Source organism: Poecilia mexicana, unplaced genomic scaffold, assembly GCF_051168715.1.
Source record: "Poecilia mexicana isolate PSO_F unplaced genomic scaffold, ASM5116871v1 scaffold_14, whole genome shotgun sequence".
NCBI lineage: Eukaryota > Metazoa > Chordata > Actinopteri > Cyprinodontiformes > Poeciliidae > Poecilia > Poecilia mexicana.
Window position 1 is genome coordinate 27,728,025 of NW_028263383.1, and position 66,238 is coordinate 27,794,262.

Sequence of the window (66,238 nt, forward strand, 5' to 3'; positions counted from 1 at the left end):
TTCTTATGAAGAGCTCAGATAAGACGGTGTTTACAGCAGTATGTACAGGTGGATTAGTTGCCCTTTCCCTCCTCTCACCTTAGGGCCTCGGCCCCGGCCTCAGCCCCTTTTGGGGGGGAGAGCATCCCTAATCAGAGTCGGGGGCGTTCACCCGAGATCACAGTTCAAATATTCCGCCGGGGCTCGAGTGCCAAAGAACTGTCATTCATTTCCTAAGAACCGTTATTAATTTTGTCTTTAAATCTTCAATCATTCATTTCTACGTCCGAGTTTTTCGGCATGTCCCAGCATGGCCTGCCCTACGGCTGGCCCATGTCCTAGCCTTCCTCTCATTGTTGGCCCATGTCTCAGTTGTTCTTCGCTCATATTTTCAGCAGGGCTCCCATATAGCAGGCACCTATCCTCCAGCCTGTCTCCAGATGATCGTGTCCCCCGAAACTGATCCCATCTCCTGCCTGGCTCCGTGCCTTCAACTATCCTTCACTTTCTTGCCTGGTATTTTTCAGCCTTTCTCTTAGAATGCCTTCATTCTTTGAATGGGCTTCATGATATCATGAAAACCCCTCTAGCAATCAAATTTGATTCCTCCTACCAGCTTCTCACCTTTGTTAAGAAAATAAATTTAAAATAAGCTAATTTTAAAACTGAGCATGTCTTGACTCAAATGGCCTAAATTGTGGTTTTAAATCAGTGACTTATTCTGGCCTGTTGACCTTTGTTTTGCCTGTGGCTGCAGCGGATGGTTTGCTAGGATCGTTTGAACTGCCTTTTGTCTGTGTGGAGAGCAGTACAGGGGAGGTTCCGGCTTTTCGCGCCCATTTGTGAAAGGCCGTAAACTGCAGGGGTTTTAGGCTTCAGATAAGGGGCCAGAGATGGCTCCTGGATTGGATGAGCAAAGATACGCCTTATTTGAATAAATTAAAGGAGATAAAACTTTCTACACAGAAGTAACACATTAGATTTGCTCTGGCAACTCTCCAAAGATGTCTTTGCTTTTCTTCTTCTTTCCATTTATGTCAGGTAAATGAATGTATGTCTCCGTTGTTCGGTAGTTTCTGTGCATTGTCTTATATTGGATTAAACTCTGTAATTCTGTGACGTCAACACGCATTGTTTTCCTTGTGGCTACACATGGCCCGCCGAGAGGACCTGGGATCCAGAGGAAGAGGGAGCCAAACTTTTTCCAAAGTTATCCAATTTAGATATTTTCTTCCTTAACACCTTCTAGACTTCTGCACTCGTTTGGCGACTACCAGTACTGTGATGTTTCTCTCCGCACCCTCAAGGCAGCTCACAAGTTTTAGGTCCCCCTTTTCTTCGGGCCTCGGCCCCGGCCTCAGCCCCTTTTTGGGGGGAGAGCATCCCTAATCGGTTATCGGGATGTTCATCGAGTTCACATCAAATCTCGGCTCAGATCAGCTGCCGGGGCCCGAGCGCCAAAGAACTGTTATTCATTGCTGTCATTAAATCTTTTAATTGTTCCTTTTTCTTCGTCTGAGTCTTTCCAGATTGAAATGGAGCTAATAGCGAAAATTCAAACTGGAAGACTCCATCCCCTCCGTTCGTCCATCGGCGTCATGCTCATCTCCGACCTCAGCGCTGGACCTCACCTGACGTGTCCAATCATCAATCAAGTTCAGCATAAAAGGATCCACACCCAAGTCATCGGCCGCTTCCCAGCTGCGTTCAACCCACCACCTCCCCTTCTCCACCCTCATCCTTTGGCTCCAGGATGGCACTCTTTCCAGACCTCCACCACCAGTGTCGGGCCCCGGGGGAGAGCATCCCTAATCGGTTATCGGGATGTTAATCGAGTTCACATCAAATCTCGGCTCAGATCAGCTGCCGGGGCCCGAGCGCCAAAGAACTGTTATTCATTGCTGTCATTAAATCTTTTAATTGTTCCTTTTTCTTCGTCTGAGTCTTTCCAGATTGAAATATTAAACTCATGGCATCAGACTGTAGCTATCTGATGCTACAATCTGATGCATAGTTTGATTTTCATAGAATCAAACTATGAACTCTTTGCACTTTTACAAAGTAAACTTACTAATTATATAATACATTTAAATGTTAAACAGTTTAGGATATTCTCATCATCTCTGCTGAAAATGTTAAGTGAAATTTAAAAGGGTGATACAATGTGTTTGCAACGTCAGTTGTTATAACGTGCTGTATACATCAAACATAAATTAAGAAATTTTACTTTGCAAAGTGACACCTTGAAATTGTTGTCTGTCTCTTTAAGAAGCTCCTACTCTTTCTGACACGCCACCTTTAACACGTCATCACAATTCTCCTTCATGAAGCTGTTTACAACCATTCTTTAAAGCATTCTATTAGTAGTTCCTATAATGAGCTCAGCAGATGCTGAAGGAACTCAGACTAGCCAGGAGGAGCTGCGTCTCAAGGAGCGAGGTCCACCCAGGCATTTTCCACAGCCGAATGGTTGCCATGGAAATTAAAGGATTTTATTTTTTTTCAAACATGCATGAAAGAATCAAGGCAACATTCCAGGTTTGTTTTTGATGAGGGCATAACATTATATCATGATGTACTGTTCAAAAAAGTCAATTTTATTAATACAAAAAATGTAACATATTAATAATAATATGCATTTATTACACAGTGCTACACTTCCTTTGAAGATTGTGATTGTTTTTGCAAAAAAAAAAACTGGTGATAAAAAACAGTAATTTGATCTCCTGAAAAGAAGCAAAGTCTGAATATGACACAGCAGATGTAGCTGGACCGCAGTGGTTCTCCACAGTGGGAGCTTGTTGCTTTAACTGTTTTATTCTGGGTACAATGTGGCCATGTTGTTGCTAGTGACTTCAGGCAACTCTCTGAAGAGACAGCCTCGGCACTGATGTACAGCGAACATAAAGGACTGAACCCATAAGCCGTTTTTCATCTTTAGAGCCACGACAAATAATTCACACTGCTAAACACAAAGAGCAGACATAATTGGAATGATCTGTATGTTTTGTTGCTGAACTACAGGTGAGATGGCACAAAGAAAACTGAACTACAATGTAAAATAAGAGACCATCGGATGGCTCAATGATACTACACAGGATTCCTATGGATTAATGGATGTTTTGGACAATGGGGAAAGAAATTAAATCTGTAAATATATATATATATATATACTATAGTTAGCGATTAATCGATTACTAAATCAATTGACAGTTATTTCAATAATCAATTCACCACATTTAATTTGATTAATCGTTTCAGCCCTACTCAATTTTTTGTCCAAACTTTTCCATTAATCAAATTTCCATATGCCTCCTGACATTTCCTGACTCTGTAGGAACCCTGGATGAAGAAGGAAGGAAGGAAGGAAGGAAGGAAGGAAGGAAGGAAGGAAGGAAGGAAGGAAGGAAGGAAGGAAGGAAGGAAGGAAGGAAGGAAGGAAGGAAGGAAGGAAGGAAGGAAGGAAGGAAGGAAGGAAGGAAGGAAGGAAAAACATGTCTGCTACACTCTGTGTCACTTGTTGTCAAGACAAACATATTTTCCCTGTGAGAAACAATGATTACAACTGTTGACAGAACTGATGCACACAGCAGGAGGCAGCTGACTGTGGCAACATTCTGGTCAGAAATCAGAGAGGAGAGTGTGTGCTTGTGTTAGTGCTGGGGTGACTTATTGAGTCTGCTGCTGCTGACAGACTGATTACACTCAGAAGTGAACAGGGAGCAGTAATGCACCAGTATATACCACGGACAGGGAGGGAGGAAGGGATGGGTGCGCCACACCATCCCTGATCCAAACCAACGCAGCCACTGCCTCTACCACCACCAACCCACCCCACTCCCCTTCTGCATCAGAGAGGAGGGCTATCCCAGCTTCCCATCCTCCCAGCATCGTGATCTCCCCTCTGCAGTATCTCCTCATATCAGCTACCAGGGTTTGGCCCTGACAAGGTTCACTTTGGTAACTTATCTAACTTTAACTGCTATTATTCATAAATTTTTGGGGGCTCCAAAATACCACAAAACTATTTAACCATCATTTTTGTTTCCTAACCAATGATCTTTAGACATGTTATTTCTTAATATTTACATGGATCTAGTTTTATAGGCTTTCAGCAGACCATAAGGATATAACATCAATACATTCCTCTAAGACCTGAGGCATGAACATTACTTCTCAGTAGAATAATGAATCTAAGAAATATTAATCCATTACTCCTTTTTTCTGCAGGATACAAGCTCCTCAGCACCATATACAAAGTTCCACTTTGAAGGCAGAACTAACGAGGTGTTTTTGTTCTCTAAGAGAATTACCAGTATTATAAAATTGCTTCTGCAAGTAAATAACTATAGCAACGGTGGATTTGTTTTGGTAGAGAACTGTGCTTCTGAAATATTCAGAGCTGCAGTTAAACCATCATCACACGCCTGCGTATGACACAGAATACAAAAACAAGCAAAGCATCTCACAAGGAAAAGCAGAAGAGGAGGACTAGGGGGTTCTGATATCCAGGATGTATATGTGCCGCTATTTTTGCGCATCGAGGCGCACAGACCCTTTCACACCGGTGAAATGTGGTGCTAAAATAAAGCCGACCCCTAACCTGCCCCTTCAGTTTTGGCATAGCAACCCTTGTGCAGAGACTGTATAAATCAGACTGCTACAGGATGTCAGGTCTGCAGAGGTTCGTGCGGCTCACCGCCCGCCGCCTCTCCATCTCCAGCAACCCTCTGGAAAGCACCTGGCTGCCCGGGAAAAGCAGCACGAACCACACGCACTGAACGGTTACCTGAACCGAGGCCTCTCCCGTGGCAACGTGGGTCTCTCTCGGGTCCTCCTCCGGGGGCAGGGGGAGGGGGTCCAGCCGGTCCGGCTCGCACTCTCCGGGGGGGCTGCTGGGATTCCTCACCACGCTCTCCCTGGTCCTCTGACGGAGCTCTACTCCAGCGACAAGCAGCTGCGCCGCAACAGGAAATTCACCTACCCAGATTTCAAAATAAGACACACTTTGCTGCCTTTATCATAATTTTAGTCGTCAAAACCAGATTTAAATAGTAAATAATGTCGGTGACATCAACAAAAAATGTTAAAATAAAACAGCCACTAAAACTAGCTATCTTGCTAATGATAAAATGTATCTATTTTGATTTCCAAACGGCACTTTGAGACATAACTCTATTAAAAAAAAAGGTTTTTTCAACATTGTCGTTACCTTTACAGTCAATTATTTTAATTTCAAGAGTTTATTAATAGATAAAATGCAGCAAAAACAACAAATTTAACAAATATTTACCAAGCAGCAGCGGTTGGCAGCTAACCTAGCTTCAGAGCGACAACCTACAATTTAGCTGCTAATTGATTTTGGTGCGTCCAATTCCTACGCAGATTTTCCGAGTTCCATGTTATAAAAAGTATTAATTCCACTTTACTAAGGCCGACATTTTTTTAATCATTGCTTATCGTGTTTCAAAATTCAATAAAGGTTCCTCCCAATACATCAGAATTATTTCAGTAGTTTATTTCAAAAAGAGAAACTTACACATTGCCCAAATTGATTCAAACACACAGAGAGACATATTTCAAGGGTTTATTTGGATCATTATGGCTTATTGCCGATAAAAAGCCAAAATTGCGAAGGTTCACAAAGGAAGTCTTCTGTGTGATCTGCCTGAACTTGACGGAGGTCTTCATTTCAACCGGAGAGGATGTTGCGCTGGGGGGGTGTTTAAAGGATGGATGGTAGGATGCTTACAGCGCATGCGTAGATCTTACAGGCCTGCTGTAATCCCTTCTGTCACAAACGACCAGAGGATGCAATATGCTGTAATTAAAGAAATAAAGTATCCGACTAATTACAGTCTTCCACGTGGTTTACTTCCGTCTGTGTGTAACATCCGGGCGCAAATAAAAAATACAGATGGATGATAAATCACAGCATTTTTTTTATTTCTGTTAAAAAAAACAACAACAAAAAACAATTGCAGTAACTAAGACATAAAAGCCAAATATAGTGGTGGATCAACATAACCAGGTTACATAGAGTCCCAATTTGAATCTGAAAATATAAATGTTATGTTTCTTCTTTACATGAGTCCTTTGAATATTATTGATAAAAGTAAAATTTGAGGCTCAGAAATTATTGTAAAACATCTCACATTTGAATTGTTTATAAGGAGTAATCTTAAACCAACATACGAACCAATGCAAACATACATTTCTAGGTGTAGTATCACTACATAAGAAATTTATTTGGCATGTCATTTAACTGTTTTTAAAGACTTTTACTGTGACACATTTTCAGTTTGTAAGAATTTTCTTCATAGTGACTTCGGTTGCACCACAAAATTTCTGGTGGTCTTCAGCTATTTAAGTTATTCAGTAATTTTTTTTTTTTTTTACCAAGTCAAGTTAAGCTTCAGAAGCCCCTTAGATCAGTTCTGAATGTTATACTAATCATAATATGATTGGAAAGTTAATTTATTTATGTAAGTCCACCACCTAGTGAAACACATTATATAAATGAACAAGACAAAGACTGATGTTTTAGCACTTTTATTTCTCCTAATGAGGATGACTGTATGGTTAAATGTCATAAATTCATAAAATAAAAAGCATCTGTAAACATGTTATCACTTGGCTGTCATGGGCTGTTTTGTGTTGTTTCTTTTTTTTTTTTTTTTTAAGAAAACTCTACTAAGTGAAAGTATCTGGATGAGTTAAAGTGTGGTTCACATCTTGAAATGACTGGAGTGAAACCAATAACTGGATATTTTCTATCTTGAAATATTTGAGAGCTGAAACAAGCTGTGAAAATGGCTTCAGGTGCCACCATGTGGTACATCATGCAAGTCATTTCCAGAACTAAATCAGGAATGCTTGTATTATCATGTCATGCCTCTCAACTTAACTAATTGTGCATCTTCAGACTGAAAAAAATTACAGCATGTGAAAACAAAGCATGTGAAATCTATTCAGCCACTCATAACTCTGTTTGACCCTGAAAAGAAACGACTGATGCCTTATTTTGAATGCCAGTAAATATTTCTAGACCAATTCTGTAAAAAATTTTGTATATGGCTCCAAATCCTCAATTTTTTTTGTCAATTTCATTAATAATTGCAATTAGAAATTAAAATTCTTTCATAAACCCAAACAGGTTGTGTTATTTGAAAATAGAGAGGAGAGATTATTTTACTTCCACCTTCAGATCTTAAAGCTTTCTGCTTTTTTTCCCAGTCATATTTTATCCTCTTCATCTGTTGATGCTCATCATGAAAGGGTAATTGTGAGACTTCAGTGGGTTTTCTGTAAATCATAAAAATGTTGAGAAACATCAAGAATAAAAATATAGTGCAATAATTACTTTTTCAATTATCTATATTACAAGAAACATACCTAAGAAATGCCCCACTCTGTTTTCCAGTCTTATGACTTCCAACAGCTTGATGATTTGCTTCACTTTTTTATTATTTTTTTCAGTCAGCAATACAGAGTTATAACTTAAAAGGCAGAAATATCCTCTGATCATTTGCTGTTTTTTTCTGTTCTCATTTATATGAACAAGGGATATACCAATTTAGAACAGTGTGGGAGAGAAAGATAGAAAAAACCTTGTGCATAGCAGTATATACATGTGTATTGTTAAGGAATGTGGAGATAGAAAACAAAACAAAAGCACACAAAAAGGCTGATTAGTACATTTGATTCACTTTTAAAAAATAAATAAATAAAAGAAATCAGAAAAAAGCTGAAGTATATTTAAAAGAGATTCAGTTCATAAAAAGACAAATAATAATACATAATATAATGCAAAAATACAATTCTCTCTTAAATTCAGTTTAATTAACTATCTTTAAAATTCAAATTGCAGTCATGTGAAAACATATGAATATTTAATATAAATTTTAACAGTATTGGGAAATTAAAGCAACATAAATAAAGTGAAGATAATACCATTTAATTTGTTCTATAAAATGTAGTAAAAAAAATAATAATCCGTTTCTTTCTGGGAAGAAATCAGGACACGATAAGATTCACTCCAACTTAGACCTTGACCTAGACTAGGTCAAAACTTTGACCTAGTCAAAGCCCTGATCTCTATCCTTTTGTGTGGTGTCCTAACTTTTTCACAACCATACATTGCTTCACATATTTCTAAATTTTTATTAACACAAAAGACAATACAAAGTTTTGAATTTCCTCATACACAACATGATATGTCACACATGCTAGAGAAGTGTAAATAATAAATGTTTTTATCTTACTGAGCACCCTGCACCTTTATGGAGATGGATGATAGGAATGTTAGAACTTGTCAAATGTAATTCTGAAATCTGCTGAAATGTGTAATTTTAGAGTCAGTGTTCCTGTTGTCTGAGCTTTTTACTGCAGTTTTCCAGGAACTAGTAATAATGAAAACCTGAAGGATACAATCATAGATGAGCCATAAACGTAGACGTATTCATACAATTTAAACTTTTTCACATTATATCACATTATGAGCACTAACTTCAACCTATTTTTGTGCATTTTATGTGATAGAGAAACACAAAGTAGTGCGTAATTTGGACATACATGAAAGGCAAATAATAAAAAAACAAAACAAAACATGAGCAACCAATTAAAGGCACCTTATAAGTAAACATATGGAGCTGTTATGTTTCTGGACTCAGAGGACTTTTTTAGAGAACATAAGGGATAAAAACAGCATCATGTAGACCAAAGTTTAAAAGCAGAGTTAGGTTCCAAATCAAGCCTTCAACATCTCCCAGTTTCCCAGCAACTTCTCAGTTGCCAGTACGTTTGTACGTCATGCAAGTGAATGTGCACAATTGTCTGCTTTTTCCCACATTTTGAGTTGCTTATGCCATGTTGACCAAAATTAACTCTATGGGTCTCTTGACATTTAAACATAAGTTCGTCATATGAGCTTCAACATGGAAAATGTTTGAACAAGTTGTGATAATATGCCAAGTATATTATATTTATTTAGATTTGTCAAACTCTGTGCCATGTATATTCATTTATTATCCTCTTGTGTTCTGTTCTATGTATTTCGGTTTATCCTCTAGTTCAGTGTTAATATGCCCCCCCTTTGTTTTTAGTTTGTGTTAATTATTCACCATTTCAACATTTCCTCTGTATATAGCCTCACTGGCTGTACGTTTCTATATTATTTTTACCTTCTTTTATTCTGGTTGTATTTTTGACTCACACTGATTTAATTTTGTTGAGCATTTATTTGTTTTACTTTGTACAGCACTTTAGTCAATGCAAGGAGCTGTTGGAAGGTGCTATATAAATAAAGTTTATTATTATTTTATTATTAATTGGTTAATCTGCCTGTTTTTCTTGTGCAAGTTCTATAGGTTTTCTGTTTTAATGATTAGACTTTCATTATGGTTACCAAAAGTTCCTGCCTGCAACTTTGGTCCTACTTTCAACATATAAAAACATGTTGAAAGTAGGACCAAATGCATGTAGTGCATGTAGTACTACATGATGCATGTACTACATGATGCAAGTAGGAACCTTCATGATGCGTGTACTGCACGACTAACACTACATGCATCACCCTTAACCCATGATGACACACAGTGGTGGCAGCATCATGCTGTGGGGACATTTATTTATTTATTTTTTGGTGGGACAGGAAAACTGGTCTGAATTGATGGGAAATGTAACTAAATACAAGAAAATCCTGGAAGAAAACCTGTTCGAAGTTGCGGAAAACTTGAGATATAATTTAGATCAGAGCATATTTATGCGTTAAGCGGCCTAATCAAAGCCCAAATCCATGGCAAAACTTGTAAGTTGATGTTCACTGTTGCTCCCCATCATATTTGACAGAACTTGGGACTATTGTTTGAAAAAGAATGCAAAAAATATGCAATTTCTTAATATACTAAAAGTTGTTAGAGAAGTACCCCAGATGACCTGCAGCTTTAATTCGCCTACTACAGGAGCGCCCAAAGTATGGCCATATTATTTTGTTTGTCCCCATACTACAAGTCAAGAATGTTCAAAATTTGACCAACAAAATAGAAAACAACTGATGTCCCCCAAAAAATGTGGAAATCATCTCTATTTCTTTTAGTAGCACAACAGTCCTAAACCATTTCTGTTCTTTATCTTTAATGATGTACAGATTTCATAAACATTTTGTTTATTATTGAGCAGGTAAATCTAAAGACATAACAATAAATTTATTGAAATTTGCGGGCTTTGGCCGTCTCTGCAAAAAGTTTGGACACCACTGGTCTTTGTGTTGGTCTGTTACATAAAATCCCAATAACACACCCTAATGTTTTTAACTGCGACACTGCAAAATGTAAAAAAGTTTTCATGAGTGCAAATACTTTTGCAAGATGCTGGGCAACAGATCTTTAAAAAAATGCTTACAGTTTTTATTTGAGTTCACAAAGACTCAAAGTTAAAGTTTTGCACAAAGGCAGGCACCAAATGACCTGCTGCTTCATTTTGTATGATGAACAAGTTTATGAAGTTTCAGACACACTTTGGGAAGGAGCTGGCTGGAGTTCCACCTGACCGCACCAGGGAGTTTGTGTAGTTGGGGAAAGTTGTGTAGGATGGAGGGCTGTCCAGTTCAGAAGGAGACCCAATGCTGTTGCTGGACAAGTCGTCGACGGAGGGTTCCTACAAAACAAGAGCTTAGTGGTTTATCTGCAGTACTTTAAAAAACATCTGGATTTTTAAAACACTCTCAGATATGAAAGAAAGTGTAATTTCACAATTGAGTTGACAAAAATACAAACATTGTGTCAGCTGGTGACTAACACTGATTTGGGAACACATTAGCATCGTCCTTCATTAAACTTTCACAAATCAAATAAAGGTTTCACAAATCTAAAGCAGGTTTTAAATATTCTGCTTTTAGTGAAGAATACTATAGTTCAGGGACAATATGGCTGAAAAATGTATCATAACTTGATGATAACTTGACTGACCACAAGTTATCAGTCAAGATAGATAGATAAGTTTTTTTGTTTTAAATATCTGAAATATTTCTAAACTGGTGGTGTGGTCTTTTGTGTTTATCCACAATTTTCACTTCATGCCGTTTTCTATTTTTAAGCAGTTATGAGGAACGGTGGCAAAACCTTAAATTGCAGCAGCGGAAATTAGCTATTTGTTGCTAGGTAACCAAAGAGTGAGTGAGTTAAGTTGAAGCCAAAAACTGTAAATAAGCAGAGTGCTGAGAAGAGTCATACCTTTTGTTGGAGGACATAAAGGGAAGTTACTGCTTTTATCCCATTATGTTCCCTCATTTTGGGAAGCACATCATCTGTAAAGGAAAACATGTTACTACAGAGACGTCAATTTTAGCTGAACTCTCCAGAAATTTTATTTTTACCTTTCTGTTTAAGCTGTTTATGATGAGAATGACCATAAATCCTGGACTTTCTAGTTTCCTGTCTTGACCTGAGATTAAAAAACAAACAAAAAAACATTGGTAAATATGCAGTGGATGTACATTTGCATTTGTACGGTTGATGGACTACGGAGGTAAATTGGGGTCATAAAGTTTATTCAAAATAATAAAAAAAATAAACTGAAAAAAGTATTTTTTTTTTCCTTTTTAACAAACTTTATGACCCCAATTTAGCTCCATAATGGTTAATTAACAGTATCGCAGTTTACTTTTTAGAAGGAGTCCAGCATGCACACACTGTTACCAGCGTGATGAGGATGAAGATTCCTCCAGTGGAAAGCATGATGTACACGGAGCTTCTCCCTGGTGAGAAACAAGAGCTAATGAATAAATGTTTACATAAGTGAGGCTTGTTTATTTTAATTACCATTTTAACATCTAACCCGAAATCTGACAGTAAAGCTGCTTTTGTTACGACACATGCTCTGTCTGTGATGTGTAATCCCAAAAAAAGGGGGACATTTCTATGCTAACCTCTCCAGCAGAGGGCACCAAAATCTTATCAAAGCTTTGGTGCTCTGATTCTGGTTTGAAGATATTTGATTCACACTTCCAGTGATTTTCCCTCAGAATGTGTGCAAGTTGTAGTTCTAAGGATTTTTTTTTATTGAACAACCAGAAAGCTTTCAGCCCATCTTTCTCTCACGTTGGTTTCTTGGGACCATGTTTGCTAACAAGATTTTAATGGTTCTGGCATCAATGATCCACGTTGCAACCCTCTTCCTATCTCCTTTTTTTCTAGGGAAAAAAAGGAGGTGCAAATTTGTGAGAAAAATTCAGAAATTTTGAGATTAATGTCTGAAATTTTCCAGAAAGACAAGGAAACTTCTGAGCTCCAAAAGTCAAAAATTTGGGAGAAGAAACCAAAGAATTTTCAGCTTTTCAACCTCAGAAATTTCCACAAAACATTTTTTTGTATATTTCTGAGATTGATCTCAAACTTTCTGAGTTTATTCTTGCCAGTTTTTGACTTTTGGAGCTCAGAAATTTCCAAATTTTTCTAGAAAATTGCAGAGATTTATCTCAAAATTTCTGTCTTTACTGAAGAACATTTTTGGACATTTTGAGCTCAGATGTTTAAAAAAAAATTCAAGGAAATTTCTAAGAATAATCTCAAAATGTGGGGGAAATTTACTCTTCCTTTCTTTCTGTCTCCAATAGCCCTAATACGCCATCCTAGCATCCCTCTAATTTAATTGACTTTTCTGAGTCAATTAAATCTCATTTTTGGCAAAATACTCCCTTACCTAATAATTGTGATTTCACAAAGTAAATTTGTTGGAGTTTACTCTGTGAATTGTTTCTGGGTTTTTCACTTGAACTATTTGTGTCCCTGTAAAAAAATAATACTGGCCATGTCAGCATGTCTAGCATACAGGCTTAACTGACAAACGTATGTTATTACTTACTGTACACGGCCAGTCTGATTGGCAGGCTGGTCATGTTGCCCAGTGGGTTCTCTACAGCGCAGCTGTAGATATCCTCATCAGTCATCAACACTCGGCTGATGGTCAGGCACTTCTGATCAGGTGACAACATGAACCGTGTTTCATTGGCCAGGGGTTTCCCACCTTTAAACCACTTGTAAGTGGTTCTGGTCCCGTTTTCATGAGAACAGTTAAGGACAAAGTTTTCGCTGAGCTCCAGGACGGATGAGGCCTCCATGTGGATGTACGGCCTGGATATGGGCTCTGGGTGAGGGTGAGAGCAAACACCAACGTTCATTAATGTAAACATGTACGGAAATGTAAGCACAAAACTTTGTCAATATTCTGCTATTGTCAAAAAAACACAATTTCGCAATTAATGGTGTTTCTATTAATTAAGAAACTGTATTAAATTACCATGGGATGAATTTGTAAGTCATTAAAAAACACGCAGTGCCATCAACCTCCAACTACTTCCTGTTTTCTTCTTTGTCTTTTCCACCAGTAGGAACATCCAGTTGTTCACTATGTGACTCGTGTGATGTGGAAAAAGCATTTCCATTGCAGTTTTGTGAAAAACTAATTTTGACACAAAACTTTATCGAAAAACAAACGTTTTCATTAAGCAAATTTATTTTCATAATTAAAATTTATGCATTTATACAGTCAATGGAAACTCTGGATACAAGCTGTTGAATTAGGTCAATCACTTTAAAGTGGATGGATATTTATGCAGTCACTTATTTTATGATATATATTTGTACTTATTTGTCTTTTTTTCATAGAAATCAGTTTTACTTCTGATATAAAGTGTTCAAATTAAGTTGCTTTGTCAAAAAAAAAAAAAAAATTTGCTGCTTATGATAGATTTACAAAAGGAAAAAATTGTAAAACATCACAGGGGTGAATACATTTTTAATGTGCTGCACAATCCTTCCAATTTAGATGAATGCATTACTTTATCTTAAAAATATCAATAAGACATATTAAAGTTTATGCTCCCACTGCTGTGGTTGCCTTTAGGTAATAAATGTAGGTTTAGATACTAACAGATAACTTTCTCATTGAATAATGCGTCTCAAGCAGCTCGTTCTGTCTCTTATGAAACAAACATCTCATTAATGGAGGTCAGTGAACTCCCAGGATTCCCAGCATAGCTTATCCCACCTACAGTAAGACCAGAGCCAAAAACAGAATACCTCCATGACATTCAGAACATTTAAACATCTCCAGTTGGGATAAAAACTTTAGAAACTGAAGATTTTGTTTCAATGCATTGAGTTTGGGAACTCAGAAAGATTGAAAAATTTAATTAATCCTCAGTGTCATGTTTGAAGAATACTTAGAAGAAAATACATCAGTCTTATGCCCAGAGTCCAGAGTTTTGAAATTGAACAAAAAAAAAAAAAAATTCAGTTCCATTCAAAACTATTTTATTGATCTCAAAGGGAAATCAGCCAACATTAATTCAGCAACTAATATTAATTGTAACTAATATTAATTCAGATTCTTCAGAGTTATTGTGGATAGTGATGGCTGTTGGCAGGAAATATCTCTTGTAGCAGTCTGTATTACGGAGAATATTAAGAAGCCTCTGAAGACACTATCACAACTGAAAAGAAGCTTTGATACTAAAAAATTTTTCAAAAATACTTTTCAGATTCCAGTTTCTTTTTCACAGTTTCAAAATATTTCTTAGCTTCAAATAATTTTGTTTTTCAGTTTTATTTATTTATTTTTCTATTGAGCAAATTTTATGGCCCGAATTTAGCTCCAAAGTTAGAACCTTGAATAAGTGATCAGCAGCTACACCGAGCTGTTTCTGACCCTACCATCCACAGTGAGTGTGATGCTTCCCTCTCCAGTAAAAATGTCGTCTGTGATGGAGATCTCCACGTCGTAAGTCCCGTCATCAGACAGTCTGAGGTTGTGGAGAAGCAGAGTCCCGTTCTCAAACACCAGAATCCGGTCTTGATACTCAGGCCTCAAGGTCCCAATGATGTCAGTTCCGATGGACTGGACCACGGTGACCGCCTTCTCCCTCTGGAGCTGCCACTTGATAACCGGCAGGTCGAGGCTGAAGCTGCTGTAGCGGACCGACAGGAGGGCCTCTCCCCCGACCGCTCCTCTGATCAGAGCGTTAGGGATGGTCATGTTGACGGCTCCCACCTCACCTGCAGAACAGCATGGAGAGTTTCACTGGACATTAGAAACAGTATAGTGGATGATGTTTTAAAATTCAAATTAGAACAAATCGCTTCTAAATGATATACAGTTGTTATAAACGGGATATGTCTCAAATTTTGCTGGACAGCAAATTATTCCAAAAGTTATTGCGATAAACGATATTATCGTTATTTTGGAGACAATTTTCAAGTAATGTAATGGGAATGACATAATAATGCAAGAACACAATCTCAAAGATCAATCAACTTTAAATTCTAATGAACATTTAACACTTGTCATCCAGTTTTTGGTAGAAAGAGAAAAATAATAAATCATGCAAATGGAAATCATTGAGCTTGTTTTAATTTGTCATTGATTTATTGCTTATTGCAACAGGTATAGTTATAATCGGTTTTAATTTTTGCTAAAAAGAGGAATTATCACTTCCGTATTTATTTTAGTTCTAGCAGTTAAATGCTTATGTACCAACAATGCCTTGGTTGGCACGTGATTTCTATTAAATCCAAATTAATGCACTATTATTCAAAACACAACACATCTGTAAGGGTTTTCAAAATCTAAAACACGGAAAAGCAGGTAGGATTTATCCAACAACTGTACAGAATAATACAGCTGTGTCACTCTGGAGCCTCATTGCTATGGTAACAGCTGTTACACTATGGGATGGGGCCACATGGAGCAACAAAAGTTGGCATTGTTTGTTCAGATTTCCCTCTTGGCAGTCCATGAAAAGGGCAATCCAGACACCAGGCTAGCGCTGCAGAAACAGAGCAGCTTAGTGACCCACAATAACATAATAACACGTAAACACAGCTGAAAAAATCTGACACTGCCACTTCTGATACGGACTGTGGAGAACAAAACAAGCAGTCGGATACAATCCAGCATCTCAACAAATGCTGACATTGTGATGAGGTAAAATAACTCAACAGGGTGTTGAGAAAAAAAAACTGGACATTTGTTGCTATTTTTATTATGTCCTAAGCATTTTATAAATGTAAAAATTTAAAAGATTTTAAATTTGTAATCTGTTCTCCCTGCATCATAAAACTCTTCCTGTAGTCGCTGCTTAAGGTAAAGCTGTGAAAGTAAATATGCTCTCATGCAACAGAATAAAAATGAGCAACATAAACATGCATTTAATATTTAATCATTGCTTTTTCAACGTATTATGGTTCTGACACAATAAGTAGTAAATAATTGCATGACAAATTAAAACAAACTCAATAATTTCCATTATATGATTTAACAGTTTTTTTTTCTTGTCTCTCTTTCGACCAAAAATTGCATGATAAAAGACTTCAGTCTTGAGTTTTGGTCTCAATTATACCTTGTTTTGAACGACAGCTCAGAGACCTCATAATTAATTTTATTTGTTGTTTCTGTTGTATTGTTTATTTATTTTGGATATTTAAAATGTCTTCCTGTTCCAGTGTTAAATGTTCATTAAAATTTAACGTTTATTGATCCTTGAGAATGTGTTCTTGCATTATTATGCCGTTACTATTATGTTACTTGAAAATGGTCTCAAAACAACAACATTGTCATTTATCGCAAAAAACATCTGGAACAATTTATCATCCGGTCAAATTTGTTATGCTGACTGGCTTAGTAGTTCAGTTGTGCTGCAAATTTCCAAGTATTTTATCTTGACGGCGTTTCTTACCTGAGTTTAAGCAGCCAAAAAATACGAGTGAAAAAATGTGGTAGATCTTTTTTCCTTTGGAAGGAGCGTCCTTCTCTGTCTGCATCTTGAGGAAAAAGCTTTGTTTTTCTCACAGACTGTCAGCATGATTTATGGCTCTGGGCAGGACAGAGGACACAGTCACTCATTCAGGCCAGCCTGGAACTGAGTACGTGTTGTTCTCCAAACGCCACTGTATAAGCAGAACAAAAGTGTGTGTGTAAGCGTCAGGGTTCAGTCAGTCTTGTTATAATAAAACAAAACTGCGTTTAATTCATGCAAACTCCGTTATGATCAGAATCAAACTACTTTCACAGCGCGAGCTTCAAATGCTAGCTGATTAAAAAAAAGAGAGAGGATTAGCTGTTTTGATACTAACGGACAGGGAGTTACATTACGGCTACATTATATTTATTAAGTGTACAGACCCCTGCCAAAATGCTAGGTTTTTGTTGACATTAGTTCTACTGGCACTAAGGCCCTATATCAACATAGAAGCTAAAGAGTTAAAGCTAAAGCACTAAATTCAACCATGTCTCAACAAGTGTTACAACACAGTACATTCATGTAAGTGGAATATTCTTCTGTATGCCTCATTTGTTTGTTATTGTTTTGTTTTACCATTTACACAGTAATAAAGATACTTTGTCAAAGTATCTTTATTACTTTGACAAAGTAATAAAGATTACTTTGATTTTTTGATTTTGATTTTTGATTGATTTTTTTTAAATCAAACATGATTTAAAAAAAATCATGTTTGATTTTTTTTAAAGATAAAGTCTGATCTTGTTTTAAAAATTATATATATATATATATATACATATATATATATATATATATATATATATTACCTTTTATCCTCCGATTATTAGTTTTTAAATAAGTCCGAATATCCATGCTGCCCGAAAAAAGCAGGTCTGTTCGTGAAGACAAACATGAATATGTGAGTAAGTGACGTAAGTGACCTGCCACTCTTTTTTTGCAGTTGGCCTGTGATGACTGGTTGATTTGTATGACTGACAAATGGAGATAGGAAAAAAAGAAAGTTGACCATTCTGAGGTTTAAGAAAAACAAGTCATTAGAGTCAGCCGTTTGTTGTTTTGCAGTCAGACGTTGATCGGGTCTAGCTGGCTCTCACTAAACTGTTCTTACTGCATTTTGTAAACAGTGTTCTTTTTAGTATTTTTATCTATATTTATAATGGTAACATTGTTGATGTTACCATTTTAAAATAACTTACAATTAAGTATTGGCAAGGCTCAATATAATTTTCACAGGAGGCGGAGCACTGTTAGCAGCTGCTGAACGTAACTAAAAAAGTTACTTTTAATGTAACTTAGTTACTTTCCAAATCAAGTAGTCAGTAATCTAACTAAGTTACCTTTTCAAGGAGTAATCAGTAATCTGAATAAAGTTACTTTTTCTAAACTAAAATTAGATAAAAGTCGACAAAAAGAATTTATATGAATTCGAGACTTCAAGGTTGCATCATCACCAGCAACCAGTGAGAGGGAATTCTGTGTTGCTTAGCAACAGAAAGTAGTCAAACAGAAAAAAGTTCCCCAGTGAAGACAGCATGCTCGCTTGTTGATGTTGTTGTTTCTCTGGACTATAACCACATCCAGCTGCTCTTTGTTCTGATTGGTTCCTGGTCCGTCTTTCCCAGCATGGCGGAGCTCATCCTGTGTGAACCTGTGGAGCTCTACAACCTCCTCAACCAGACCCGGAAAGTGCCGAGGCTGGCCGAGATCAACTACCTCTGTCTGATTGGTGAGATTTCAGCTCCAGTTGCCTGGGTTTCTGATGGTTTTATTCATTTGTTCCCATTGCTTCATTGAAACTTTTATGTTTCTTTTCTAGATGCCCAGGAAACCCACGACTTCTTGACGGGTCATATTATTACAGCCAAACATGTGAAAATGGTATGACATCATGTTTCTGGCTGGCTGTCTGTCTTCAAAAATTTATTTTACAGCAAAAAAAAAAAAAAAAAAAACATATTTTGTTTATATTTTTAAATTAGAGAAACACTATTTTGGTTTTCATGTTTTGTACACTTTCTGCAGTAGTATATTTGGATCCTATTGAAAATTACATCAGAAAAAAAACAACCTTTTAAAAATGACCTCAGCTACATTGTTCGAAAATATGACAGTGTATTAAAGCCTCTGTAGAGAAAATTCCTGCCAAAAAAAAACAAATTTTCTTGAAAAAAATAAAATAAAATAAAAAAAATAAATAAATTCTGAGTTTGAAAAGTTAAAAATATTTTACTTTTGAAATGCAGTAATTTCAGCGGGGTTTTTTTCTTGAAAATATGGAAAAATTCTTATATAGAAGTTATACACTGGCAGCTTTAAACTGAAGATATGATTGTTCAATATGAAGAGTTTTGTGCATGACTGATTTTGCCTTTCACTTCATATGATGATAAACTGCAGGCTGGAGATGGTACGTTCTACCTGCCAGATGCAGTGCAGCTCGACACCATGCAGAATGTTGTGATCTATGACGACACCACAAGCTCTTTAGAAGAAGAAACAAGTAATACTGGAGCATCAGTAGCCATGTATCGGTATAACTTCTTCCCACACAGCAGCAGATGTTAATCATCCTCACTATGATTTTAGGTAGGGCCATTGATTGTGCCCAGGAGCTGGGAAAATCCTACTACCGTCCAATTCGAATACTAGCAGGAGGCTACAGGCTGTTCTCAGCTATTTACCCATTTTTAAGGACTGAGAAGACTCTTTACAACATCTGGGTAAACCTCACTAAGACAGACTGCTTTATTTTTACACATCAATCATTCAGGAGGAGTCTCAGTATTTGTTCAGTCCAAAGTTCTTCATTTGCAAAATGAGACAGAAATTCATACGGTAAAACAAACAGATGAAACGAAAAAATGTAAAAAGAACACATGGTAATAAAAAAACCTAGGAAAAAACAAGATGAAAAGGTTTAACTTTTAAAATTTAACTTTAAAGGGAGAATGCAAAACAATAATAAAATAAATAAAATTTACATTATGTGCTCAGATATATAAGTTTAAAACGTAACATTTTAAAAAATACAGTATGAAGTCAAGTAAATTATAAAACATAAGGCAAAAAACAATTGGTGCATAAGGTGTACTGATTTATTTATTGGACGATTTATGTATACCTGCTTTTATTTTAAATTTGTCAGTTTTGATCCTCCATACTTTCTATATGTAGGTATATAGACTATAATGGGTGGTTTTATGTAGATTCAACCCAGAAAGGTGTCAGTGTATATCAGTGACGTGCGGTGAGGTTCATTGCTGGTGAGGCACTGACTTACAACTTATATAGACACCATGCATGTTATTGGACGTACGGAAATTTCGCGCAGGCATACAACGCTATGTCATCCATAGGAGCGTTAACTCAGTGAAACTTTGAAATGTAGGTATTAATTTCGTGCTCTGATCCACAGCAAAGGGAAAGAGGTATTCTCCACGCTGCACGCAGACTCGTTGCCATAGCAACTGACAACAATGCCACTTCATGTTTTAGGATTTAACACCAAAAAAAACATTCAAGAAATTTGCACACAGAACAGAATATTCAGTATGTTGTTGTAGTACGTTTTAGGCTTAATATTTTATTAATAATTAATTGCTGTGGTAGATTATCTACCGCTTCTACTTTACTGAATTATTTAGACATACAAACTGTAGCCCACAAAACGCACATATCATTAAAAAAAAAACAAAAAAAAAAAAACATCTTATTGCGGTCTTACCTTTACTTATCAATGAAATCCATGCACCGCTAATTCTGCACAAAAATATCCATTCATCCAAAGCCAAGTCTATCTTCGGCATGTCTCCGTTTAAGAATCATCACTGCTCTGGTGTTGTTTATTATCTCCTGCTTCAATTGAAAATCACTTTAGAAAACTGTTTAAGTGTAGAAATGTAGTCTTTCATGTTGACGTCGGAAGAGAGGAGAAAACAAATCGCTGTACTTTATTTATTTAGTGTGTAGCTAGCTCCATGGCTAGCTCTCAGTGTCTTACTCTGCAGTTGTGGAGTCACATTATCTGGGATCATGAGCGCCCCCAGCGATGAGGCAAGAGAACTGCCTGCCTCACCTCGAGTCTGTTCTCTGCCGTTTCTGATCGTTCCTCTACAGAGCCTACGGAGCCCCCCAGGGGACATGGGGATTTTTTTCTTCTTTTGCGTCCCCTCGCAATAATGTGCTGATCAGTTCATGCGGCATAATTGAATACTGTAAGCCTTTCTTACGGTGGCCGCTGTACTTTCTGCTTTAATACAAGGTTATGTACGTTTTTTCCATGAATGTTAATATCTCGTTGTGAAATATCAGATGTTTTATATCTTTTTCTTTAGTATAGAAAGGCACAACAAACTTATGATATAAACAGAAACTTTCCGTAAGTAGGAAAGAAATAAAAATACATCCAAACTATTTGGACTATTTCTGAGTTATTAACGCGGGGTAAGTCATCTGACAGTATTAATTGTGTCTCTATTGTGTTCGTAGTCTGAATGGTTTAAATGACTGCTTTCAGTGCCGTTCCATCTTAACCTTAACAGACATAAACTTGCAGTAAATAAATCGATTTTTCAATCAGTTTTTTTGCACCAAAGAGTTAATAATAATAAACACGTTTTCACTGAGGCTCTGCAAGAGCCATATGAATTAAATAAGTAATTATTGATATGACAGAAGCAGCGTCTTTGACACCTGCTGTGGTGGGCGTGTCGATGTGTGCGTGACTGTCATCAAGTATGAATGGGAAGATTAACAAAGAGTTAATAATAATAAACACGTTTTATTATTATAAAACACGGCAAACTAGTGGTGGTAGAGGGCCGCACTGGGTTAACTCTGGGAATCTCATCTGTCCGTGTATCAATCAACTCCAAACATTTTCTTTGTTCTGTCACAATTATCGATTTATTCCATTTAGATTACCATGCTCCAAACTTTGCGAGGATTGACCAATACACACAAAGCCAACACACCAGTAATCTAAACGACTAAACGCAAAAGTATTGCGAGGGAACGCAAACGTTTTGCGAGGGAACGCAAAAGAAAAAAAAATTCCCCATGTCCCCTGGAGGGCTCCGTACTCCTCCGCACACAAAACACGATACACACACTTGGTGACAAAACACTGTACATTATAGGCATAAGCTAAATTATGGAAAATCAGTCCATATATTAAATGTTTTTTAGTCATTTTATTGCAGGCGTACAGACAGGACGAACTTGCTCTCATAGAATGGCAGCCAGTGCAGTTAGCGAGAGGTTGCGCAATCCCAGGTGAGGCTCAGCTCGCTGCTGCCTCACCGGCTTCGCTTCTGAGCATCTGAATGGGAAAATGCGAAAATCCAGCGATTTTGAAGAAAAAATAATCAGAATTGGTTAAGCTAAGTAAAAAATAGGTACTTTATAGTACAAACCACAGGGTAAAAATAGCAATATAAATGGTTTTATTACTATTCTTCCATGATGACATGGTGAGGCTCTGCCTCACCAGCCTACCCTGACCGCACGTCACTGGTGTATGCACTTACTCTTACTAATTTGATTTAATTTAAATATTTCACTCCATATTATCCACAATTTTGTGATATCTGCTACATAAAATATTTATAAAACACATTGAAGCCCATTGTTGTAATATGATAAAATGTGAAAAAGCCTAAATCCTGATGATCTTGTTTATAGAATATGCTATCCACTGCAGAACATATAAACCATCCCTCCACCTTTAGTTTTCTCTGTAACTTTTACAAAGAGAAACGATAAGATCTGAGCTGCGTCCAGTTCATCATAGTCAAATATATGTGTGGATTCATCTCAGGAGCTTGAAAACTTGAAGCTTTATCCTTTGGAGATTATACCTGGACTGCTGTATATGGGAGACCTGAAACAAAGCCAGGGCTCCCTGTGGAACCTGAAAATCCGTGCAATCGTCAGCATCTCACATTTCACTCAGAGTGACTTTTCACAGTAAGACCAGTTCAAACTCGCAAACGTTTCAAAATCCTTTATGAGTTCCTTTCATTTTTTTTGTAAACGTAATTGTTAACTTCCAGGTCTGAAAAAGAAACCCGGGAGATCCTTGACATCCCGCTGGCTGACGAGGTGGAGTCGGATTTATATTCAAACTTCGAAACAATATGCAATTTTATCAGTGAGTATTGGACATGTTTTTGTTTATGTGGCGTGGATGTTAACACATTATCATGTAATCTTTAATTATTATGTTAAACATAAATGAGTCAGAAAAGAGTTAAATTCGTGCATTTGCGCCGTTGCAGAAAAAGGAGTAAATGTATGCTAAAATTTCTCAAAGGCTTTTAGATTAATCTAAAAGGTAGTGTTTCTAGAAATTTTTGGAAGTTCCTGAGTTTGAAAAGTCAAAATTTAGCTAGAAAAAAAAATCTGAAATTTTCTAGAAAAATTTCAGATTTTGAAAAGTTTCAGTTGGAAAAGTTGAACATTTGCTAGAAAAAATCAGACATTTTCTAGGCAAAAATCCTGAAATGTTTTTAAAAAGTTGCAAATTTGCTAGAAAAACAGCTAGAGCAAACTATAATGTATTATTATTATTTTTTAAATCAAATGGTAACTTCTTTGTTGTTTAGGTTCTCACATTGATGAAGGATCTCGTGTCCTGATAGTTTCCAGGGAGGGCATAAGCCGCTGCAGCGCTGTGGTACTCGCATTCTTCATACACTACTTCAGATACACACTGGAGGCAAGTATGAATTATACAGAACAGTATGAACACAAATCATGAAAGTAAAAGAAAAAAAAGCATTATTTTATATCCAAGTAACAATTTAGCCAATGGTTTCAACTTAATTTACCATATGTGAAATATTGTTTTTAATGAAGAAAAAAAAAACTATGAAAAACTGTACTTTTTTTTTTTTTGCTTTGTGGTCAAAAATGACTCAACAGGAAGTAAAATATTTTTAGATTTGCTCTTCATTTTAGAAATAGTAAAATGACAAAATTATTCACAAGAAAGTGAAAACTTTTGCCCGTTTTCTCATATTCTGATATTTCCATATTAACTACAGATGATCAATTGAAGTAAAATTTCCTTAAAAATACCAAAATAGCTCTTTCATCAAGCGGTTTTTGAAACTCAACATCAGATTCCATGTTCAGCATTATTAGTCACCAATAATGTGGAACGATTATTTTCTTAGAATCTTCACACCATGGATTACACTCTGTACTCCACTCTCCACTGACTCAACTTAAAAATAATTAATGTAAAAGTTATTCAGAGCATGACTGTAAACACGTTTTTGTTTAGTTTTTGGCATTGAGACATATTGCCAATTTTAAGTGTCACAATGTGTGTCCCAGTGATTTTATAGCCCATAAATGGAATGACTTTTGTATTTACATGTGTAAAAAATAAGTTATTTTTACCCAACATAAGTAAAAATTGCAATCATTGTTGATTTTTTTTTACTGGTGAAAAAAATGTAAAACAGCATCTTTGAGGTGTAGAGATGAAATGGTGCCTACTAAACTCACAACATACAATCCCATTCATATCTCTCAGTGTGTAAGTGATATTGTTTCAAGTTAGGTAACTTGAGTTTGTCAACAATTATTGTATGACTGCTAACAACTACATAACTAAAAACATGTGGAATTAGCGTTTTCTTATGTCATTTAACAAATAAACTCAATAAAGGAATAAATAAAACTAGGGCAACCCCTCAAAACAATATGATTTATCCTCTGGTGGAGAGCACTTATTTTAGTGGTGTTTGAAACTATGTTATTTGGACTTTCAAGACAAACATCAAATTATTTTAAAGATGACATTTGTCTTGAGTTCCGAAAGACTGCAAAATTCAAGTATGCATAATACATTATTTTGTTGATTTGCCATTTGTAGGAAGCCTGGACATACATTACTAAATGTAAATCCACCGTGAGGCCCAACACAGGATTTCTACAGCAGCTGTGTCAGTGGGAGGTTCTCACCATTGGAAAGAAAGACACTGATTTGTCAAAACCTCCATTTTTATGAACGATAATACATGTCGCAGTCAATCTGTCATGTATGTTAATTTGTTTGACAAATTCTTGGACATTTATTTTAAATAGGCAATGTACAAAATTTCCGTAATAAACCCATGTTTGTGGAAGAGTGTGGATTTTATGATGTACTTTTTGTCTCCTGGGTGATGCCTGGGGCACCTGGTATCCCAAGTTTGTGATACCTGGGACTCCCAAACCTTTTGTCACCTGGGTCAAAACTGTCAAGCAAAAAGCACTTGAAGGCCAAAAAATCAGATTTTTAAAAAACATATTTTATATTTAAATATTAAACATATAGTTAATATATGGTTAATTATTTTCATCAAGAAGCATGTCATTTTAATTGTTTGATAATTGATCAATTTATTAAATTTACATTAATTTAAGATCAAATAAATAATTTGTACACCCCTGCTTTAGAAGAAGTCACTTAGGGATATTGCCAGTCACAATATGGCGGACGAGCTAACGTATAGTTCCTCCGGCGTGAATGTGAGGTGGAGTCATAATACGCTGATGCTGATTGTCTGAGAAGACATAACGGAATCACGAGGGTATGTTCTGATTGGACGAACTAGTAAATAAAAATTGCTTAAAATTACTATAGGAACAATGCTACCGACATACCGGATGTAGTTCTAAAAAATAAAAGTGTATGCACCTACAGAAAGGAGAGGCGAACAATGTTTTAAAGTAGTAAATGAAAGTGGAGCAGTTGTAGCAGCAGATACCAGCATTTGTCAAAGCACGTTCATAGTTGTTTTGCATTTCCCGAGCGTCTTAAGCGTGATGCTTTTATTGCGAAAGGCATCTGCTGGAAGCGTGTGTCGTTCACGGATGTTGTTTTGACGGTTACAACTGTTGCAAGAGGAGCGTTCGATTATTTCATCATTCCTAGAGATTTCCAAGCATCGGAGGAGAAATGTTGTTCAGTCCAACGAATTTATCCGAATGTTTTCGGGAATGGGAGGATTTGGAGAAAGATTACCATAATATTCAGGTTTGTTTAGTTATTGTATCCGGCCATCGTAAACAATAAACGCTTGCTGCCCGGATAAGCTAACAGACGGTGTAGATGGGGAGACTGGCGGGTGGGATCCACCTTTAGCAGATAAAGATTAAATGATAATTATCAGGAACATTTAAATACATTTTTTAACAGATCGGTTCATATGTGACAGATTTGATCATGTGTTATTTTACTTGCAACTACATATCTGTTGAAATGTTAAGAAGTTAAGAAGGTCAGAATTAGCTTTAATATATTTCACAATAATCCTATTTCATGGCATTATGCAGTAATTCTTGCAAAAGAGACCATATAAATGAACTTGTAATTCCAGAAACTTGAGATTTTGTGTTTAAAACTATCTTTTTCCATTGATTTTATAAAATATTTTGATTTTTTTTTAATTTGGGTTTTTTTTCTCTTTGAGCCAAATTAATCAAAATAACAACTCACTATGAATAATGGATGTTTAAAATATACTAGTTTCACTTTCTGAAATAAATGATAAAAAAATATTGACTATATAAAAAGTTTTTTTCGATTAAAGCACATCTTTTTTGTCTATTCTGCTGTGTAGATTTCATTATATCATCTTCCTAAAACAATAGGCTTAGTCATTTTTTGCCATTTTCCCTCCAAAGCATATTTTGGTGGTGATTTATTTATTTATTTATTTATTTATTTATTTATTTATTTATTTATTCTTATATTCAAAAATAACTGTTTGCAAAAAAAAAAAAAAAGACTTCTGGCATTTTTTAGGAAGCTAATACATTATATTAAAAATTACTTAATTGTTTTACAGCTCTGTTCTTTTTTATTTCTAAATAATAATAAAGAAAACAAAAATATGTATATTTTTGTTTACAGCAAAATTATTAATAATTCTCCACTCTTTTGTAGAATAGAATAGAAACAGCCTTTATTGTTCTGCAAAGGGGAATATTCATGTGTAATGGCAGCATCAGATATAAATGTTAACACAAAAAGTGTAAGATATAAAAAACAAGATTAACCATAACAATGACAATAATAAAAATATCAAACTAGCAGTCCGAGGGATGTGCAGTGGAGTCAGATCATCACTTTTCCAAAAATATCTATATAACATTGAAAAAGACAGACTATTTACAATACAGTACATCAGTGCAGAAAAACGAACGTGCAACAACGGTAGAGACGTTATTTAAAAATGAGTAAGAATGCCTCGTTAATCTACTCCACCTGCAGGAGACCCATCGTTTATATAAACAGAAGCTTGAAGAAATGACCAAACTGCAGAGCAGCTGCTCCAGCGCCATAGCACGGCAGAGGAAGAAACTGAAAGAGCTCAGTCTTCAGTTGAAGAAGTGAGTGTCAACAGGAAATGGGGTTAACTCAATAGCAGATGATAGATATATATATATATATATATATATATATATAATTTTTTTTTTTTTTTTTTTTTTTTTTACATTTGTCAAAAATCTTTTCCTCTATCAGCTGCAAAGGACAACGTCGGACTTCCAACCTGAGCCCAGAGCTGATGAAGTTCGTCTCTGCGATGGAAGAGTCCATCAAAGACAAAGCGCATGCTTTCTTTGAAATGGAAGCATTTCTGCCAAAGAAGAATGGGTAGAAAGACATTGCATGGCTTAAAGTAGGACTGGAGTTTTATCATGATACCTTGTGGGACTATTGTGAAAATAAAAACTTTATTACTTTTTTAGATAACTTTATAGCTGTGACTGAAAAGCACAGCACTTTTTAATATGTTTCTTTAGGACACCAGGCACAAAAAAAACTGACGAATAAACAAATAAAAACTAGCCAATGCACTCTAGAAAGTAATTTAAACTAACTGAATTAGACAAAGTGTCAGTATGAAATTAAACTAAACCAGAATGAACAACCCAAAACTATTATAACCCTGGTTCAAATTTGTTTGTATTTATTGATACACCTTTACACAGAATACACAGTGGGGAAAAATAGTAAGAATGATACCATTAATTTGAATTGATTGTGACAGCAATAAATCAAAAATCTTATTGTGATTAGAAATTTATCACAATAAATGATAGACTATGCGATAAATACCCACCTCTTGTGTAACGTGTAGAACACTGCATATCTCGACTGACTGATTTCTGCGTCTTCCCTGTTCAGGCTGTACCTCACGCTGGTTTTGGGAAACATTAATGTAACACTCCTGAACAAACAGGAAAAGTAAGTTGCATATTTTCACTGCAGACGCTTCAGAGCCACTTCACCAAAACTCTCCTTCTGTTTCTCCCCACCCATATAAAGGTTTGCATATAAAGGCGAGTATGAGAAGTTCAAGCTGGTTGTGACCTTCATCCTGTTCATGTTCTCCTTCACATGTCGCTTTTTGCTCAGCTACAGGTAGGAATGGTTTAGATTTGACTCAGTTAGTGGATTTTAAATGTGTAAAGCAGCAGGAGATGCAGTGTGTATTTGTTTTTTGTTGTTGTTTTTTTGTGATGATGTAACGCATCCCTCATTGTTTCAGAGTCCTGGACGCTCTGTTCAACTTCCTGCTGGTGTGGTATTACTGCACACTCACCATCCGGGAGAGCATCCTCATCAGTAACGGCTCAAGGTCTGTACCTAGTTTCATCCTATGTTGGGTTAGAGGCCCAGTGAGGGACCTAAAAGTCTAAAGAACATCCAGCGTTAGGATTAAACCTAAAGATTTTCTTATATTTTCTGTTTGTATATTTAAAATAAATGCCTGAAACTAGATAAATTAGTAGCTAATACTTAAAATGTACTTGTACTGTTTGTACATTTCGCAATGCTCAAAAACCCAGTTTCAATTGAAAATTCCAATACAGCAAAATTATTAATAATTCTCCATGTTATATCATAGTGCATAACAGGACTGTGGGACAGATGTCAGGGGCCAGGAACCTTCATCAAAAAGACATTGTATGGAGCTCTGGTAGAGCCAAAAAAAGTATAAGTACTTATACTCGTAAGTACTTATACTTATAAGTAACCCCTCTTTTACTTGTAAGTAAGAGGTGGTTTTACTTTTTTGTCAGTAAAATGTGCCTAAATAGTGCAGAAATACCTACTCAGTGGAAAATGGATTTATTTTATGAAAGTTTTTTTTTTTTTTTTTTTTTTTTTCAAATTAAATGAGAAATTATTCACCTAATCAGTGAACACAGTCAGCTGCACCACAAAAACACATAATTTTACCAAGAATTTTTGGTCTAGTGTATAGTACAAAATCTTAGAACATTTGGAATAAGATAAAACTAACTGATAAGTAACTGTTCAGCAAGGTACAGGAGCTTGTTTTAAGTCAATATTTCTTTAATACTGATGAAAAAGTACTAGTTCCACTGCAGATTATTATGACCAAATTGTGTGCTATGTTTTGTTTCCAGCTGGTACAAAGAAAATTTGCAAGATTGCTTTCAGTAAGGCAAACTTGATGAGCCCTCCTTAAGTTTTGGATCTAGAATAATTTAGACATCCCTTCCTAGCAATAAATCTGGTGACTTTATTTGTTTAATTAATGCATTGCATGCTCAGTTTATTGTTGAGTAGGTACAAAAAACATTTTTTCTTTGACCCTTACATCCTTCTGGCTCGACACAAAGTTTAGACACATTTGGTTTGGATTAAAGCGTATTCATGTGTTGGGATGAATTTGAGCGATTTTGAAAAGATTAGCTCTAGATGCAATCAACAAAATGTGAAAAGTATTCAGGGGAGGAAACTTTTTGCCAGCTCTGAGCATCTTTTGCTGTTTCAGGATCAAAGGTTGGTGGGTTTTCCATCACTACGTGTCAGCCTTCTTGTCTGGAGTCATGCTGACTTGGTAAGACCTCATCTGCACTCCGACCCATCCTCCACAGTTCGTAATGTAACGAACCGTATTATTACTTATCGATCGGCTCAACCTCATCACCTCTCTCACCTGGTGTGACCTTTGTTCGCAGGCCTGATGGGGCCCTGTACCAGATGTTCAGAAATCAGTTTCTATCCTACAATCTCTATCAAAGTAAGTGTGTCTCTGCCAGTTTCACATTAAACAATGGGTCTAAACAAATATTTTTTTGTTTCAGCCAATTATTAATTGATTATTAGAATAATTATCATATAATTTAGTAATTGTTAACTAGAGTATACAGACTCTAAAAATGGTCAGTTGCTGAAAGAACAACAGTCAGAGCAAATATTAAGTAAAATTGTACAAAAAATATTTACATCTTGCAGATGAAAAAACCTTCTTTGTAAATATGTTCAACCCAGAACTATTCAAATTCTGTAAAAAAAAAAGAATTGCTGGCTAATTATTAATCCAAATATATATATAGATAAATAGATTAGTAGTGCATTGTTTTTAGCTGCAGATGCATCCTTTAGTAGGAATGATCAGCTGTACACTAAAGAAATGCTGTTGTCGTATTTTAGGCAATAAAATGTTTATTATTTCAAAAAGCAGTTGAACATTTATTTATAATATTGTGGAAAAAGACATTGAATGAAAAATCTATAGAGTGTGCCAATTTTTTTTATGCGATAAATCATCAGAATAATCGGTAGAATAATTGATAATCAAAATAGGAAACACTTTATTTGAAGGGGGTTGAATAAGACTGACATGACACTGTCATAAACACATGTCATGAACATGAATAAGCCTTCATGAATATTTATGACTGTTGTCATAATGTCACTTTTAATACAAAGTTGACATTATTCAAAATGTCTTTGTTATGACAACTTGACATTAACCAAGAAATCATTATATCGTTATAAAAGAATTACTGATTGCACTTTAAAAATGAGGTAACTTTATGTTATTAAAGGTAAAGTTTAAACAGTAATGATTTCTTAGTTAATGTCAAGTTGTCATAACAAAGACATTTTGAATAATGTCAACTTTGTATTAAAAGTGTCATAATTTACCGAATGACGCTTTATGACAACAGTCATAAATATTCATGAAGGCTTATTCATGTTCATGACATGTGTTATGTCATGTTTATGACAGTGTCATGTCAGTCTTATTCAACCCCCTTCAAATAAAGTGTTACCTTAAAATAATCTAGTGTAAATATGCAAATGCCTGTTTAAAGGAAGATATTTCCAAATCTAGATTATTTATCTTTTAATATCTTATTTTAATAGTTTAAACAAGGCTAAGAATTTACAATATTTTTAAATTGAATATTAGAATATTCAGCAGAAAGTCGTAAAGTTATTGTAAGAAGCATATTTTTTTTTCATAATTAAATGGGTGTGGGTGGCATCTTAGTGACCATGTTAGAGTGATCCATTGTGATGTTTTGTTTCCTTTCTGCAGGTTTTGTTCAGTCCCTGCAGTACTACTACCAGAGTGGCTGTTTGTACCGACTCAGAGCGCTGGGGGAGAGACACAACATGGACCTCACAGTCGGTGAGTAAAGGCAACACGTTTATACTTTAAACAATATCATGGCACTACAAAAATGTGGAGAGAAGTTGCCCTGAGTTGCTGTTCGAAGCAGTCAATGAGACACCAGGGTCTCCCGTAATCCCGCCCGAAGGCTTTGATAAATGAAGTTGACAGTTTAAATTAATTTATTATGTGCTTCAGCACAGTAACAGGAAATAGTTTACCAAATTGTGAAATAATCTTTTCACAATTAAACAGTTATTTCATTATATAAACTGTCATTTTTTTAATTAAATAAATACATTTAATTGAGATATTAACTAATTAGAATTCATTTATTTCTGTATTTATTTCCAGTTTTAAAATATTATTCACACATTTAAATAATTATGTAGTAAGTTATTTATTTATAGTAATTTGGCACTGCCCGTACAAAAAAAGTGGATTTATTTAACTATGTATTTGTAATAGGTAGGGATGGGAGATATATCTGCATTTAAAGTGGCAGATATATTGCCGATTTACTTGTAACAAATCAGCATCGATCCGATAAATAAAACTGGGTCGATATTAATGACCACTGTTCATTTCCAACTTGTTGCCGTTTCTGGAGAAAACAAAAACAGCCTGTTATCAAAGTGAAAACACCGCATACACCTTTATATGCATTGATATTAATGGAATGGTGGGAGTCAATTAAAACTAATCAAGTTAACTGCAGGTTCTATAATTAATTTATCAAAATTAATCACATTTTAATCAAAACCAATTGACAAAATAAGCAACATTTTCTATTCAAAAATGTTCAGTTTTACTGCTAAATTATTGAATAAATAAACTCAACCATAAAGATATTTATTGTTTTTAATTTGTTATTCAGTTTAGTCAGCCATGAGATTGATTGATTCTTCAGAAATGTGGACTATGGATGCTGACATTAGCTTTGGGGATGCTGCTATATGTTTGCATTGAGATGCTATTTTAGTCTTGAATAGCTTTGCTGATAGGCTAACTCCTTTTAGCACAACTTGAACATAGCTATTGTCAAACAAAAATTTCTGAGTAATTACGTAAAAAATGTAACATGTTAAAAATCCATGTATTAATTAATTGAAATTAGCACATTAAAGTCCCAGACTTAATCAGCACCCATAGTGGAAACCATCTTAGCGCTGTCACAGAAACTAATACATCTTGTTAGCTTCTGTGCTAACAAAAGAGCACAGAATCTCTTGGAGTTTCAGCCTGTCAGAGCCTAGGAAAATTAATGGTGCTTTTGGATTGGCTGCTTTGCAAACATCAACCAATAATGTGTGAAGTTGGATTTCAGCTTTAAAGCTGCATTTTAAAAACATATTTATCTTTATGCTTGATGAAATAATCTATGCATTTTCTGTGAATAATTAGGAATCACATTTTATAGAAAAAAAATCCCAGAACAGCTTAATCTGCGAATACAATTTACCATATGTATAATATTGGTAAATATCAGTTATTAGCACATCATAACATCTATATTCATAATGGTCCACATATTCTAATCTGTGACTTTCTCCCCATTTACTCAACATCATTGGAAAATAACAATTATTGGATGAGGAGAATGTTATGAGCAGAAGTTTCTGTTACTCTGTTACAACAGTTTTCTGGTCTCTGCTGTAGAATGTTTAAACTCAGCCTTCGTAGCAGCAGGAAGCCTGTTTGATGTCAGCTCAGTTTAACTGTCCTCTCTGGGTGTTCAGAGGGCTTCCAGTCCTGGATGTGGAGAGGCCTGACCTTCCTGCTTCCTTTCTTGTTCTTCGGTCAAGTATGTAGCCTCTGTTTTAAAAGTGACATCATTCAATAAATCAAATTCATAATTTTTTTTTTCTGAGTTGTCTTGTTGAGCTTGATTTTTTTTCGGTTCCAGTTTTGGCAACTGTACAACAGCATGACGCTTTTCGAGATGTTCCAGCTCCCAGAGTGCAAAGAGTGGCAGGTTAGTTTCCCAAAAAACGTCATTCTCGTCCCATCAATTGTAAAAAATCTAAAGTATTCACATATCTTGAACTTTTCCACATTTGTCGCATGCCACATGAGGTGGCCACATTGAACAAGTAGAAGATGCTCTTCTCAGATGACATCACAACTAATTTTTTCAGACAGCTGTATGGTTCATTTGGTCTTTTCCTTGTCAGAAACTTTCCCATTTCTTGATTGCTATGCTAGTTTGATGAGCTAAACAGCTTATTGAATTTGACAGGCAGCCAATCAGAAAATGAGCTTTAGAAATAACATTTAGATAAATTATTTTAGCTTAGATTTTATTTTACAAAACATGATTGAATAACAGATACATTTAAGATTAAAAAAATATGGAATTCAATTTGTTTTACTTTTGAAATTTTTCTCATCTTCCCTACAACTTCCTGAGGCTCCCACAGCACCCTATGGTGGTCCACACTTGGACAAACACTGGACAAACATAAGTTATTGACTCAGGAGGAATGAATATAAATGTATGTCACACTAGTCAGATTTTTATGCTTAAAAATAGCTGAAAACCAATTACATTTTCATTCCACTTTACAAATCTGGTGGTTCTGCCACACAAAACCCAAATCACATACATTTACATAGAGTTTGGTTTTAGTGCGGCTAAATATGTTACAGTGTGTCGAAATAAAATGACCTCCAGTCTGAATTTTCCATGCCTTAATTTTATTTTGCCATCCAGGTGTTGATGTGCGGCTGCTCCTACCTGGTGCTCTTCATAGGAAACCTGTTCACCACACTGGGCGTGGTTTACCAGAAATATGTAAACAATGCAGACAAGCCCAAGACTGAATGAGCGCGCCGCAACCAGAACGGATCACCAACATGGCCTCAGAACCAAAACCAAACAGAAACCCTTGTCAGAGTTCTAAGGAGCTAAATTTGGGCCATAAACTTTGTTCAAAAGAAGAAAAAAATTAATTAAGCAAAAAAATGTGAAACTGAAAAAGATGTTCAAAACTGCTCTTCAGATTCAATGTTTTTATTTTCCCCCAGTTTCAGTTTTTTTTTCTTTTGAACAAACTTTATGGGTTTAGCTCCATCGAGTTCCTCTGTCATGACCTCCGTCCTTGTGGACCATTTCACTGTTCGAATGGGATTTCAGATTCCTGCGTTTTATGTTTGTCTAAATTGAAATCAAATTAACGTTATTATTGTATTGACTATTTTTTTTTTTAAATCAAGCAGTTTCTTCATAGCTTTCTTTTTCTTGCAGTAGGAACGACCGTCCATTTCAGAGATTGTGAAAGTTTGAAGGGACGTGTGTAACTTGAATGATATTTATTTAAAACTTTGTGACTTTGCTCAGGAGCTGCTCCGTTGTAATAAAGAGCTCTGCAAAATAAAAGTCTCTGAACCTTTTTTTTCAAATCTTTTCATGTATGGAAAATTAATTCCTCTAGTTTTAGAGGCAGCTGTAAGGATTTTTTTTCTTTGACTTTCTTTCTTTTTTGTTTTTTTTAGAACAGTCATGATGTGTAACCATGGCAACAAAGTATCGTTTTCACAACTGGGAGCAGCTGGTAAGTGTCCAAAACTCAAATATTTGCTGAAATATGACATCAAATCCCAGAGGAGTTGAAAAGGTCCAGCGACTGTCACACAGCAACAGTCTTCAGTGAGAGGCCTCTTCAGAGTTGCTGTGAGACTGACTGCTACTGGATACCCATCACAATCTATAACAACTCTTTGAAAATAATTGGATGATATGAGTTAAGACAACAATTTCCATTTGGAATAAAATATTTTTGAATTAAATTGAAGACAGCTGCTTTAACAATAGAAATAACTTTCAGGCTAACATTGCTAAGAAATTGTTCTTGGGGAAGTAAAAGTTAAACTAAGTTGTCTGGGCCTATACTTGTCAAGTTCCCGCTTGAAATCGGAGTTGGTAAAATTATTGATTCATCAATACTTTGTTGTTCATTTGTCCAATTAAATATCAATTCGGGAAAGCCTGTTAATCGATTGGTGTCACGCCATGGTGAGCAACTCTGTCTTGCGCAGCTTGCACCGTCACTATTCAGCTCAGTGTCATTCATGTAAAACAGTTCTTCATTGTGAGTTTATTTACGGTTGGCAAACAACTATTGTTGGACATTAAACCGTTATTATTAATCTAAATCAGATGATCGGATGACAGTGGTTCCCCCTAAAGCGCAGTTTACTGATCTTGTTCTAAGTTTCGTAGTTTGACGTCATTTGCAATCAGTGCCAAACTGGCCCCACTTTGGACAATTTATTACAGGAGCTTTATTGTTAGGTGAAAGATATTAGATTTATTAATTACACACAGATGAATGTTTTCTAATATTCTCTTAATTGTGATTTTCCACTTGCAACTAATAAAACATGACATATAAAATTAAAACATTACATTAGTGCAATAAGAAATACAGATACGTTGAGAATACTATTCTGAAAATAAAAGTATTGAACGCATATTTCAATCTGACAAGACTGATCTGAATGCATATTCTAATTTAACAAGTCAAAAGTGCTGCAATTTCTTGTAGTACATCAATATAGCCGCTAGATGGCAGCAGTGACCCATTAATGCTGACTGTAAAACTGCTAAAAAAGCCTCATCAAAGACTTGTGTTGTGGTTTTATTCTTGTGTTTCAACCTTTTTAGTTTATTAATGTCTGTATTTACGATCATCTTTTTTACTTATTTGGTAAAAAAAAAAAAAAAAGACCACAGGATTTAAAAAAGGCCTTTAGCCCGTGCTGTTTTTTTTTGTTTTTTTTCCCTCTGGACTGCGTTTTTTTTTTCTGGTTTTTCCTTGGACTCTAGTTTCGTAGGGAGAAATAAAGAGAAGCTCTTTGTTATGCCTACGTTTGTTTTGGAAGTTTTTTAAAGCAGCATTTATGAAAACGTCCGAAAGTCATTCAAGAACGTACGTTCAAACAACATTCAGAAGTATGCGCTTTGTATAAGAAGAAAAACAAATTATAAAAAGTAAGAACAGCCATAAAAGTTTTAAAGATATAAAAACTAATTCAAGTGAAATGACAGCAAAAAAAAAAAAAAAAAAGAAAGAAAATTAATTGGGAACGAATGTTCAGAGTGAATGTTAAGACGTTTGCTGAACGTCAGGTCCGAACTTCCGACTTTCAGACTACGTTCACGGATATCGTACGAACATTTGCTTGCTAGCTGGGAAGTTTTAATAAGTAACTCCACTTAATAAAATTCCTCATAAATATTGATTTATTGTAGTGGTTCTCAATACAAGCCACGTGTTATTTAAATTATAACTTAAGTTACTTTAAATTTTTATTTTAATTTTTTTCACGTTAAAGCCTATAAATATGTAGGAATTGAATATTTGGTATCATAACTTAAACTTAAAGGTCAGCACCAGAGTTTTCTAGAAAAATATTAAGATTTTATTTTGTGGTTTTAAAGGCTCTACGTTGAAGATGGCAAGAAATAAAGGCATACTTTATTTCTTTTACTGTCAGCTGCAGTAGCCCCTCTGCTCTCGGCTCCCATACAGAGCTGTCGGTTAGTTGTAATGCTCAGCTGCTCCCGTTTCAAACTCTCCTTATTAAAGTAGAGAGCAAAATATAATTGAAATATTGGCTACCTTTGACAGAAAAAGGAGTTAAGTCGATGAAAGCAATGTAGCAGTTTAGCTAGTTTTGATTTCCAAGGCATAAGGTGGCAGTTTATCATGATTCAGCCAAAGTAATGAAATAACAAACTGTGGACTGATTTTTATTGTCAGTGTGTTTCTTCCTATTGAGCACTGAAAGTAAATAAAACGTGTTACATGTCTTTTGGTTTAAGTATTTACTTACTGAAGGGTTTTTTGTTAGTGCTGCAGAGCCACAGCAATAGCTAACAGCTAGCTCCTCACTTCAGCGGCTCAGCTCAGCTGTTGCTCCTCCTGCACTTTGGACTGCAATTCTAGACTTTTCCAAGATTGGGGGGATCCTGATCCCCCCACCCCGGGATTTACGCCTATCGTTATACTGTTGCATATTTGGACAATTCTTCACTCTACGTTTTAGATGCTGGCAACTGCAAAAATGCTAAATCTTACCAAGTATTTTTGGTCTAGATTATAGTCCAAATATCTTAGTACACTTGAAATAAGACAGAACTACCTTGCAAGTAACTTTCAGCAAGATATAGGAGCTTGATCATATCAATTATTCCTTCATATTGATTACAGAAAAAAAATACTACTTCCACTGACACTTTTTCATCAACATTAAGGAATTATTGACTTAATACAAGCTCCTATATCTTGCTTGTTAGCTGTAAGTTAATTTTGTCATATTTCAAGTTTACTGCAATATTTGCTCTAGAAATATCCCAAAATAAGTTGAGTAAAAATTTTAAATTTTGCAGTGTCCAGCATCTAAAGCGAGTGAATAATTGTCCAAACATGCAACAGTATAACCAAAACAATAAATCAGAGCTAGCGTAGCAGAGCTGCTCCAACACACTGCCACCATGAGATTAAAAGCAGATAAACAAAGTGATCTGTTTGGTTTATTTCAACATAAAAAAACATAAAACAATCTTCAGTAATGAGCTTTGACCTTTGTTGCAAAACCTGAAAGGAGAGGATTGTGTGTTTCATGTTGTTTATGACTCAAAGAAAGCAGAGTGTGAGGCATAAAAAAGAAACGCATGCATGGATGATCTGAGGGAATAATACCTGAAAAATTTAAAATAGGAACCAGCTTCGGTTCCAATTTACCACAGCAGAGCTTCTTCCCCCAGTCAAGCAGAAAGGCTGCAGGGCCAGAGTGTACGGTACAGGAGGAGGAAGAGGAGCGGATCGGGTGGTACCAGCAGAGGAAGAGGAGGAGGGCCCCCTTTCATCTTTCTCATTAAAGCCAGAGCAGTGGGGGCTGTCGAGAAGGAGCCCAGGGACATGAAGATCGGGCCTGAGCCTCACATCTATGGGGCGACTTTTGTAAAGTTACACAATTAACAGCAATATTTAGGTTTATGCAGTCAGTCATGGAGAAATGGCTCATATTTTCACCATGTTACTCATCATTCATAAATGTCAGCGTCACAAACTACATATTTAATTCACAAGTTAAATATTTAGCTTACAAACTAAATATCCAAATTAAATATCTATTTTGCTAACTATTTATTTTCCAAGCATTTAATTTCCAAACTAAATATATAGCTTGCTAATAACAGTAAAATAAATATTTAATTTGGAGGTACATATTGGTTTGTAAACTAAATATTAAACTAAATAATTAGTTGGGAACTAAACTAACTACTTACTTAGCAAGTATTTAATTAGGTCTGAACTAATTATTTAGTTTGGAACAAAAATATTTATTTGCAAATAAATATTCAATTTGGAGCTAAATAATTAGTTTGAAAACTAAATATTTGACTAAATATCTATTTAGTTAGCCAAAAAAGAAGTATTTGACTAAATATCTTAGCTAAATGTTTAGCTCAGATTTAAACATTTAAATATTTAGCTTGGAATTATATTTTAGCACAATACATATTCAATTTATGGCTAAATATTTAGTTAATAAACTAAATATTTAGCTTCAAGCTAAATATTAGCTTGTGAATTAAATATTTTTAAGTAAACATTTATTTAGTTATATTGTTAACTCTGACATTTATAAATGTTTGAATGGAATGGTGAAAATATGACTTTGAAAAATGAACACCCACAAGTTTTTCTCTATGACCGGCTAAATAAACCCAAATATTGCTGTTAATCTTTTACTGTATAACTTTACAAACGGGCCTTCGTGGCCATCAGGCAGCAGAACGAGGAGGAAGTGGATGTCAGACCTTCACCTTAAACTTCCCCGCCTTCCCTAGGTGCCAAGATAAAGACCTCTTATCTATGCTCACCTTCCCTCCCGGCTGGGGAGCGACTCCAGCAGCTGCCAGGAGGCTGAGGGGCCCTCCATGGTTGAGTGGCTCTGTCAGAGAGAGGATATGAAGGAGCAAAGCAGATGTTAAACTGCCATGTGGGACTGAGTGATTACCACAAGGAAAAAAGCTGATCCAGCATCAGATAGACCAGGAGTTTTAATAAAACATTCAGACCAAGATTCTTATATTATATTTTGAGTCTTTTTGTTTGTTTTTTCTTTCTTAAGCCTTTAATCAAGAATCCAGACCTTTTTCATTTATCTATTTCTTCTTTTGAAGAATTTTGTTTTGTTCACAGGTTCTTCTCCGAGTTTCATCAATTAGATTAATCTCAAAATTTCAGAGTTTTTTGACCAGTCTGTTTGCCTACAAAGTCTGGTTCATTTGGGAAGGTGTGAATGTGTGGTCAAACTGAAGCAAACTCTGGTCCGCCTAGAAACCTCTGTCTCGGTTCAGTTGAAGAAAACTCTGGTGCGGTTTGAATGCATATGTGAACGCCAAGCTGATCGAAGACCACGCCGAAAGCAGGAAGTGGACTACATTTACCCATGGCATTCTGGTTAAATGCATCAAAAATGAATGCTCAAGTCTAGCGTTAGCAGTAGAAATGGCTCATCGACTTTTACCAAAGACAAAAGAGAAATCCTACAACCACTAAAATCTGATGCCACTCCATTTTTGTTTACGTTTCATGATTAAGGAAGTTGTTCTCGGTGTCTTTGTCAGAGGTTTCTATGTTGTTTTTATCTGTGGTTCTTGGTGCAGCGCCACCACAGGTGAGGAGAGGAATAGATTTTTCAAAAGGCTTGCTTTGTTTGACAGTGCAGTGAGAAAGGGACCCACATCAGTTGAAAACATAAATGTTTCAATTACTGGACTATCAGGGGGAGTCTTTTCTTTTAGCCCTAGTTTTTACTCCAAGTCTTTTAGCCTACTTCATGTTGGCACTAAGGTTCTACTTTTTTTTTTTTTTTTTAGTGTGGAAGTTACATTTTTACATAGGACAAGTTGGTTTGAATAGCATTTTGTCTTTTATTAAAGGAATTCATCTTCATAAAAATGTTTTTTTTTTTTTTGCATTTACTTGAGTTATGTTTGATGTTAAAACTAGTTTGATGATCTGAAGGATTTGCACATAAGAAATCCCCAAGGACGTTAATAGTTTTTTACAAAATAAATTAGATTTAATTCCTTTAAAAATTTGTTGAATCAGTCCTCTAATGCTCTCCAGAGGTTAGATTAGGATGCTGCAGGATCCTTCCTTCTCCTGCACCAGGGCACGGTTAGTGTTTTTTCTGTTGACTGTTTGGGAGAAACGCGAAGTGCATCCGCATTAAAGTAAACGCTTCAACAAAATAACAGATTCAAAAAGGAAAAAGACTTTTTGCTCATGCAGCGCTGGGTCTCAGATCTCTCCCCTCCTCGTTAGCAAATTAAGTCCCATGACAGCGACTCCTTCACCTCCCGAAATACGAACTCTGAGACAAATTAAGCATGCATATTTAATGGGACAGGAGCATGATTACAGCCTCTTGTTAACTGAGACCGTGAGCGGTGAGGAAATCCAAGAGTGAGAGCTTCATGGCCTGCAGAGTTTGAAGGGAAAAAAGAGAATTCATTTTTATTACATGGCGGCTCTTTGGGAGTAACCCTGGCAGAACTTCCCCCCACTCTGCAGGGCTGATCTCACTCGGGTCGGTGCAGTGGGTTTCTATAACAACCACAAAAAGCAGACAGTGTAGTAGACGAGCTTGGCATGAGCCTTTACAACCACTTGAACCATCAAACAGCATTTTGGAGGAGGCCGTGCGCTGCCAAGTGGATTCAGAACCTCAAAGCGTTTCTTTGTCAGTCTGCAGTCAGAACTTTACAATTTTAAGCAACTCAGAAATTATTACACTTATGGAAACCTTTACAGATGAGTTGAACATCAACAACTGATGATGTTCAACTCATCAGTTGTTGATGTTTTATTTAGATAAAATCAATTGAGTATTATTAGTAATCATATATCGGAAACGGAGATTCAGTTATTAATATTGTATGAATGATTTTTCTCATGTCCACGTTTGTAACAACACAGTAAACAAAAACCCCAAAACAGATCTTTTTAGATCTTTATGTCTCCTGCATGTGTGAGAACAAAATGACAAGAATAAAACTCAGACTCTGTAGTAAATAGAAATATGTATAAAACTCCTCTAATTGTTTATATTTACTGGACTGAAAATACTTAATGCTGCATTTCAATTACATCAAAACTCGTAACTGGGAAGTCGACGTGACGTAATTTCCCACTTTGTTGTGTTTCAGTTATCGGATAAGCCTTTAATTTACTAACCCAACCTTGCAACCGCCAGCAAACACAATTACCACATTAACCAGAGCTGCTCACAACTCATCGTGCAAATAAACAAGGTTTTACTGCTTGCTATATACACATTAAAAAGTACTACTTGTACTTTTACGTGACTAAATGTGGAAAAACAACTAAAACAACAAATACTAACAATAAAAGTAATAGAGTTTACTTCTAAAGCTGAGAGTACCAACCATATTGAAATCCTGAGTGCCAGTTAGGTTTGTGAATATTATTTCTGTGTTTGGACCTCAAATTGCTTGGAAATAGCTTCATAACATATCTCTAAGATTACTTTTGTTGTCTTTCCAATCTGGCATTGTGCTTCCACACACCTTTATCATCCAGATCAGCAAACTCCTGTTTTTACAGAGATACTTATCCTGATGTTTACCAATTAAAACATTTTATTTGCCTGACCTCGCTTCTACTTTAGCTCTTATTTTCTTCTTCTTAGCTTTCTTTGTCAAAGTTTTAGATGTGTTGGCTCCCTGATGAGTAAGACTCCGTCTGATTTACTTTGGGGTTATTTGTCACGATGTGCAAGAAAAGATCAGAAAACTAACTTTTTCAAACTGTTTGGGTTTTGTGAAAACATTGTTGAGCAATGTGTCAACAAAACAACAGTTGATGAGTTGCTGTCTGCACAGTCCACAGACTAAAAGTTTTATCTGGAGGGAAACAGGAACTTCTCTGGAACACTGCAACTCAGAAATGACCTGATTCTGCAGATACTTCTGCGCTTCCCAACATTTCTTGGGAGCAGATCTTAAAGTAAATAAAGTGTGACCTTCAAAACCTAAACTGCAACATTTGTTCTTGTGATTTTTGCAGAATTTTCTTGCATAACATATCTTAAGAAGGCATTTCTAATGGAGGAAAATTACATGAATAAATCAAGTATTATCACACGTGCAATCAGAAAAGCAGGACATTTCCACATAACATGACTGGATGCATTTTACCTCAACAGTCCAAACTTAACAGAATTTAGGAAAAAATAAAAGATTGTTTCTGTGGACCTCTATCAGTGGAGAAAATGAAAAAAAAAAAAAACTTCTGCTGATTAAAAAATCTCTTGGATTCTGCACATTCAGTATGCTTGGAGGATCTGGGTCAACAGTTTGCTATGAAGCAAATTCTCCTTCACTCCCTTGAAATATGCACATTTTAATTTAGAGTATGTGGAAAATATGTATTTTAAAGGTGTTGATTTGTTGAATGTAAGGTGTTCCTTAAGCTGAGTAAAGTTAAGCTGTAGGTTTGGTAGAAACAGAAATCTCCGGTACTTAGAACGCTGTTACTCTTCTTTTGAATATTGTAGATATTCGCTACTTTAAAAAAAAATCATAAATAAGCACATTTTCTTCAAATAACTTTGAATTATTTAATGTCTTTGCTTCCCAATTGACATTGAACTCAGACTGGGAGAACGGCAGAGAAATCAAAGTTTAAAGAAGGTCATAGCATTAATAATATCACACCTCAGTATAAATCCAGCAGGTTTTTATAACTACTGGATCCACAGAATTATTAGGAAGCATTGTCCTTTGGTTACAGCTGAGCTTTGCTCCTCTTTTTTCCCCAGTAGTCTTTTATATATATGTATATGTATATATATAATTATTTACTTCTGTGTAATGCTTGCTGTAGCCCCAAACCACAGAAAACACCAGGGTTCCACTGTATCATAATAAGTTCTTAAATTGGACCAGACTTCAACTCGACCCTCAACCTTTTATATAAAAGTTCTTCTGTTCTGATCATGAATTTTAAATCCATAATCTCACATTAGAGCCACCCAAAGCACTAAAGATGAAAGCTAAAACATGAAAAGTAACATTTACATTCAACCAGTCAAGCTTTCCCATTTGTTCATGATTATGAAAGAAGGAAGAACAACTTGTAGGGAAGAAAGAAAAGAAAAAGCAAACAAGCAAGGAAAGAAAAAAATCATACAAACAAGCAGACAAATACAGAAAGAAGCAAAGACAGAGAGGCAAATATAGAGACGACATGCCACATTATTCAGACGCTGTACATTTGTGAAGATTGACTCACATCGGCATGCTAAACGCTTGGAATGAGTTGGAATGTTGGCCTTATCTAATATGTTCATCTAATTTTCTATAAACACTTGGGAGCATGCACAGACTACAACATTGACCTATAACACATAAAACAGAAAAAAAACTAGACAACTCTGTGCTTAGTGGATAATTTAGAAGAGAACTCTCTTAAAAGCTCAGAAAGTATGAAATACCAACTGATCTAAATGACGGGCTATAAGAGGAGGTACATGACGATAACAGACATCATGTGACAAGACTTGCATTATGATACAATTTCCCCACAAAACCTCACTAATGAGGAGTGTAAACTTTTATTCGTCACCTGCCTGTGCGAGGCATCTCCACCTTCTCACACCGTCACACACAGCAGCATCCCGTAACGTCCTTGACCCACATGGATAAAATATTTGGCCCTGCGGGACACAGAACGAACAATGAACTGGGTCAAAAGGTTCGCTCTCACACACATGGGGGCTTCTTGGAGGCCAGATGGCCAATTTGGTTTGAACTAAAGAAAAATTATTCTCCACACATCTTGTCCTACATCTGAGTGGCTGCAGTCGCCCAGCGCTGTGCAGCATAAGCGCCTCCTGCAGAGCACTCAGCAGTCAGGTACAGCATGACCACTGAACAATTACACACCCAGCAGTTGACTGTGACCCACAGGAGGATTTCCTCCCATAGCTTCTGGAAGACTTTCTGCATCATTGTGTGCGAAAACTATTCCTGAAGAAACCAGTTGAGATACGGCAGGAATTTAGACTTTTGACTAAATTTGATGAAAACATATGAGGTCAATTTCTGTGTGAAACAGCTGTTGCATTTGTATGAACAATTTGGCTGAGGGTCAAAATGCTAGTTTTTCAAAGGAAAAGGAATTCCATTCATGACATGTAAACACAGCTTGTTACAATTTAAAGGACTTTTTCATTTTTCATCTGTCTCGAAATTAGTGTATTTTGCAAAACTACAATGGAAATATGTTTTTTGAATCACAAGGGTTGTGATCAACAACCGGATGTTACTTCTGCTGGAAACGTTGAAGAAGATGACAGGAAGTGGTTGGAGAACGATGACACGACATGTTTTTAATTACTTATCATGAGAACAAACTTAAGTGTGTGATTTTATTTGCATTTCCTGTTTAATGGAAAAAGTGCAATTGCAAAATGAGCAGAATATAGATAAAGTTTTCTGTGCATTTGTAATAGAAATGCAGCTAATAAAAACAGTTTAATGCAAGGAAAAAACTGAAATGACAAGATAATAAAAAAACAGTTGAGAAACGAAACAGGAACATAAATTAAGCTAAAAGTCTAAACACCTACAAACTGACAGAAAACTGTGCAATTCTTATTTACAAACAGTTATTGAAAAAGTACATATGTACGTATGTAAATATCTCATTTTAACTGTAATTGTTGAAATTAAATTTCTGTGAAGATCACGCCCCTAAATGCTTTTTCAATTCTGTCTCTGCCTGGGATGTAACTTCATTAAAATCTAATTAAAGTTAATAGTCTTGCCTACAGACTGTGAAATTTGCAGACTCTAACTCACTATCAGCACATTCTTTGTGTGTAATGTAATGCTGTCCTGAGGTCATTAAACTCATTTTCCCATAGATAACACAGAAAGCTCTTCACTCTATAGGCAAACACATGTCTAAAATCTCTAAAAATTTATAGATCTGATGCTTTTCAGTGGAGAGAAGAAGAGAGGATGCCCCCACACAGATCCTGCATATATAAATCTGACAGATGATGAGTTTATAGGAGCAGATGAAATCCCCACATTGTTCACGTGACAGGGTTGAAATATTCCGTATCTTCCTCCGTTTTTCTGCTGAAAAGCTTTCTGTCCACTGTCTGTTGTTTCTCTCTGCCTCCTCCAGCTGCCTTTACTCGCTCATTGTTGGTTTTACTGCTTCCATTGTCAATGCCCGCTGGTCACCGCTATTTCCAGTTTCCCCTGGTTACCATTTCACTTTTAAATCCGGGTGCGCGCCCACGCTGAGCCTAGGTGTAAACAAGCAAATAAAACAAAGCTGCTGCGAGAGCGCAGGCAAACAACACAGGCTTTAAATAGACACAAATGAGGCTCCACTGTGTTACCGGAGGTCATACCTAATGAACCACGCCTCCTGTGGAACATGGCGGAAACAGATAAACAACAGAATTGCAGTGTTTTTCCTTTCACAATTTTTTTTTCTGATTCAGCTTTTTGAGTCATGATCAAATGTTTGGCGACGTATTAGGAGGAGTAAATTTTTTGGACAAAAGCTTGGAAATTTCTGAGTTCAAAACCTTGCGAGAAAACATAGAAATTTTGAAGTTAATCTCAGAAATTTTCTAGAAATTTTATTGGACATTTCTAAGTTTCGAAAGTCATAACTGTTCAACTTTTCAAACTCAGAAAAGTCAAAAGTTTTTGACTTTTGACATTTTCTGGTCATCCGAAATTTTCAAGTTTTTTTCTAGAAAATTTCTAAGATTAATCTAAATATTTTTTTCAAGCAAAATTTTGACTTTTTGTGATTAAAAATTTTCACATTTTTGTAGAAATTTTCTGTGATTAATCTCAAAATTTTAATTTTTTTTCTAGCTAATTTGCCACTATTCAGTCACAGATTTTTTTCCTATAATTTTTTATTTTTACTTTTGCAGATGAGAAATTTTCTTGTTTTTTTCTGAGATTTTTTCTGAGATTAGTCTCAAACTTTGAGTTTTTAGAAAACATTTATGACAACTTCCATCGCCTTAAAACGATGCAAATCAAAATGTATAAGCTCTATTTATTCTGCAGATGTTTGTGTCACTTCAGTGTGATGAGTTTGTTTTTCAGCATGGGATTTGACTGAACTGTTCAAATCAAATTAAAAATTGGATTTTTCCAAGGAGGGTTATCGGATATGATTGAATATATGATTATGAATATGATTGAAACAGATAAATGATATTGGTTAACCTCTCTGAAAATAAAGACATTTCTTTCTTTCCCAGAGGGCGGGTCAGGAGAGTTCACCAGGAACATGGTTAGAAATGTGATTATTACAGCAAATCTTATCGGCACCAGAGTCAATATTTGCAGAGTTGTCCTGCTCTGGGCAAGAGGCGATTATTGGGCAGAAACAATGGCTCACTGTTTCTCATGTTCAAGAACATTGGTGTTGAATAAATTCTGTGGGACTGGGAAAGCATTGTTGAGGAAAGAAAAACATTATGACTAAACCAAAAATACTATCCAGGAGTCCAAAGCTTTTACAGCTGGTAAAGAAATGCATCAGTCAGTCAGAGAAAAGTTCAGCCTTCAGATCAATCCACTTTGCTACATAAAGGCTCTAAAACTCCCTCAGTAGTGCTGGATGTAAAGTTTATTTTTCCTGAAATAACCAGAAAAGTCCAAAATTTCATCTCACTGCTGAGCCCATGCTGGCTGAACAGATACTGCGGCTAAATTATGTCAAAATTACAGATGGCTGCTGCAGCATTACTCACTCTGCAAAGCAGAAACAATGAGAGAACAGTAAATGGCTGGCAGCTGCAGGACTCTCCATAAAGACCAGTGTGGACAATGAAAACCACCACAGCCACTGATGTGTCACAGCTGTCTGTGGTGACCGCAGAGGACAGCAAAAATGGATTGTGAGCAACACATCACAGCAATAAAGCATCGTTTGAAATGGAAAAGGCTGAGAATGACTGAATGAAACTCCAGCCTGCATGAATAGTAACTTTACATCATAAAAGAGAAAATTAAGACAAATTAATCTCAGAATTTAATGGCAAAATTAGAAAATACAAGTTTAAGTAGGTAAATAAATGTGATATCACAAGTAATTATTCAGATTTGAGTAAAATGTCTGATATTCAAGCAACTGCAGTCTTTAGTTTTACTGGGGAAGTTTGGGGGTTTGTTGGTGTTTTGTTCTAAGTGCAAAATAATAAAACACAGTAGACTTGGTTATGGTTTATGGTTTTCTACTTCATTAATGTGTTCTGTCCAGCAGTGCAGCACTCTGAATTGTTGGCTGCATTGCTGAAATATAACTTCATTAGAAATTGCTTTGGTTTATTTCAAACGTAATGTAATGTACAATAAAGGGAGAAATAAAGAAAAGGGGGGAAAGTGGGGAAAAAGGCGTAGAGGAAAATAAAATAAAAAGAATACAACATTTCCAATAAGGCTAAAGAAATTGCAGCTTAGCTAGTTTTACTGGGGTTTTTTTTCTTTGTTTTTGTTTTAAATACAGTACAGATTCACCGAGTGGAAAGCATAAAGCCAAGATTTATCCACATCCCTTTGATGCCACATAACAGTGAGACTTCTTCCAATAGTAAAGTTTAAATCATTTAAACTTTATTATCTGTATTATTAACAATTCCTAACAGGAGGATAAAACCTACGAGACTTGAACTGAAATTTACCTCAATCTACATTTAAAACATAGCAGTAGGCTGTGAGTATCTGTCACCTTAGGGAATGCAGCGCGCTGGACGTTTTAATGTGATCGGCTGATTTATCGGTTTGGGGTTAATGGTGTTAGCGACAGCACTTGGAGCTGTCAGTCACATGCAGGGGGTCGGCTTCATGGGAGATCAATCAGGCGCTTGTAGCGCAGCTTTTAGAGGATACAGCAGAAACTGGATCTCTTCTTGTATGAGAGCCGTTAAAAGGTCTGTCACCGGGTCCAATGGAGACGTTGTTTATATGCCATATCTGGGTTCTGCAGGTTTGGAATAGTGAGAAAAGTTTAACATGTGTGTTGATCCAGACAGTACATTAAGCACAGTTTATTATTCAAATTAGTTTTAAAAGTTTTCTGTCAATAAAACGACAGTGGAGAGAAAAAACTCTTTCTTTGTCAAGTAAATGTATTTGTTTAGCTCATTTCAGCAACAAGGCATTGCAAAGTGCCAGTACACCATAATACGGTGATTAGTTATGAAACAAGCAATAAACATTACATTCTGTCAAATGCCACTGTCAAAACTGAGGAAAAACTTAAAGTTAACAGCTAGAATAACAAGAAATAATGCAAATTGGAGAGTAGTAGGAGAAGAAAGTGAGGGTAAGGGGTCAGTTGTGGAAAACCACAGAGACAAAGCCAACCCCTTAGAATGAGGCATGGCAGAGCCAAAACATCACTTTGTATGTAATTAATCTATAAAATGTTTCACTTGGTGTTTATGGCACTTAAGTGAGCTTTTATACAGTGTCGTGTTAGGACCATTGTCGATGAAAAAACAAAAACGGAGGAGTAAATTTCCCGCGAATAAGCTCAGCAATGTTTAGATTAATTTAATTGTTTAGTAAAATTTGAAATTTCTGAATTTTCACAGTGTTTTTGGGCTGGAAACTGTCAGATCAAGCAATCCTGAAATAGTTCCTCTGCCCTCCTCTGGCCTTTTTGGCCCGGCTGGTCGAACATCTGCAGCAGAATGACTCGGTTCTCCAGAATCTGGTTAATCTCTCATCTTTCTGCTCCTTCTGTAAACCAGAGGTTCCAACTGGGGGGTAATCGTGTCTCCTGCTGCTGATCACATCCTATGACAGGTTTTGCCCTGAAGGAAGCCGTCATGTTCCCAGTGACCCTCCTGAAAGATTGTTGCCATGGCAATAAGATGCCTTAATGAGCTAATGAATCACTGCGGCACACCTCAGCAGTGAGGGCACAGAGGGAAGGAGGCAGAAGGGGGGATGGGTCAGGTTGGAAAAACACACACACACACACACACACACACACACACACACACACGCACACACACGCATACACATACACTAAATGAAACAGTCCTGGGGTCTCAGGTGGCAGATTGTTCCGAAATGTAGTGAATCAAAATTTGGTCAGAGCAGCTCTTAATCAGCCAGCGGCAGTACGTTCCTCATTCATCCTCCTCTGATCACATTACTAAGGCATCTAGAGGTGTCCAAAATGCAAGCCAGGGGCCATTTGTGGCCCTTGGCATAAGCTTATGAGGCCCCTCGACTGCAGATTAAACACCACTTTTTCTGTTTTATACGTTCTTAGGATGAGATCTTCTTAAATAGAAAATGTTCAGTAACACAGAAAGTATTTTTACTTTATATTAGCCATGTTTTTCACTTTGATTTTAATGTTATTGGACTTTTTCTGGTAATCCAGTCATTAAGCTTAGGTAAAGAGAGCAAGGATTTTTGAAGAAAGTTCTCACTTTTATTGTTTAGAAACCTGAAACCATTTTCAGAAAGCTGTGCACCCTGACAGTGCCAGTGGTGGTACTGCACCAACAACCACTAAAGGAAACAACATAAGAGCCTCTGAAGAAGACACTGAGCTCAACTTCCTTCTCCACGAAATGTAAACAAAATGGAATATTGTCAAATCGGTAACACTTTATTTGAAGGGGTGTGCATAAGACTGACATGACACTGTCATAAACATGACATAACACCTGTTGTGAACATGAAGGAGTCTTTATGAATTTTTATGACAGTTGTCATGAAGTGTCATTCGGTAAATAATGACACTTTTAATGCAAAGTTGCTCTAAAAGTTGCATTGAAAGTCCATTAAGAGTCCCACCTTTTCATTAAGTTATCATAATTTACCAAATCATGCAAAGTCGGCACTTTTAATGGCCTTTTAATGCAACTTTTAGATCAACTTTGCATCAAAAGTGTCATTATTTACCGAATGACACTTCATGACAACTGTCATAAACATTCATAAAGACTTCTTTATGTTCATGATAGATGTTATATCATGTTTATGACAGTGTCATGTCAGTCTTATGCACACCCCTTCAAATAAAGTGTTACCGTCAAATCTTAGTGGTTGTTGTCAAACGACCAGGAGACATTATGTGTATTCAAACTCTGATGCCGACCACAAAAGCAAACTCTGGTCCACCCAAACCTCTGTCGGTGGAGTTGAAGTAAACTCTGGTGCATTTTGAATGTATATGTGTATACCAAGTGGACTGGAGGCCGCTCCAAAAGTAGGAATCAGACTAAAGTGCAGGGCATTCTGGGTAAATACCACCAAAACAAATGCACTAGCCTAGTGCTAATGGGAGAAATGACTCATGGTTTTTTTCCTACAAACATTAAAATCTGACGCCACTCCACTTTCTTTACACTTTGCAAAGAAGGAAGTTGCGCTCATTGTCTTCTTCAGAGGTTTCGTGTCGTTTTCTTCAGTGTTTATTAGTTTAGCACCACCACAGGCGAGGAGGGGAACAGGTTTTTCAATGGGTTTGGATAGAAATGTAACAAATGTTACCATTTTGGTCCCCAATTAAACCACGTCTACTGGACTATTTATTGTTAATCTAACAATAAATCATCATACCAACACCTTCCACTGTAATAGTTTATCTTTTGTCACTGCTTATTCATACCTAAGAGCAATGCTTGGCTCATTTACTGTGCTAAGCAAGTAGTTATACAATTGTATTGGCTATTTTACCTGATCTTTTTTTTTTTGCTTTCCTTTCAATGTAGTCTAAATACTGTGATATATTTGACTGTTTTTCAGTGATTTGTAAGTCAATAACGAAACTTTAAGTTAGCAGCTGTTTTCTGTTGACTATTTTTCTGTCAAAATTCTCATATAAGATTGCTGAATATTTCCCTTTAAGAGTGGGATTATTATTAATAATTTCCTTATCTAGCTTGTTTGCTTCTTCTGCAGATTTTGTGAATGGCCCCTCACTCCCCTGTCAGTCTGTCCAGATCACCAGTCCCTGACTTCGTCTGGCACTCCTGTGGAGAAACACTCTGGCCCCCCAATCTGTGTGAGCCGAGCAGCCAGTGTGTGGGCTCACCTCAGGCTACACACACATGATGATGATAAACTGCAATGTTCTGCCTCAGTTTTCTTTCCCCTTTGTGCCGCTACATGATTTAATTCACTGCCCTAGTCTTTACCTCTGCTGTTTGAACAAGTTAAAGCCTCTTCAGTCGAACACTGACGTCTACGTCAGCGTGAAAAAGATGTGTACGTTTCTGCCAAAAATCGTAAAAAATTATTTGATTAAACTTGGAAATTTTCTTAAAAACCTTGGAAATTTCTGAGTTCTAAAAATATTTTCCAAAATTTGAACATTTTCTACTTTTGAAACTCAGAAATGTTCTTGCTTTTTTTGGAAATTTTATTTGATTAATCTCAAAATTTCTGTTTTTCTCGCAAATTTTTGATTTTTCAAACTCAGAAGTTTCCATGTTTGTTCTAGAAAATTTCTGAGATTAATTTAAAAATTTTGCAGTTTTTTTTTTTGGGCAGAAACGTACTCCTCTCTTCTTTCTTAAAAGAGAGGAGTAAATTAAAATTAATTTAAATTTTGCAGTTTTTTGGCAGAAATTTAGTCCTCCCTTTTTCTACATCGTGCATGTATGTCACCCTCGAGACTGGAAAAATACACATCTGTCGTACATTTGAGGTGTGAAATATTACACATGGATGTAATTAGATGGAATTAGACAGAAAACATCTTTTCACAAAATCTGAATTCCTGATCCTCCTGGACATCAGCATGAGACCATGTGTTTATTGCATTATAATTGGACTGAATCAAACAGTACATACTTATACTTTGGATTTAAAATCACAATTTAAAAAATCCACAGGTTTTTTTCTTTATTTGCAACTTCTACAGTTTTTTGTATTCTATTTTTTGTATTTATGCTATAAAATATATTTTACATTTGTGGAGTTTCTGTTTTTAAATGACCAAGCTTTGCTGGATTCCCTGTGTTGATGAAAGCAGTCTAAAGCCTTGTAAAAACACGTGAAATGATGAATGTAAGAGTCTTTTCTTTAACTCTATCTTTAACCTCAGCTGCTTCCCCACAGCAAACCCACATTTCAGCTGAGGGAAGTCACTGTGGTCAGGTTCAGAAATATGACCTTCTGAATTACTCACTCCATCTTTCCATGATCTCATGATGTTATGCTGTAAGAAAAGGGAATGAGTAAAAACATAAAGGATGTATTTTTTTTTGAGTTTACAACCTTTAAATCAGATTGTTTCGGACTTTTTATACAAAAAAGTGTAAATGAATGTAAGCTCTGATTGTCTTAGGTGCACTACTCTGGATATTTGATAACTGCGAAAAAAAAAAAAAATTACCAATTTATTTTGTTTTGTTTTGTTTTGTTTTGTTTTGTTTTTATAGATCTACATTCAACCCTTGTAATACTTTAGCTGCGTCACCAGATGGAGACAACATTCACACTAAAGTCATTAAAATTCACAAAACAATGTGAGCCTAGCTACAGCAGTGCTAGGTTGAGCCTCTCTTAAGACGGTTATGTAGAAATAGTTTTTCAAATCACAAACAGTGTTTGAAATATACATGTAGTGTAAAATAATTCACTAGTTAATTTCTTAATTTGGTAATTCACTACTGTGCTAATAGTAGAGCTAATTTTTAGCTTAGTGATTTAGCTAACTTTGAAAACCTTTAGTGCAGTAAGTTCCCCTAAATTACTTTAGGGAATTTACTGTGTTAAAGTTTTGTTATTAACTCCAGAATTCTTCAAGCAGTTAGAGATTTATATTCATGGTCTTATTTTGAATTTGGTCAACACTGTTCACACAGCAGATCCGTTTCCTCTCCTCCAAGCTCTTTCTCTCTTATTCCTTTTGACTTTATTTTAAGCAAATAAGATACAGGAACAAAATAAACAAACAGACAATAGAGAACAAGATTTAACCAAATACAACATCTACTGTCAAAATTAAATTAGTGCTCAAGGTTTGCAGTCTTTCAAGGGCAGATAGAATTTGAATTGAAGTTAGCCTTTTAGCACCTTAGCATTAGCATCTATGTAGTGTTGATGTAGCACATTAGCGTTAGCAGAATTTGTGTTTTCGATTACTTAGCGCATCTTAATGTTTAGTTAGCAGTGTCCACCACTGTATTTTTTATTTATTTTGCCAGTTTAAATATTCATTAATTGATAAAAATCGATGACACAATCTCACAAATAGACTAAATGTTTTTCTTTATAAAATCCTAAATTGTGTGTAAACAAAGCTTTGCTCAACAGTAGAAGCTCTTTTGGGGAGCAACTTGTAGATAACATTTTAATGTACCCAAAGTCACAGTTCAGTTCAGTTCAGTTCTATTCAGTTCAGTTCAAAAATATTTTAGTTATCCCAAAGTGAAATCAAATGTTGTCATAACTCATATCACACAAGTATCTCTCAAGAGTCATAGTGATGTCAGTCTTGCAAGGAATCTGACATACTAATATTTGCTACAGTATGCTGACAGGAATAGGAGTACTGTCTGTCATGACAGATTTAGTTGCATTGAACAAAGCTTTAAATCTTCCCTTTGACTCCCTGACCTGTCATACTGGACACATAATATATCTCTCTAACTTCTTCTTTTCCTTTCTGCTCTCAATCTAATCAGTAGAGATGGTTGAAATGAAAAGAGGCGAGAAATAAAGGTGAAGGCAAAGAATATAACAAAGAGGCATAGTTGATTTAAAGTGGAGCAGGAGAGAGGGGTTCGGCAGTGGGGAATTGTCATTTTTTTCACTGCCTTCCTCCAAAGCTCTCCTACTGAGGGAAAAGAGGAATTTCAGATGAGGTTTGGGATTTCTGCCCACTTCAAAGACATTTTCACACAAGTCCTCAGCTTTCTTTTCACTCTTATGTGAAACAGATTTCACTTCCAAGGGGCAGAGTAATTTGTGCCACCCTCCCTTTAACTCTGTGAACTGTGGATTAAAAAGAAAAATATAGAGATTTACTGCAATATCACAGCACCCTTATGCACTGCAAAGCTCTATTTTGTTTCTGACTTGAAAGCTGCACCCAGCATTTACAGCCGAGGTCAGAGGTTTCCACTAACTCACATTGAGCATAAATTATTTACCTTTAACTAAGTATTTGAACTATTTTTTTTATTTGCAGCATAAAATCATTCTTGTTAAAGGTCATACAGGATTACCAGCAATATTTCTATTTGGTAAATACAAGAGTAACTTTAAAATCTGAAGTTCATATACGTTGAGCATGAAGTGACATTAATAATTCAACTTCAAACCATTTATTTGAACATTTTATTTTATTTAAAACTACTTTTAAACTTCTCCTGTTCTAGGTCATTTAGAATGATCAACATTATATTTGCTAAATCCCAGAATAATTTCCTTTAAAATCAGAATCTTACATGCATTTCCTGGTATTCCGGCCCTGTCTTGGCAGAACTGGCGTAACTGGGTCAGGTTTGTGATGATGATGATGACGATGATTATATGTAATCTCCTGCCTAGAACTGCATTTACTGAGAGTTACAGTATATATTTTATGATTGCTGTGAAAATATGTCTTTATTTTCTGCTTTGTTTGTCACACAGAATAAAGTATCCTGCAATAAATGCAGTAATTTTATCGCAAAGTAGATTCAGATCTTGGAACGTGGCTAAGAACAGAATAAATACTAAAAAAGAGAGACTAAATGTTTAAAACAAGGTTGTTTTTGGTCAAATAAGATTAATCCAGATGAAACGGACCTGTGTCTGTTTGCAAACACTTTTCTGCCTGTGAACAAGGAGTCAAAGTTGAGTTATGGGAGCACATGGTTCCTGCGGACCTTCGGTTTGTTACGCTCTCCTGGTGGACTTGTTCTTGCATGGCAGGTGAGGAGAAATAGCCGGTCATGCCATCTGTTGAGGCCGCAGCACATGGCGGTCTGCACCCCTCCCGAGGAAATGGAGCCGAAACAACACCGACTATGGCTCAGAGGGCACCAAAGCAAAAAGAAAAGGTTGAGTGATGGTCTGGATAATCTCCGGTCATGACTCTGCAGACACTCTGCTTCTGTTGATGGATTTAAAATGTTCATAGAAAGGATATTGTGCGTGGCTGTACAACATGTGTGGAGACTAATCTCTGTGGGGGCGATAAAAGGCAGGACGTTAACAGGTGACCGCTCTGCACTTCCTGTTTCTGACCAGCTGTTAGCTCTGGTTCCTTAAAACTTACCAACTCCTCAGAAATGTTATTGCTGTTCCATTTAGACTTTACTGACAGCACCTGAAAGATGATTTTTTTTTCTGATTTCTTATTAGTTAGGAACCAATGTGCACCAAAGTTACAATCATGGGTTTTTCATTATAGTTTAGTTGTGGCTTTTCATTTAAAGTTTTATTCATTTTTAGAGTGTGTTTGCTAGTTTTTATTACTAAAATATTGTTTAGGTTTTATTAGTTATGTTAGAAGTTTTAGGTTTTTCATACTTTAGGTCACTTTTAGGCGCAAAATTCAAAAAGGTCAGAGTATTGTATTGTGATTATGTACATTGATTTGGGAATGAATACTCAACAGAAGATAAAATTTTCAAAACATGACTGGTGTTTTCTCTCAACTTTTGCTGTCACCATTTTGCAGCCCAGTATAAGCTCCACCGGCAGTATAGAGCTGTAACCCACAGTAGTCATAATATTAAGACACAGTTTTACCAGAATGTCTTAAAATCATGAGGAAAAAAATTGTTTCAATGAGAAAAAACTTGGATAATATTTTTTTCATTATTTTTTGTGTTGGAGTTCTCATAAAACCACAACACTGCTACTACTTCATTCTCCTAATACTACAAATATATTTTGGTAATATTGAGGCTTTCTTTTTGTAATTAAAAAAGTATAAAACATTTTATCCTGACCTTAATATTTTCTTCTACAGTTGACCTGATTTCAGAGGTCAAATAAGTAGAGGTTATATGGCTGTCATGGGCTGAATTATGGAAACCCAAGAAATTGGTGAAAAAAAATCCTTATTTTTCAAAAATCAAATGTAGCATCAACCAAGAAGCTCATGGTAACTCTGCAGGAACTGCAGAGATCCACGGATCAGGTGGGACAGTCTGTTGACGGGACATCCATCTTGTCAGGGGGGGCTGAAAACAAAACCATATTTTCATATTTTTGTTTGCAAAATTTTTTAAAAACAAGCCTAAATTTCCTGTGTACAGTTATGCACAACTTGGTCCAGATAATGTTTGTGTTTAAAATGTGAAAAAGTTCCAGGGGTACAAATACGTTTTCACATCCCTGTTGACACGAGGAAAAAAAAAATCTTCTTGTTGGAAAGCAAATCAAAATCACAATGAAATATTTTCCAACATGATAAATTATGCATATTCAAGAAGAATTACATAAAGATGTTTTAGATTTCAATAACAATGCTTTGAGTTGTGAGGAGGTAAGCCTGAGTAATGTGGCTAACTAGGGCAGGGTTTATGCTGAAGGGAATAGAACTGGTGGAGAGAGAGCTTGTGATTTTTTTAAGAGAAAATGTGTGGGCAGAGGGGTTGAAAAAGCTCCTTTAGGGGGATCCTGTTAAAAACCATCTTTTGAGTAAGAGGTAGATAGAAGTGCAGGAAGGCTTCCTGCAGAGAAGCTGGCTTATTTCCAAACCAAATATTCCCTCATATGCAGAGCTAGATACACTTTTGCACATGTGCACCGGCTGCTGTCCTCTTTTCAGCCCCAGGCTTTCTTTGGGATTATTTTGGAGTTGACAAAAGCTGATTGGGTAATGATTCATATATGTGTTACCTTCATATATGATGAAGAGATGGGGGTTGGTCTGTGAGGCACACACTGAGTTGTGATCATCAATCTTGCTAAATCTGAAAGGTTTCCAGTTAGTGAAAGGGCTCATAAAGCTCAAACGTAGTCTGTGGTTTACAACAACATGAATAAACTAAACTGTGATTCGATAGCTTCGGTTGACATAAATAAAAATCGAACGACTTTCACTTTGTCAAGTCTCAAAGTACTAATTTATGTTAAAAATAAAATTATGGGAATGGCATAAATGATATAAGCATTCTTCTTTACACACATATCATCCAGAGCATTTTGTCCCTCTAGCTGCGTTTTCATTGACCATAAAATTGTGCAAACAGGATATATGTTTCATTTTGCTTAAAGGAAACATGGCAATTTCGAAAACCTTTCTTTATTAAAAGATTTTTGCGCTGGGAAGAGGCGGTTTTCTGGCTGTATCAAAATCAATGAATGTATTTTGAAAAACTGCGATGGAAACACTTTTTTTGTATCACGAGTCATCAACAACCAGATGGTACTGTTGGCAGAAACAACAAAGAAGATAAATGGAAGTGGTAGAAGGATAATGGCACAGGATGTTTTTAATTACTTACAGCATAAACAAACTTGTTCATGTGTGATTTTAATTGAGTTTCTTATTTAATGGAAACACCTCAATTATGAAATTGTGTATTTTCCAACATTAGCAGACCATCGACAAAGTTTTGTGCACATTGGTGATGAAAATGCAGCTTCTTTTATGTTCTACTTTGGTGTGTCACTTGATACCATTACTGAACTTTGTGTCATGTTTTCCTATTGATTAGACATATGAAAATTAAAAGTTGAATTTCTCTAAATAGGTGCAACATAATGCTACTTTTGCTGCTACCACAGTCAAGATCAATTATCCCTAAGTCAAGACCAGTGCCTCACTCTATAAAAAAAAAAAAAAACAACAAAAACATAGAATATGATCAAGTGTTTCTAAAATCGATCTGAAAGACCCACATTCCCATAAAAACACCCACAAATTCATGCATAATAATGAGCAAAAAATCTAACTTTGGAAGAAGTTGACATCAAATGCCCTCTCCCGTCAATCGCTCAAAGTTAGTACTACATTTGCTTATTTCCCTGAATACATTCCATTAGCTGACAAGCTGTCAAGAAATAGAAGCTAGTGCTCTAAAACATGCAGCATTTATTGTACACAAATAGCTAACTTAATATGTATAGCTAATATTGACTAAACCTCTTTGTGTGAGAATATGGTAAAGATTTTTGATGCAGAGGCAGATTGCTAATATTAGCTGGCTAGCTAGTGTTGCTAACATCACTTACACATAGCTTACTTTTCTTTGTTCTTCCTTTCTAAGTGGTAATAAAAGTTTGATGTCTCTGAAAGTGAGGCATTGCAGAATTTACAAGTGGCTGTATGCTTTTTATGGATGCTTCTCCAATATATTATTTATGATTTATTTAGCTGAATTGTATTACAGAAGATTTATTTTGGTGATGTATCTTGGAGTCTGAGAGAACAGTAAAAATGTTTTATGTATTTTATTTTTAGTATTTTATTTGCTGACATCACATACAATTTTTTCAAGGTTTCATCCAACAACTTTCCTGAGGTGTGCATGGTGGCCATCTTCTGTAACCTAATAACCAGCAGTTATTGTTCCCTAACCAAAGGATTCCCATCTGCATATCTACTCTAATCTAGTGTCCACATGTGATGTAGACAGGCAAGCCGGGTGACGAACTCCAAGGACCTTTTTTTTTTTCCTGCAGCTGTTATCCAAGGTGACCCCATTCAGTCACTGATAAAAACACCACAAACCTGCTCATGTTACATGTTCACTGCTTCCATTGTTTCCAAGTCTGGACCAGTCTTCTTTTAACTCTATATTTCTTGTGCCATGTTGGCTTGTCCAAACCCCCAAGTTTTGATAATAATGTGATGTATGCTCTTTCAGATGAGGAAACCATCTGCTAGATGTGTGTTTATTGGAGAAACGTGTAGGCGAGCTGGAAAAGTGATATTTCAGTGGTTGCTATGGCTCACTTAGTTATCAGAAGAGTTATGTTGGCTCATTTATAACCATGCATTTAAGTCAAGTAGGTAATAGGGCAAATATGAAAAAACAATCTTTAAAAAAACTAATTTTCAGTAAATTTAAAAAAAATACACAGGAAACTTCTCAAAATTAGGATGACCAAGCACTGGGAGGTAACAGTCCAAGACGTGAAATTTACTAACAACAGCAAACGGCACCTCAATGCCTTTAATTATCCAGGAGTGGTGGAGTTCAAAGTAAGCATCAGAAATGGAGAAGAAAGCAGATTTTACTGACTTTGAATGTGATTTTATTGTTGGTGCAGGTCAACTGGTCTGTGCATTTCAGAATCGGCTGATCTAATGGGATTTTCACTCAAATAACCTTCTGCCAGATTTACATATAGAATGGTTTCAATTATCTTTTTGTACAAAAATTCAAACATAATTCACAGTTCATTAAACAAGTCAGAATTTAGGTGACATGTGCACCATAAATCCCACAACTTGTAAAGAAGTATTTATACCTTTTTAGCTTTTATCATAATTCTACGTTACAGCCACCAAGTTTGATGTGTCTTATTGGATTTTTGATGTCATGCTAAGACAAAGTGAATGTGAGGTGGAAGGAAAATGATGTGGTGTGAACTTGGTTTGTTTGGGTTTTTGGGTTATTTCTCGGTTTGTATTTTTGATCATTTGTCGTCTGTGTCAGTTATTTCTTGTTTCCTTTTTCCTAGTTGTGATTTAGATCAGCCTTTGTTTCTGCCTTAATACTTCTGATCAGTCTATTCTTAGTTGTTGTTAATTTAGTTTTGTTTATTCCCCAGTTTGTTTACACCTTCTTTCTCCTCTGTGCCATCTCTCTCTCCCTCAGCTAGCTGCTCGCTTTTCACAGCTGGACCCTGATTCTTATATAAATCTGTCTATTGTTCAAGCTTCCTGTATTTAACCTGCTCTCCTTCACTCACTCTTCACTGATTTCTTCCACTTGCCTTATGTTGATCGGTCTCCGTTAGCTCCCCGTGTGTCCCTTTCTGTTTATTTTTTTATAACGATTAAAATGTTCAGTTTTTAGGATTTTTTTTTAATTAAAACATTATTTCATCATATCCTCCCAGATATCTGCTTTCTCTTTGGTCCAATTCAATGTAAACAACATGACAGCTGCATGGTTTTCAAACTTTTCACAAATGAAAATCTGAGTGTGAAACCTCAAAGTTATTGACACCACAGATGAATTTATAATGAGACATATTTACATGGAGGTGGAGTTTATGTATTAACTAGAACATTTCTGAAGGAATTTATATGGGGCCTGCCAAAGTCTGCCTGTATGATGCTACAAATTATCATCAATGCTAAAGTAAGCTGCAATGTACTCAATAGCATGTGGAGAGTCACAAACATGTTGAGTCACATGGACTTACTCCATTCTGTAAGTTAAAATTAGTGTACAAGTTAAAATGAGCCAAATTGCTAACATTAGCCTAAATGCTGTCGCTAGCATGTTGTTTTACATTTTCTTCCTCCATTCAGTATACTAAGTGTGACTAATAAATAAGAAAAATAGATAAAAGCTATTATTAGGGAAAAGGCTAATGCTAATGGGGAGCAGTGAAATGCTAATGTTGTGCAGTGTATTAACTGACAAAAGAGATGTAACTTCTATCATGAATACAGGTTAGCCAAAAACCCTATAAATTACAATGAAATACTGCTACTTCTACTGCTACTGCTACTGGGGAAACGACCCATAATCGTTTCCCCAGTAAGTTTCCCCAGTAAGCCTCCCAGGGGTAAGGTGGATAGAACGTTCAGTTCCAATGGTATCAATGACATCAGGAGTGATGTCATCACTCTATGATATCACAAGGGAATCTCTCTCTTGAATGTAGCTCACAGACAGAGTTTTCTCTGATCCGTTCCACAGTTCTATCGCGACAGATCACCCTTCAGAGCACATTCGACGTTCAGAGAAGCAAGAAACTGCTAGAATATAGACATGAAGCAAAAACAGATTGTTTGCGAACATGAAGCTTTTCCAGCTAAGCTTTCATGGGTCGACATGGTAGACTTCAACATCCAAGTCAACTACGACGCTGTCATTTTCCCTGTTGAAGATGACAGCCCCATTGAGCCGGAAGAAGAATCAGAGATCCAGGGGGAATCAAGTCCTTCCGGCGACTTTGAGAGTCCAAGATCATTGGAAGTCAAGCAGGAAACAACACCCTCTGCTGGCTTCAAGATCACCCCCTCAGTGGAAGACGTGGCAGAGACTAGCCAACATGTCAAAGATTTGACAAAGCAGGTCGACGATCTTAAAACAGAACTGCAGAGAAAAAATTTTGAACTCCATGAGGAAAGAGACAGAAGGATTGCATGTCAGTCTGAAGTCAAATCCCAGCAGGAGGAGATTCAAAGACTGCAAAAAATGTTGGAAAAAGAACGTCACCTGCAAGTCAAACGTGAACAGGTTTCTTGCACTTCCAAAGTTACAACTGACAAAAACGTTCTTCAACAGCTGGAGTACTTCAAGTGGGAGGCTGCAAAATACGCCTCCCGCAATAAAGGTCTGATTGAAGTAATGGTTGAAGAATACCGAGTGAGACTCAAATATGAGGAGCAGCTCAAAAGACACTCTGAGCAAGCTTCCAAATTTAAGGCTCAGGAGGAAATGGTGAAATCTTTGCAGGGTCAGGTTGCGGACCTGAAGGTAGAGTTGAAACTTGCTCTAGAAAACAACCATCCCAGAGTCTCCACCCGACCAGAGGTCCCCCTGCAAAGAGAAGGCTCTCTACAAACAGAGGAGACCAAGGATAGACAGACCTCCAATCAACCAGGGAGGTCTAAAGAAAGATGGACCTCCAATCAACCAGGGAGGTCTGAAGAAAGACAGACCTTGAATCAACCAGAGAGGTCTGAGGAAAGATGGACCTCCAATCAACCAGGGAGGTCCGAGGAAAGACAGACCTCCAATCAACCAGGGAGGTCCGAGGAACGACAGACCTCCAATCAACCAGGGAGGTCTGAAGAAAGACAGACCTTGAATCAACGAGGGGTCTCCATGCATAGCCTGGCTCAGCCTTTGCACCGACCTACACTCAGGTTGCAAACAGAGGAGTCCACGCAAAGCCAAACCTCCACACAAACATGGAGGTCAGAGGAAAGACAGACATCAATGCAATCAACCTCCACTGGTTGCATGGAGGGTCTTCATGTTGGTGTTGGCACAAAGGCCAAGCTAAGCCCGGCTCGGCCTTTACACCGACCCACACCCAAGTGGCACTAACCTAGGTCACTATCCTAGCCCAGGTTTTGCCAACACTTTGCATTAGGAAAATTTGAGGCTTTGCACAAATTTGGTAAAGCCTCAAACTGTTTAACACATATTCATCCATCATCTAACATAACATACCTATGTATGTTAGATGATGGATGAATATGTGTTAAACAGTTGACAATAGAATACGAAACAGAATTTGTGAAAATTAATTTGGCTCTGCTACTGCCCAGAAACAACCAATCAGAACCAATTGCAGCTATGCAATTGGCAGAAAAACAACCTAACATTATATCATCATTATTTATAGAATGATTTAGAAAACAAATTCTTTACAGGCTTGTCAAAACTATTTCAACCCATATTAGAACTTTGCATTGATTTCCCTTCATAGCTGCGATTTTGCCTAACCCAGACATTTTCCTTAACCCAAACCAATATTAGTCTATTCCTAACATTAACTAAACCTTAATTCACATCTTATCTCTAATCATTACCCCTGACCCAAAGCAATGAATCCATCATATTAGGACAAGTCTTTGGTCCAAATATGGTGGACCTAATATGACACTGGACATATAATGGTGCGTTCATACTAAACACATTTTGACTGTCAGGTGCATCTAGTTTACATTCAAACTCTATGTGGAGGTGCGTCGAGGGCCGTTGCGGCGCTCTTCGAGCGTCTAGCGCGGCGCCATTTGAACCGTTTGGAGCGTTTGACGTGTCCAGCGCATCAAATACTTCACATAGACTTTGAATATTAAGCAGACTCGCCTGACGCTCAAAACGTGTTTGGTGTGAATGCACCATTAGAATGTTTAGTTCCTATGGTAACAATGACATCATCAGTGATGACATCACTCTTTGATGCATCAAAGGAATCTCCCTTGAGTTTAGCACACAGACTGTTTTTTCAGACCTGTTCCTTATAAGTTAACTTGTAAGTTCCTGTAACTTTTAAGTTATGAATCTTCTACAGGAGCATTAAAATTATTTGAAGGCACAGAATCAGCCCAGTAGGTTCACATTCTCAGGTGAGAGACTCACCTGGTGTAAAGTAAATTTTTTGGTATTGGAATTGCACAGAGGATAAATTACTTTAATCAAAGCATGTCATGAATATATGTGCATATATTCCATCTTAAGTACATAGCATAATAGTTTTTTTTGGTGCTTTTTCCAGCACTAGATGATATAACATAAACAGCACTATTCAGAGATGCAATGAGTTTATATCAGTGGCCCTGATGCCAACATCTCCAGAAAACATATTAAAGATTGTAGCATGTGTTACACACATCAGGGCTGGTGTCGGTGTAACAGATGCCAATTTTCCTGTAAAAAGTCTAAAACAGGTAGGAGTGATGAGGCAGAAACAAATCTGTGCTTCACTAATCCTCCTGGAATCTGTTCTGGTTAAATATTTAACATTTCCAAACAACAACATTTCTGATCTTTCTTCAAAATAATCATTGTGTCCAAGTTATTTTCTTTGTCATTCTAGACAGTATGCTTATTCCTGTAATAAACCGTTTGGTAACACTTTATTTGTAGGGGGTTGAATGAGACTGTCATGACACTTTCATAAACATGACATAACATCTGTCATGAACATCAATAAGCCTTCATGAATATTTATGACTGTTGTCATAAAGCGTCATTCGGTAAATTATGACACTTTTAATACGAAGTTGACATTATTCAAAATGTCTTTGTTATGACAACTTGACATTAACCAATAAATCATTACTGATATAAATTTGTTATAAAAGAATTACTGATTGACTTTAAAAAATAGATATCTTTATGTTATTAAAGGTAAAGTTTAAACAGTAATGATTTCTTGGTTAATGTCAAGTTGTCATAACAAAGACATTTTGAATAATGTCAACTTCGTATTAAAAGTGTCATAATTTACCGAATGACGCTTTATGACAACAGTCATAAATATTCATGAAGGCTTATTCATGTTCATGACAGATGTTATGTCATGTTTATGAAAGTGTCATGACAGTCTTATTCAACCCCCTTCAAATAAAGTGTTACCAACCGTTTTAGATCCTTTAATACAGAGGTACAGCTTATATCACACACTTAAGTCTCAGAATAACCCCCATCTGCTACTGCATAAAAAATATACAATATATCTGGGGGGGTTTTCTGTACACCAACATTTTCACAGAAAGACACAATATAGCTAAACAGATTCGACTCATGTAACAAAAAACAGTCTAAACATGTCAATATTACTTTCCAACAACTTCCAGAACCATTTTATTTCAAAGCTGATAACTGACAGTGTATTAAGCAATCTGTAATATAAACAGATCGCAATTCAGCTCCTGTACAGTAGGTTTATACCTCAGCTAATTAGAACCGCCGTCGCTCTTTTTCCTCCCAGCGCCCATTAGTTCAGTTGTTATGACAACGGTAAATAAAACACAAAAGTGAAAGGACTAGTAACAGTGTGTTCCACCATGTCTGTAGTTCTAAAGAGCAGCTCAGAGGGACTCCAAAAGTCTACGTCTATTTGGAGTGGCACTGTTTTGTGTCAGACTTTTGTTTTGAGTTGAATTTGACTTGTTTTGTGTTAATTATGTCGCCACAGTTACTCGAAATGCCAACAAAAGCAATAGCTCCCCTCACGGGATCGAGCCGCACGTTTTGATGTATATATTGTGAAGGGGACATGCAGTGGTACGAGCCGCATTAATGGTACTAGGAAGAGGCAGTTATTTTGAGGTGTAGAACAATAGGTGCCTGCCTATGCATTGCTATGGCAGGCCCCAATAAGGTGGCATCTGAAAAGTCCAGATTCTATTTGTGGAAATTCAATTAGAAGTTGCCAAATATAAGTGTACAACACAGTTTTTACATTTTCATCTGAGAAAATATGCTTTACTGTGTTCTGATGTTGTACAAAATCTCAGCAAAATATATAGTTTGTTGTTGCAGCATGACAAAATGTGAAAATGTTCAAGGAGTGTGACTAGTAAGGAAGTTTTCAGCTTTAATTAGCTGAAGTCTGCTAGAGTGTGGTCAGTTCCAAGCAGAAAGTCTCAGACAAATAGAAACTAGGTTAAAATCTCTGCAGTCACAATCAACTGTGAGTTTTACTGTTGTGAAAACAACAAGAGGGTGGTATGTCACAGCTTGTCATCTGCTCTTCTTCACAGGATGGATGAACCTTGGTACCTGCTGACTTTAGATCTCTCAGCGCTGTTTGCGCTGAGAGTGGTCAGTTCCAGAACCACCCAGATTAGCATTCAGTCTTAAAACTCAAAGACATTTTGGCTCTTGAATGAAAGCAACAAACCCACCCAGTTTTTCCACCTCACTACAAGAACTATGCCGGTGCATTATGTGATAATAGAGCCATTGGTCAAACTAAAAACTTTTTATGCAGCCATTTTGAATCTAAAGGAATGGTCTCTGGTCTGCTTGGCATTCACATTCAAACCACACCAGAATTCACTTCAACCAAGCTGAGTTTGTAGGTCGAACTGGACCTCCATAGGCAAATAAACTACAGTTTGATTAAAGTGGACTAAACAGGACTGGTGTGATAGAAACTATTGATAAATCTGCTAATTAACAAAGCCACGTAATCAAAACAACAAACTCTGGTCCGCCTACAAACTTGGTTTGGTTGAAGATTAGCGTTAAGTCTTACAACTTAACTCTAAGTTAAGATTTAAGACTACACACCAGAGTATTTGAACTCTGGTGAATGCCAACTGAACTGGACACTGTTTCAAAAGCAAGAAGTGGAATA

At 36.2% G+C, this 66,238-nt stretch overlaps 3 protein-coding genes across 3 annotated transcripts; 2 read left to right on the plus strand and 1 right to left on the minus strand.

Moving 5' to 3' along the window:
- Positions 1-8,122: 8,122 nt before the first annotated feature.
- On the minus strand, positions 8,123-16,796 carry LOC106930073 (hepatic and glial cell adhesion molecule-like). Its single transcript, XM_015007395.2, has 7 exons — positions 16,712-16,796; positions 14,691-15,032; positions 12,841-13,122; positions 11,641-11,734; positions 11,354-11,421; positions 11,211-11,284; positions 8,123-10,635 (listed from the first exon to the last, which is right to left on the minus strand). Exons 1-7 carry the CDS (start codon positions 16,794-16,796, stop codon positions 10,486-10,488), a joined length of 1,095 nt encoding a protein of 364 aa, XP_014862881.2. The 3' UTR covers positions 8,123-10,485.
- A 1,506-nt stretch (positions 16,797-18,302) lies between these two features.
- On the plus strand, positions 18,303-24,794 carry styxl1 (serine/threonine/tyrosine interacting-like 1). Its single transcript, XM_015007381.2, has 8 exons — positions 18,303-18,500; positions 18,591-18,652; positions 19,172-19,274; positions 19,361-19,494; positions 22,593-22,741; positions 22,828-22,925; positions 23,380-23,492; positions 24,660-24,794. Exons 1-8 carry the CDS (start codon positions 18,398-18,400, stop codon positions 24,792-24,794), a joined length of 897 nt encoding a protein of 298 aa, XP_014862867.1. The 5' UTR covers positions 18,303-18,397.
- Positions 24,795-25,650: 856 nt separating this feature from the next.
- tmem120aa (transmembrane protein 120Aa) lies at positions 25,651-34,594 on the plus strand. Its single transcript, XM_015007394.2, has 12 exons — positions 25,651-25,805; positions 27,045-27,163; positions 27,297-27,428; positions 27,963-28,022; positions 28,104-28,199; positions 28,327-28,416; positions 29,584-29,649; positions 29,771-29,832; positions 31,141-31,233; positions 32,955-33,019; positions 33,122-33,190; positions 33,929-34,594. Exons 1-12 carry the CDS (start codon positions 25,728-25,730, stop codon positions 34,040-34,042), a joined length of 1,044 nt encoding a protein of 347 aa, XP_014862880.1. The 5' UTR covers positions 25,651-25,727; the 3' UTR covers positions 34,043-34,594.
- The last annotated feature ends 31,644 nt before the right edge of the window (positions 34,595-66,238 follow it).

Coding starts and splice junctions, on each gene's coding strand:
- LOC106930073 (XM_015007395.2), bottom strand. CDS start 16,796: ATGCAGACAGAGAAGGACGCTCCTTCCAAAGGAAAAAAGATCTACCAC. Junction 15,033..16,711: donor TTTTGGCTGCTTAAACTCAG/GTAAGAAACGCC, acceptor GCTGTTCTGCAG/GTGAGGTGGGAGCCGTCAAC. Junction 11,735..12,840: donor AATCAGACTGGCCGTGTACA/GTAAGTAATAAC, acceptor GTTTCTCACCAG/GGAGAAGCTCCGTGTACATC.
- tmem120aa (XM_015007394.2), top strand. CDS start 25,728: ATGTTGTTCAGTCCAACGAATTTATCCGAATGTTTTCGGGAATGGGAG. Junction 28,200..28,326: donor CGCTTTTTGCTCAGCTACAG/GTAGGAATGGTT, acceptor TCATTGTTTCAG/AGTCCTGGACGCTCTGTTCA. Junction 31,234..32,954: donor CAACATGGACCTCACAGTCG/GTGAGTAAAGGC, acceptor CTGGGTGTTCAG/AGGGCTTCCAGTCCTGGATG.
- styxl1 (XM_015007381.2), top strand. CDS start 18,398: ATGGCGGAGCTCATCCTGTGTGAACCTGTGGAGCTCTACAACCTCCTC. Junction 19,495..22,592: donor AGACTCTTTACAACATCTGG/GTAAACCTCACT, acceptor GATTCATCTCAG/GAGCTTGAAAACTTGAAGCT. Junction 23,493..24,659: donor ACTTCAGATACACACTGGAG/GCAAGTATGAAT, acceptor TGCCATTTGTAG/GAAGCCTGGACATACATTAC.